Source organism: Coptis chinensis, chromosome 3 (genome assembly GCF_015680905.1).
Source record: "Coptis chinensis isolate HL-2020 chromosome 3, ASM1568090v1, whole genome shotgun sequence".
In the NCBI taxonomy this organism is placed as follows: domain Eukaryota; kingdom Viridiplantae; phylum Streptophyta; class Magnoliopsida; order Ranunculales; family Ranunculaceae; genus Coptis; species Coptis chinensis.
The window spans coordinates 98,044,296-98,106,904 of NC_141458.1; the positions used below are offsets into that span (position 1 = coordinate 98,044,296).

The window sequence follows — 62,609 nt, forward strand, 5'->3', positions numbered from 1 at the left end:
TGACATTTAATCAACTGAGAGAGAGAAAAAAAAAAACAGAAACACTTAACCACTACAAAGAGTAATCACTAGATGATAAAACCTTAACATCCTTATTGGACTTTGATATAACCATGAATTGTTTTTGAGGATTCTTTCAAGTTTTAACAGAGTCTGATAAAATATACACTCTAGATGTTTGTGATCATCTAGTAATAGCCGTATCAAAAAATTTCTTCCCAAAAAAGGCAAAAGCTAAAACACCAATGTTAATAGTTAATAGTTAATACCCATGTTGGACTAAGCCCTCGTGAAAAACCCCTTGTGTGAACAGGGGACCTCTAAATGAATATGGGTCAAATGCAGTTCACTCAAGCGCGATTGCGATGTGAAATTGTGAATAACCATTCCACCAGAACTATCTTATTTCTCATCAATTTCCACAGCCCATTCACAAGATACATTTTTCTAGCTATGGATCTATCAGATACAACACTCTCTTCTCTGGCTCAAGTCAAATAATGGCCAGGCAAGCTGCTTCTACAACATCATATGAATGATTAAATGTTACAACACGGAGAAGCTTTTGCGAGTCTCCCTAGATTCATTCTCGATTCATCAGCCTGGCGAGCTAGTAAACTCAGGTGGCATTCATAGCAGTAGAAGCTGCAGACTACACCTTGGTTCTCGTTGGAACAGCAGTTTGCACTTAGTTCTTGGTGCATGCACAGGTCCTATATGCATCCCTGGTCACTCATAGCTTGGGCAAGAGTTAAGAAAGCAGATATTGCAGCACCATGTACATAAGCCCTGTCATGTACAGTTAAGCATAATGAGAAAAACGGCAGACTTTCAGATATATTGCAATAATAACTACAGAACCTATCAAGCTGAGATGATGCCAGATCTGGTAAATAAGAACACCACAACTAAGATTAACTTTTGAATGATGAGGAATATATTTTACCAATAATAATCTCACCGACAAGGCGACAAGTACTTTATTCGGGCTTTTCTTTCTCTCAAACTTTTTTAACAGCTTGCCAGCTTAGTTGTATACTATGACAGAGATTGCCATCTTGAAAAACTTCAAGCAGCGGTTCAACAGAGACTAATATCAAGACAAGGTCCTTTACTATTTTTCTTTTCCCTTGTTTTAAAGCTAGACCACCTTATGGTTACATTGCAGTGTTGTTTGTCAGCTATCTGTAAAATTATTCTTCGTTATTCTCCAACTTTTCCTGGTACTTCCAATCAAATCTACAAAGTATGAGTGGTTCGATTTAAGTTGATTTCTCCAACTTTTAATGGTGCATGATTTCATTCCAATTATATCTCCAAAGGATGGGCGGTCCAATTTGTGTTGGTTTTGAACAAAGGTGATTTAGATGGAACCGCGAGAACAGTAGGTTCTCCGTCATGCCTCCCATCCTCCGCCTCTACATCCTTGCTACACATGGTTGTGTACCTATACGTCTGCAATAATTTGTTTGGTTTACATGTCTAGACCTACCTTTTCTAGTCTTCTTGTTCCACTCGAATAACATGCTATTCCAACGAAAATGTTGTATCATATTGTAGCTTGTATATGTTTTAAGGTAGACAGAATGAGATCCAAGAAAGAAACAAAGGTAGAGGAAAAAAAGTGCATACATTAAAAATGTGAGAGTGATGGGTATGGTTTGGGCACTTACTCCAGACTGTCTTTTGAGTATCCAAAATCCGTTGCAGCTTTGACTGTCTTTTGGTATGTCTGCTTCATAGCATCCTATCACAAAAAGAAGTAAAGTAAAATGGAGATTTCAGGAAGTATATTGGGCTACTTCTTAATAAGTTAAGAACCAACAACACATGCAAAACCCAGGTACTGAAAAGGGTTATGCGAATAACATTTCAAGTGTTCTGGTTTGGAATCTCCATAATCCTTCCAAAATGTGAGGAACCGTCAGAAGGTGATTTTACACCCAATAATAACTGAAGAATATGTAAGTGTTTTTGAGGTCTCATGGTGCCTGGTTAAGTTGGTATTGTGCCATATAAGTCCTGCTTTTTTTCTTTTGCATTATAAGAGATCTTGTTAACAGGGGTTTAAATGCTAGCCATACAACTCACCCCCAAAATGAGTCATCCACCAAAACAAGCCATCCACAGCATATTACAAGGAATAATATGCAGATTAAGAACAGCCACACAATTTCATCAAATTCCACAGTTTCCATTTGATTCACCCAAAGTTGCAAACTAATGTACATAAAGTATCAGATGTAAACACATCTAGTGCTTAAAAGTTGGGATTCAAAACCAAATCTTACAGGCTATAATAATCCCATGTCAGTTCATATTGGCACTCAAGTCAGGCAAATTTGTGCTCATGTCCTCAACAAAAAACCCCCCTAAGTCACACTCCAAATGAAGGAGGACACATGTCACAGCTTGGAAGCAAACATCCCTTTGCTTCTTTCAAACAGTTAAATGATTACAAATGAGGTCCATCCCCCTAGTTGACAGACTTGGAGATTTCTTTAAAAATTACATTTATTAAAACTTTATATCCCCTACGTAAGAACTCTTTGTTACCTCCATATGTTTAGATAAATATCTAATATTTTCAGTAATATCCTTGATACTTGTACATATTCTTAAATGTTTTTATTCCTTAACCACACTCTACAAGTTTCCCAATTATTCTTCACATTCTATATAATTCCACGTATCTCAAGGGCTCTCTAGATTCTAGAGTATTTATTTCCCGATCGCCAAAATGACAGCTCTGTGACAGAGCTGAACCGAGGAGTAACAAAAGGGCAAGTCAAGAATGCAGAACACAGTAAATAGTGACAACAAAAACTTTAACTAATTTCGTTCTTATTCTACCAATGAAATTGGTATTCTGGACCTACAACAGAAAGGAAAGGGGATAACCTACTGCACTCTTCACAGGTTTTCCTAGTCGAACAATATCCTTCTATGCAATAGTAACATTGTAAGCCTATCAGTTCTATCATTTGCTCACTGAGTGGTATATTCAATTTACATAGAAGTATGAGTTGCTTCTTCATGAAGTCCCAAGTCTCAAAAAACTTTCACAATGGAAAATATGAGAGATTCCGTTCACAACGGGGCGATTCAATTATGTTGGAATACCAGAAATTTTTTAGGTAGTGAACTCGATGAATATGGTTGCTAGCTTACACTCTCACATGATATGAATGTCTATAGGGCTGCAGATCTTTGGTGGAAAACAATGAAATCATATAGTGGGACTTCCTCGCAAGACAGGACCAACTGACCTCGCAGCAATGATATAAAACAAACATCACCCACGGATTTGATCCGTGATCTTTTGCTCTGTAGCAAGTAGCAACAACAGTCGAAACGACAAATTTGAATTAACCATCACGAAAGAAAACAGTGCATACCTGTAATTTCGCTTCAAAATCCTCAGGAGACTAATGCACCAAATTACACTCTCGATTCAATTCCAGTTCTCCAGCAACAACCTGTTATCCAGTTAGTGATAAATAGGATATATAGATAAAAAATATTAAGCTTAGAAAATCTCATAATCCTTGCAGATACTACTATGGAGAGCAGATAGAATAAATCTCTCTGTCTCACTCTCTCGTTCTATCAAGAAATGAAGCAACAAACCCAAACGCTCACGACGCTTCTGAACTGCAACGCTCTACCATGTATGACCAATTGGGAAAAAACAACTGTTTGACATTTATAAACTGCATAGGCAACATAATCAACAAAACTCCATTTTCTTTTTTACATAAACTGAATTTTACAATCATCAGAACAATTGATGCTTTGATGGATCAATAGTGAACTCAGTTGTCTAACCATAAGTTCGGATTATGATGATACTTATGTACTCAAGTGTTAGCGACTCCACATACTTTTAGGTTAAAGTTGAGTTTGGTTCTCGGAATCGAGTTTCCAGGAAAATAGTGAGATAGAGTTTGTGCAACGGATGTGGATGTTTTTCGTAAGGAGAGAAAGGAAGATCCCATGTTTCTAGAAGTTGTACCATAGAACAACTTCCTTTCTAAATGAGGGGAAGTTGCTTTCATTCAAAACTCCAGTTCTTCACTTCATCCCTAATTCTCTTTTTCCTCGTAATTACGATTCCAGAAACCAAACTCAGCCTACTATGAAGCACCTACACTGCTCTAGAGGTAAAGCATCAGTGTCCGACACGTATCTAACACCAACGCAACCCAACACACCCTTGACACGTGTCAAACACACGATTTGGAGTGCCGGATTTATTAAATAATTTTTAGGATTCTGACAAGCAGACAACAATTTTTAAATTTTAAAGTGATTAAATCAATTGAAAGAAAATATGACTTGGTAGAGGTTTTATTTCACTAGTAGAATAACAAAAAGGAGGCACAACGAACGACTGCAGTTGATGATTGACAAGTCTTTTTTATTGTCATGGATCCTTTTTAATCTAAATCACATTCACACGGATAAGCGTGTTAGACACGGCAACCTATATAAGTAGGACACGGGGACACAGCTAATTAAAAAGAAAATTATTACTATTCTTTAGTTACACAACTACTTCTTGGGCTCAAAACCATACAAAGCATCTCTTTAGAAACAAATAACCAGGAAAGTGGTATATCATGGAACTGTAACTACATTAATAAATTATTTTCTTAGTATTTTAGGGTACAGTTTGAAATCGTATGCACAACGTGTTTGTGTGTCCAACACGAGTGTCTGTGTGTCTGACACAGATTTTTTTAAGAATATGAAGTGTCCAAGTTAGTTTTTAATTGATATTGCTATGAACTTCTAAGTTTGTTGGCATTTGCTTGCACTTTTGCACATGTTTGGTGGGGAATGTTCAATTTCAATTATACATGTATTTATGTCATTTTTTTAACATGTCCATGATGTATCTCTGTCCTACATTTTTGAAAACTACCATGTCCGTGTCGTATCCGTTCCGTGCTTCATAGTCAGCCTATGTAAATTATGATACCATCCAAACTTTCCAATATATTTATCTACATTATTTGGTGTTGCTGTTTTTTAAGTGTTAAACTACTTCTTGATTTTGCAACATTTTCCAAAATCGAATAGAATTTTTCAAAAAGGCCAAGCAACAAATGATTTCTGAATCTAAACGTTGTTACTGTGGTAGGAAGTATTAAACATGTATAAAAGGGGATAAAATAATGTAAAGAGCTGAAACAATGCAATAGTCAAGCATACCCCTCCAGCACCAGCAGCCTTTGCTGGAGCAATCACAACACTGGCTTTCCTCAGCACATCAATTGCTTGAGGGGTGCAGGGCATGTTTGAACCTGCAAATCAAATATACAGTGTAACTGTTAGGCAAAACACAATTCTAAACAAGAAAACACCAAGTACACAACAAAGCTAGAGCGACTACCTTCTATCAGTAAACGACAACCTGAATTAACCAAATTAACAGCATCAGATTGATCGATTTCAGTTTGTGCGGCACAAGGAAATGCAAGATCACACCTTTCATTCCAAGGCTTGGCATCTTCATAGTACTTCGATCGAGCATACGTTTTTGAATAATCTCTGAAAGAGGAACATAAATCAACGGGGTAAGCTATTTAGATGATATTAATTGATACTATACCAAAAAACAGTATGGGTGAACCAAGGAACAAACACCTCAAATTTCTTTGTTGAGCTTTGATATCCCTTATAAGCGACAATTTCACATAGTCTAATCCCTCTTCATCTACTAAATAATCCTTGGAATCTGCAAAGCAAAAACAGTGCCATGTAACCATCTGCATAAGCTGCTTGCAAAGTTTGCGATTTGCAAACCAAAACTATAAACACAAGGGTCCATTCCTTGTGCAGGTCTGTAGTGAGTTCTATTGTGTAATGCATTTGACCCCCCCTTTTTTTCTCTCTCTCTCTCTCTCTTCCAAAGTCACAGGATTTGTTGGGTTTAGGCCCTCTCCTCTAAAACACTACTGATACTAAATGGCTGGAAGTTTCACAAAAAATAGGCACTACCACAAGATCGGTGCCCAATGAAATCTCAAACAACTATGAAGTCAATCAGCTCCGAGGACGAGTATCAACCTTCAGAGTGCATTGAGAAGCTATTCAAGCTATCAGAGGGGAACCTTTTTCCAAGTACCCACTGCAAAGTTGACAAGAATAGTTCCAAGAATTTAAGTTCCACAAACTGGCAGAATATTTTATGTTTTATTTTGTTTCCACTTTTCTTGTGTTTTTTCTTTTGTTTTGGGGAATGCATTAAAACAAAATATTTCGTTACTTTATCAGCCCAGTTGCCATATACATTGACCAATCACCATACTGTGGAGGTCTTGAAGATAGGGACTGGATGTCATGCAATAAAGGAAGGTCTTAGGCACAGTCTAACAAGTGCGCAACAGCGCAGGTGTCTAGTACAATGTTGAGACTCAATCGAGTTAGAAGCTACAAGCCATTCCCAAAATAGCTGTAAGCATTAAAGCTCTCAACTCGAAATATATATAAATCTTGCGACTTGCCTATCTTTCAAGATACTAATCGTAGAGAAATATTCAGATTTATTTCAATTCCCCCTTTACCTGTTAGCAGAGGCCCCATACTAGGCAAAAAATGCTGACTGCTGACTATCTCTTTCTTTTTCTTTTGTTTATAAATTAGTTCATTTTTAGTGTTTTTTTTATCTATCTATATATATATATATATATAAAAGCTCGCGCACATTCTCTCTCCTCACCATATCGCTCCATTTTACACTTCCAACAATATGATTGGCTCCTAAAAAATCGGATGGAATAATAATTAGTGACACCTCCCTGCATTTGTTTAATTCTCCTTGGTCTATTCTCAAATTAATATCACATCCCCAAATTCAAGCTACGTACATAATTCTAATTCTTTTTTTACAGTTTGCGTTTTTTACAGTTTGCGGGTTTTAGAAATACTCCCAAAAACCACCAACAAAGGGTTTCACTCTCCACTCTCTCCAATTTTTTTTCTCATCTAGGTTTATATACTATAAAATTTAAACAGATAAAAGAGTCGAGCTTTGCTATTCACCTATTCCTCTCACCATATTCATTTCAAAGTTGAAGCTCGCTCTTCTTCGTTTCAAGTTGAAGCCACACACAACCAAACTCAGGAAGAAGGCTCAAGATCGAAATCTAAGGTTTGTATTATCTAAAGTCGGACGAAAATAGGCAAGGTCCATATTTACTTTTTAAATTATTGTGTTCTCATTTTTTCTTTTTCAATCCTAATATTTTCTCTAATTTATTTGTTTGAAGGACTTGTTTGTATTTCCAAAAAAAAGTGGATGTAAAAGATAGGTTGTCCAGGTTTCTACTCGCTAGGGTTGACAATGATGTTGATGAAAACAAAGAGCGCCAGATTCCGTCCGTGAACACGTGGTTTGGGGTTTTAAGTACACCAAGATGACCCTAGTTGGCTACTTGATGGTTCCAAAGATGAAAGGGATGGTAAAATATGTATGCAACCACTATCCAAAGAGGCGAAGAGAAGATACTATTAGCGAAGTTAGAGGACAAGATGACAAGATTTACCAAGGAGACACGATCTGAAGGTGGAAGCGGTTTATTCAAGCAAATGGACGCCACAACGGGTTTAGATGAAGCGAATGAATGGATTCTGGTTTGAGCTATTTCTCTTTAAATAGTTTTGTACAGCTATTCCATAGGAATTCTCATGCTTTAAAGTAGTCCAATGTGAATGTGGAACCATTGCTTTTAGTTTACTTTGTTCTGTTTTTTATAGCTTTCATGAATTTGTTTATATTAGGTGAATTACTTTGGCTTCAATCCTTGGCTCCTTGCCTACGTTTTTTCCTGGATAAATATTGTTTTGATTAAGTATTGTGAAAACATAAAAGGACAGTTGAGCTAAACGCTAATAACAAATAATTGATTGAGAGATGACCACTATATTTACAAAAGTGGATTAGTGGAACTTATAGATAAACACGAGAAAAAAACTCAATTTCCATATTGTTGAAAAACTTGAAATGACTTCCGTTTGAATTACAATGGCTTATCAAAATTTGTTGAAAATACTAATTGTAATTGACATGGAGGCTCTAATACTTACTTGATCTTGGGTGCTGTGGAACTGGGGACTGCTTAGGAGGAGCGGAACCTGCAAATCAAGAAGAGTGTAATTAGCAATAAATAGGAGTCAAAAGGCAAAAGATAGGAGAACCTTACATGCCCTCGCATTATCCTTCCTATGGTAGGTTCTTGCATGTTATCGAGTTTGAGTAGAGTAGTTATTCGTAGCCATAAAATTTTTTAACCACATATGTGAGCAAACTAAATGATAGTTCCCCACTTCCCCTGCTTGGGACCATAGAACTACAAAAATGTACTTTTGAGAGCAACTCTGAAAAGAACCTATGTTCTAAGTTATGGGTCACATCGTAACGTTCCTTTTGGAAAGGAATTGCAAATTGAAACCGCTGAATGTATACCAAAGGGAGACGTGCAGACATTGCTATCAGTTTTAAGGGCAGATTATAGGAAACTTGACATGACGGTACAATTGGACAGAGAATTGATAAAGGAGCAAGGTTTGCTCTATCGACTCCAAGTATAGTTGTATGTTAAAGCAAATAAAAATTAAAAATACCTGAACTTCCTCTGACACTGTTGCTATGCAACTTGGAGAAAAGGCCAACAAGATCGAGGAGCAGTTCCAGAAATAGTAGGCTCAGTCTATTCGCTATTCGTAATTGTACCGCTCATCGGAGAATTTATCTTTACTGTCAGGACCTCCAACAAGTGCTCCAAATATAACATTGGGTTTCTGTCTTTTTGACTGTACCATTTCTCAAACCCTTCTACACATTCCACCACTGAATGGAGAATGGATGTGGAGATAATAGAAGCCCCTCTGTCGTGAACATGAACTGGGTAGTTCGCTCCATACCCGACTAAGTAGCTCATGGACTTGGGATTTTTGCCAAGAATGTAGTTAGCCTGAGGTTGTTTTGAGATGATGACCCTACTAAGCTACCATTTTTTGCTTTTGGTAACTTCTTTCTTTCTGGTGTTAGATTTGTTGAAAATTATCCAAATATTTATTTTTCGTGTATTCCTCAATGTGTGAAGTAGGTGGCTTCTTAAAGAAACAGATCACTATTTTCAGGATGGTTGTAGATTTTAAAGCAACTAGGCTATGTACTACGTGCATTAGTTTGTGGTTGTAAAATCCTTAGCCTCATCCAGGATATCCTCCCCTTCAAATGCAAGGTTAGAAGCTTCATACAAACTCAACATTCCTTTAATGTCTTCGTGTAGGCTTGATTTAAATCGTCTGCTATCATCCTTCAAGAAATTAAAAACATCTGTATCCACACACAAACAAGGAGTTATGTGATGTCCCGGATACAAATTGAAGTACCTAACATCGATAAGAGACATTTGGCCATTGGAATTTAAAGCAGAGTTATTCATCCCAGTTTAAGGTGTTTTTTTTTAAAGGATTTCATACGTTGGGATATTTTATAGCCATATTGTCTCAGTAGCCTAAAGTAGAGTGACACAACATGAAGGTCCTCCTGATCAGGCCCAAGACTGCTTTTGCTCATTGCTATGCCACCTAGGAAATTCTTGATTTCCTCTTCGAAATGGTAACTTAAACCCATCCTACAGAGGTTATCAATCATCTCTAGCCTATATAACACTCCCACCACTCCCGAATTATTGAAGATAGTAGACTTTACATTTTCCTTTAACTTCTTTGCTTCACTTTCCCACATCTTTCCCTGCAGAGTTATTAGCTGTTGAATTAGTACAAGTGAACATTTTATGACTACACAAACATAAACGGTGATCATATATTACAACAGGATGCTCACCATATATTCACTCTTTAATGACTGAATAAAATCGAAATCCCAAATGCTAGGCTGGTAATTTGCTGATCTTCTAACTACTAATGATTCACAAGTTTTAGTAATTGCAGGACAATGAGCATGTTGAATTACACAAGATTTAACACTCAAAGCTCTTTCCGAAACATTTTTTGTTGGAATATGAGTCAAGAAGCAAGTGAGAGATTGGAGGTTGAGACTATAGCCCATTGCCATCGCTTTAGATTGAGGTACAGTAGTAGGTGAAATATTGTATCTAAGTGTATTTTTTTTATGTGTGTGTGTGTTTTGCGTGTGTTACGCTAGTGATGTTACCAGCTATGGTCAATTGAATAGGTATGCATTAAAAGATTGTAAATCAAATATGTGGATAAGTAATGTTAAGTATACATATTTTAGGCAGATTATATTGTCACGTCTCACTTAGATTCATGGATAAAATATGGAGATGAAGTTTCATTGATACTTTGCAACTTCAGCTGGAAAATTTTGTGGAGTTTGAAGCAGCATAGTGTAACGGAACATTAACTCATTAATCAATGATTTTATTGGTAATACTTCAAACAAGGCAGTCTCAAGTTGCCATGTTTAGGAGTATCTGGTATACCTTCGCCCTCTATCTTTATTGTAGCTATGATTGGCGTTATTGTGTGTAATACATTCTTTTAACAATGACCAGTTATATGTCTCGAGTCGGGACCACGATAATTAATACCCAAATAGGGATCACCAAATCATCTTCTTATCAACTCGGATAATGATTAAGATGATCGAACATGTTTATTTAGTTCTTTTGGATTTTTGTAAAGATCTACCAACTTACCATTCTTGCATTTGGTAACTGTTATCTTTTTGGTGTTAGATTGGTTGAGAATGTTGTGGAACACATGGTCTTTTGACCACTCCCATCTGACATTTTTACCATTTGTTCTTTTGGTTGTTGCGAATGATGAACAGGGCAAAATACATAGTTGGCATAGTTAAGTCCTTGCAATCAAAACCTGGTGGAGGTGTAGAGTGGCTTGCTTCTCTTCGTAATTTGGATCTTAATGAAGTTGTTGAAGCTCTCTGTACTTTACCTGGTGTTGGTCCCAAGGTCGTAGCCTGCATTGCTCTATTTTCATTAGACCAACACCATGTTATTCCTGTTGACACACATGTCCGCGGTATCGCGGCATGCTTCGCTTTTAATTCGCTTTTGATTGCTAAAACATGCAAACGGCTCTTTCACTAATATTATTATTATTTTTTTTTCTAATGTCTTCATTTTGGGTTAACGGTTTGTGGTCGACGAGTATTTTTGATGAACCGAACGAAGAATTGACAAGAGAACTTCATCAAGATTGGTCACCGCCATGCGTCTTGAAATCGGATTACCTCGATATGGTCTTCTAAGATTGAAACTCTTTGGATTTAGTTAGGGCCTAATAGATCTGCTGGTGCTTCTGGAACTGATGCATTATTGAATGGGTTGGAGATATTTAAGCTCGGTCAAAGAGGGGATCTTTCTTATCCATCAAAGCCATTAGGTTCGGGTGGAAATGCATCAGGTGTGAAGGAGCAGGCTCTTTGGGTTGGAATTGGATCAGGGATTACTTCCATTGTTCTTCTTGCATTTTTGTGTACTACGTTTTTCTGTTACTGTGGCCAAAGGGAAAAAACAGCTCCTGCCAAAAACAATCCACCTGGATGGCGCCCTTTTTTCACCATTGGAGGGAACATGGTATCACCATTGATATCGCATTATAGAAGTTTGTGACCACCAAGTATTGATGCCCCGGCCATCGGGATTTCATCAAGAATATGATTACTGGTAGTTCCCAGCGCAGGCTGATGTGATGTCCTCATTATTGACTATACTACTGGAGGTTTTGAAGCTGGTATTTCCAAGGATGGTCAGACCCGTCTTGATGCAGGATATGTGAAGATGATTTTGTTTAAGCCCATGGTCGTGGAGACTTTCTTTGAATACCCGCCACTCGGTGGTTTTGCTATGAGGGACATGTGTCAGAATGTTGCTGTGAGAGTCATCAGGAGTGTTGAGTAGAAATATCCATCTGGAGTCAAGGTAAGAATGTATGCAGCCAAGAAGGCAAGGTCCATATTTACTTTTTAAATTATTGTGTTCTCATTTTTTCTTTTTCAATCCTAATATTTTCTCTAATTTATTTGTTTGAAGGACTTGATGTATTTCCAAACAGTGGATGTAAAAGATAGGTTGTCAATTCTTTAAATCTCTTTAAATCTATTTGTAGTCTATAGAAAATTAAAAATAGATTAGGGAGATTTAAACAAATCTAGGGAGGTGGTACTAATTATTATTCTATCCAATTTTTTAGGAGCCAATCATATTGTTTGAAGTGCATCTTTATGATGTTGCGAACGTAAAGGGAGTTGCCACCGATCTTAGCCAATCGCAACACTCCCTCGAAGTCCCGGAATTTACATGCCCGTCTGAATTGAGCAACTGTTTGAAAGGTGTAGGCGTGGTTGTCATACCCGCAGTGTTCCAAGAAAACCGGGTATGACCCGCGATGACCTTTTCAACATCAATGCCAACATTGTGAAGACCACGGTTGAGGGCTTTACATTGCGGACAACCGTCCGGATGCTTTTATCCACATCATCAACAACCCAATCAACTCCACGCGGTTACCAATTGCTGCGGAAATACTCAAGCAAAAGGGTGTCTACAATCCAAAGAAGCTATTTGGTGTTACAACTCTAGATGTTGTTAGGGCAAACACTTTTGTTGCACGAAAAAAAGAACCCGCGGCTCATTGATGTAGATGTCCCAAATTATTCGGAGGACATCTTTGGAATTACTATTCTACCTTTGTTGTCGAAGACAAGACCAAATACAAACTTTACAGGTCAAGAAATTGAAGAGCTAACGGTGAGGATCCAAAACGCCGGCGTAGTTGTAGAAGCAAAGGCGGTGAGGGTTCTCGCGACACTTTCTATGGCATATGCAGCTTTGCTAGATTTGTCGAATCATCTCTCCGTGCTCGGGATGGAGATACGGATGTCTATGAGTGCTCATTCGTCGGTCGAGCTTCTTGAGTGCCATTCTTTGCATCTAGGATTAAGCTCGGTAAAAATGGGGTGGAAGCGGTGATATCTTCAGATGTCCAAGGGTTGGATGAATATGAGGCAAAGGCTCGGAAGCTCTCAAGCGAGCTTAAGTCAAGCATTGAGAAGGGTGTGGCATTTCTTGCTAGAAAGCGGTGCAGCCCCGACATCGGTTTGAGCGATGAAAGAGTCAAATAATAGACTAGCGATAATGACCTAATGGGTTTTAGTGAAAGAATAAGAAGAAGTTCAAAAAATCTTACATCCGCCATCGATTGATTGTCTCAGTTTTGTAGCATAGGAAGTTTGCTTGGTTCTCATGTGCGACTCTGCATCGACCGAGAATCTTGGATGGGCGGCAGATTCCCGTCCGTGAAACAGTGGTTTGGGGTTTTAAGTACAATCAAGATGACCCCGGTTGGCTACTTGATGGTTCCAAAGAAAGGGATGGTAAAATATGTATGCAACCACTATCCAAAGAGGCGAAGAGAAGATACTATTAGCGAAGTTAGAGGACAAGATGACGATTTTCTTACGGAAGGAGACACGATCTGAAGGTGGAAGCGGTTTTATTCGAAGCAACGGACGCCAACGGGTTTAGATGAAGCGAATGAATGGATTCTGGTTTGAGCTATTTCTCTTTAAATAGTTTTGTACAGCTATTCCATAGGAATTCTCATGCTTTAAAGTAGTCCAATGTGAATGTGGAACCATTGCTTTCAGTTTACTTTGTTCTGTTTTTTATAGCTTTCATGAATTTGTTTATATTAGGTGAATATGGACCTCTAGACTCAACTTGAGCTCCAATAAGAAATTCCATTTTTCTCCAAACCCAACCAAATTTGATGTGTGAGTGTGTTTGTCTATAAGTAAGTTAGTGTGTGCGTGCACGCACGTGATAAGAGATGATCAGATGTGGGCTACTTCATGTTCTAATCTTTGCCATGAAAGGGTGTCAGGTAACTTCGGTGTTTGTATGGAAACAAGTTACGATCTATCATACATTATTATTAGTCATAGACTTATATCCATAAAAAAAATATATAGTTATTGGTTTATAGCAGTTCCACAACATCAAGCCATATATACAAGATAGAGAATAGAATCAACTTCCAAATGTATCAAATAGTGATCAATCTATAAAGACTGTGGTAAGCATGAGGTTGGATAATAGAAGTGTCGCCAGACTGATGCTCACAAGCGGATTAATCACAGCATACAAGGCTCATATGTGGCATGGAAGCACGCTAGAGGTTCTACACACAATTGTTTCAGAGGGTGAAGGCGGTGCTGCTGTTATACAAAGAGGCATGTTTCTAAATTTCAGGTGTACAAGCCAAGGTGGAGTCCCATGGTCACCCGGCACTTGGGTTCTCCATGATGTGTGAGGAAACGTAGAAGACTTTATCGACGCAGGTCATTTATCAATTCAAATTATAATTTTGTAGTTAGAAAGCACTTTTCAATAGAAGACAGTAGAACTTCTCAATGCAGGTAGAGTTGGTGAGCAGGAATTCAGACGACATGGTCGAAGTTAAATACATTGTGACCCTGCATCCAGATGTGTTAACCTCAGAAGTGGTGATTACAAACTATAGATCTTGAGCTCTAGAGGTGACTGGGTCTTTGTTGAGCCATTTAAGCATGAGCAGCCCCGATGCAACTTATGCTGTTGGGCTAGAAGGTTCAAATATAAATTCAGCAAACCGCCTTTTGTGTCTGATTACACCATCATTCCTCCAGTATCAGAAAGCAGAACAACGGGAGCCTTTCAAGGACTATTTTCTAGCAGGGGAAAGAAGGATCAAAACAAGTCTTCTTTGAACTAAACAAAAACACCAAAACGAAGAAGAAGAATTGGAAGGGTAAGAAAAAGATAATTATGGACGGTGGTGAGGAAATGAGCGGGATATACACCCGGTGCACCTCGAATTCACATTTATTGACATTAATACTCATCCAATAAATAGGACTTCCCTTGATCATTTCTTATTCAACTTATCTTGGTAGTACCGCGAGAACAAAGAAAAAATTAACCTAATGTGTGTTAGCGATAATGTTCAATATAATCGAGAAACGATAGGCAGACTTCCCATAGTTTATTACTTTGACCCAATCCTTCAACAGAAAACAATGAAAAAAAATTTAACCAATTTACTTTTGGTCTTAGAAGTTCCTTTAATCTGAATACGTTTCATGACTTTCATCTATTATTTATACGATAAAATTTCAAATCATTTACTTCCTAAAATGTATGTGGCTGCTATATTAAGAGTTGTCTTTCTACCGTAATACAACAAGGTAGAAGAAACTTCGATTCACGATGGGGGAGTAGTGGGTTTGAAGAACTATACATTTTCAGTCCCGGATCAAATTACGAATTGTATGGTAACTATCGTTACACTGTCTGCAGTCCATCGGCAATCTTTGAAACCAATTGTCTTGAATCCTAAAGGTGTATGGAGGGGCGAACACTTTCTACATAATCCAAACCTCTAAATCGTACAAAGGGAGAAAGTTACTGATCGAGACCAAAAGTACATTATCTGTTTCGTTGTTGCAACTCTATCAATTAACCAAAATGTTGATTCTGAGTTGTAAATTGCTTCAGAATTAAGAAGGAAAAGAAAAGAAGGACCAGCATGTATTTGACACAAAGAACAAACTCAAGAGAGTCAACAAATAGATTGTCTTAAGAACATGAGAACCGTCACAGAAATTGTTAAGCTACATTTCACACACAAATTTTTGAGTAACAGTAACCCAGTTTACAGAGCTGTAAAATTGTTCGTGAAACTGGTACAACATCAACAAGCCAATCAAGTAGGAATGAAATGATGTCCTACTTCATAAGTGTCCATCCATGTGATTGACAATAGGACTGCAACTAAGATTATGAAAAACCAGCAAACGAATTTCAGAACCACCTTCATAAAAGTATTTTGTTTGATACAACGACTTCCGACTACATCCTTACGTCCAAACTCTATGACACTAGAAACTTGATCATTAACATTCGAAACAGAAGCATTCAGTACGTTAGACTTCCATTGAAATTGTTTAATAATGCTTTTTGGATATAGGCATATGTAAGTCGATTGTTATTTTCTAATTTTTAGTACTTGCTTTAAACTTGATTTGCCTTCTTCCTGTTAATAAGACTGAGTTCCCTTTTGTTCTTAGGTACTTACACTTCTAATATTTGGCTTTTGTAGATTATTTATGTAATTGTTGATATGCCAAATAGTTTTTTGCTATAAACATGTTACTTTTTCCTTAGTTGCTATACTCTAGATATCCAACTCATATCCCTATCTGCGCCTGCAAATTCTACTATCAGTATAGATGACTACAAGAAAGAGTCCCACCATGCTTTAACTTCTAATTGTCAAACAAAAAAAAAATTATAGATATGTTCAAAATTAAAGTCATACTAATACTGGAATTCTAATGAAATAAGAAAACCTTTTCTTATATATATACAAAACATACGATCATATCTCCCCACTCCTAACGAATATAAAAAACACAGGTAAACTTTTGGTTCTCAATTATTTTTTCTGATATACATGTTGAATCAAATATTACATATCTAATTGAATTGCTCTAAATTTTTTCATTGTATAGAATAGAAGATATTGAATTAAGGCTACAGAAAGAGTAACACAAACGGTTAAGGTAAACAAATTTTTATTTTTACATCTACTTCAATTTTATTTATTAGTATTAATAAACATGTTTTATTTAATCAATGAATTCAACATCAAAAATATATGTTATTGCCTTCTATTAGTTTGTGTTCAAGTACTACTAGAGTTATTGTGGTTAGTTAAGGTAAAAAAAAACAGGCACATAAACTGAAACCTAGGACACCAATGCAAATTGATACAAATAAACTGTTAAGCTAAAAGTTGTGTACCTTAAGCCGAGCATGCAAAGTGAGCAAAATATCATTTAGTAGTGTTGAAGCCCAAACTAGATCAGGATGCTCAGATGCGATTATGGATCCCAATTCATCAAAAGATTCATATAAACTTTGCATCCAAACTCCGCCACTATTCCCATCATGTAGTTAGGCAGCTCTCTACAACAGCAACGCAGCTAAACGCCTTAACATAATAAGAATGGCGTACACAAAGTGAGAGAATCCGTAGTCAAATTTCACCATATAATACGTTATTGTCCCTGAAACAACTGAAATCACGACAAGAAAAGGGAAGGACAAAAGGAAGTTGGATATGGTGAATGCACCAACTCCATAGTATCCACTGAGCCTTTCGCGACTAAAGAACTGTATGAAACAGAAACTTCAAGATTTTAACAAGAGCTACAACCTTTAGAATTTGTCTTAAAACTATTTCGCTACGATAGAATGTTGTAATGTTTGCTGTGTCAGCTAAATGCATTAGACACACTTAGGGTGTGATGCTTCTATAGCTGGATGCCTCATAGGACGTAAATCATCTTAGTAAATTCTGCTTAATTGAACACAAACTGGGAAACTACGTCAATGTGGGATTTATTCAGTAACTAAAAGTAATTTAGTGGAACCAGGATTACTGTAGTGAATTTTGATTTTTTTCATTCATAAGAAGGGTCTGCACTGATTCTTGATACAATCTCAAGAGGAGAGGTCAGAAAAAATGGGATAAAGAAAGTGAAGCGTGAAGTAAAGATGCCATTAACAGAAGTATTTGACATATACAAGCTACCTATAAGTTTTCAAAACAAATAAGTTGTCTGACAATAACCAGTCTCCTCAAGAAGTATCATGAAGGATTTGTCTGAGCTTGAAGCTTCCAATCTGATTTTCTACACTAAGAAAGCAGATTTAGGAGGCAACTTACATGTAATCCATTTTATAAAATTGGGTATGGCTCGAGAGGGTTGAGCATTCTATATCTATAACAGATGGAGCATTTCTCATTGAAACACTAAACTTGGCGGGACTAACTATTTACATTATACAACTATTAAAAGAAAAGATTGTCGAGAAAGACATAAGTAGAGTAAATCCAAAGAACTATGGATAACACACCAAATTTTACCTGACCACTTCTTAGCCCCGACTCAACAAACTCACCACTTTTCAACAACAATATTTTCTAGATGAGTTCCTAGAGAGAGCCTACCACCAAATTTTTGAATTCCCCTGACAAGAGAATCAACAACTCCCCCACTTCCATGAAGAAAATACTCAAGTTAACAACCAAGTTTATACCATTCTACAAACATATCGATAAATGGTGAGATTTGGATATCCTAATTGGTTGACAATTTGTAATTGTTCCCGTTTATACTATAAAACATTTTGTTGTCGTTACTATCACATTCCAAATCATTAACTAATTTAATTTTTAAAATGCAACTCATGGAGTATGAAACCAAACACAATATTTCACTCAAGACAGCGTTGAGAGAAATTCTCATCAAGGAAAAAATCCAGGGGAGAACCGGTTTACATATCAAAGATTGAAAACAACCGATCTGCTGCAGATGTCATAATAGATTTGCCGATAATGAGAGAAATCTTCAAAAATCCAAATTATCCTATAAGCCAATCATTTCCGGGAACGTATCAAACTAAGAAAGTGGACTCGAGAAAATGCGGTCTGCGGAAACGCTATCCGCTTCCTACAAAGGATATACAAATTTGAGGTTTTAGACATCAACCACAAAGAAGTCATTACTAAACGTGAAGAGCTACATGAAGCAAATACTAGAGAAAAACAACTTCACAAAGATATTGAAAACTTGAGAAAAGAAAATGCCTATTTGAAGTCAATAAATGAAGCATTGCTTATAGGAGGACCAAATTGGGATATGGACTACCTAAGCATCCCAAATAATTCATCGGATGAGGATGAGGATTAAGCGTAGTGTTTTTCAAGCTGAATTCTATATTGGATGAGGATTAGCACGATGTTAGATACATCAAATTTATGTTTATGTTTTTCAATTTGAATTATCTATAGTTCATCATAACTTAATGAAATATTTATTTTAGGACATATCTGAGTCGTTCAGAATTTTCTTTTGATGACATTAAGAACCTATTTTGGCTTGAATCCACCTAAGGTCATCCTAAACAAAACCTTTTGCTCCTCAATGTGTTAGCCTACCCCCATATGTATGACCCCTAAGTCAGTCTTTGAGATACATGATCTATGTAAATAACAACATTGCTGATCAATTGTCTCTAGCATAAATTAGAACACAATTCGAAACTCTTATGATTTGCCTTTCAAATTAACAATAGATATTTACCGTTTCTATAAAATAGTTACTACATATCTTGAGTTTCATGGGTACTATCTCTATTGTGCAGGAATTGTCGCTATTGCATATAGCTTAGGTTTTGTATTGAGTTTTCAATTGGTGTGGTATATTAAGCTTCTTTTGGTATTGCAAGGCGAGTGGGTATTAGGTGCATCTTCTAAGTGAAATGACACCAAATATTGGTTGTACTCTCAACAACATCATTTGGCACATAGTCAAATCGACATGAACATAAGTATTTCTCCAAAACTTTAGTTTATTATTTTGTCCCGATGATGCTACTAAAAATATATTATGAATAATAACAAATACCTTACGGAGACGAAGGAACTACTCCAAATGTCACCCGTCGAGGCGGCTTGAACAAACAAAGAAAAAGCAATCATCATAGTTACTGAAGCCTCCAGTGTGGTCACTCTACAAAGCAACACACAAACTAGACCTCCAATTGTTTGCACCACCTAGAGGCTCCAGAGCCTACCTCTCATCCCATACCTCATATCAGAGATTAATCCTCCACCAGGTCAAGAAATGAAATTCGCTAGACCAAAACTTGCTGCAATGATTCCGGCAATTTCGAGCTTTAGATTGAACCTGTCATAAAAGTATTGTGCAATTATGTTGTCCACCGTCGATTCCACTCCAAAACAATACCCATAAGTCAAGGTATGATGTTTAAAGCATTACTCTTAAGGGTCCAAGAAACTTCAGTGACATTTATGATAATGCCAAAGCTTCGCCATTACAGGCAATTGAATCTGCGCTTTTGAAAGAAAGCTGCGTGGGAAAAACAGATAGCGATTTAAATTTGAATTGAATTTTAGATTCAATACTCGCAATTTGTTCGGCCCAGGCCCAACACTAATAGTATACTTATGGGTCCCAATAGCTTCTACCTAATTAAAAAAAATATATCTAATTTAAAATAAGGTGATTTAGCTTTAGGACGTCCCAATAATATGGGTATTTGCGTTGGACCCAAAGTTTTACGTTTCAGAGCTTTAGGTAACCCTATCGTTAGTTAACGATTCATTTACCAAGTTTGACTGTCTATTGTGGTGTGTCTGGTGTTATGCCATTTCAAAATGCAACAATTACCCCTCACACATTTTGCACGTGCCCACACCATAAAACTCAAAAATTATTTAACTAATTATTTCATTCTTCCTCTTCTCTATTATTTACAATTATTTATTGACTTCATTTTATTAGGTATATTGCAGATAATGGCGTATGAAAAAATTACAGTTTATGTAAAAAAAAAAAAAAAAAAAGGAAATTCTAGAAGCGGGACTTAACATTCAACAAGATCCAATTATACAACACAAAATTAGAGAGCGGGACGATTCAAAAGCACTGTGACATTAAAGGTACCAAAAGACTTATTCTTTAACAAAGTGAAGGCGTCATAGTTAAAGAAATTGATGGAAGCCCAACATATTCATTTGCAAAAGCAGAGGATTCAAAGACTTTTTCACGCTAATACTGAGTTTATAAAGGATGAACATGATATAGAAATTGAAGACTTCAATTTCAAAGAACTTATGAAGAAAAGAATAGAAGTTGAAGAAAAGCAAAATCAACTCGATATCCTCAAAAATATTATGCTAGATTGTTTGGTTGATGATAAACACAACAAAGATAAAATATATTATCTTGAAGAAAAAAATAAAAATGAATGAAAGGCATGTAGAGTTTTATAATAAAGAAAAAAAACCATGAGGATTAGTACTTTAATACCAAAACTTTATTATGTTGGTCACATAGTATTTTTTTTAATGGCCGAAGTTTAACGCTTTTTATTTATGAAAGTTTGTAACTATTGAGTCAGTTAATTTTTAGTTTAAATTTATAATATTAGCTTGCCATTCCTGCATAACAATGTGGTCAATATCTTTGATCTCCAATTTCAACATGAACATTGGTTAAATAGCCATTCCTGCTCTTTGTACTCCCTCTACATTGCCCAAAATCCATTTCCACAACCTTGACATTGTCTTCAATCTGTCTATCAATGTACATGCAAAAAATCATATTGATGATTAAAGGGCTTAATAATTTGTATTTCTTTTATTTATAAGAGAGATTCTCCCATCATAATAGTGGATATGCTCTTAAGTAGTGCAAACTATTTTTCATAGGATGCATGTGGTCATTTTATTTATATAGAAATAATTTCATATCGTGTTATAATTTCATATCCGAGAAACGACAAAAATAAGTTCATATCGTGTTATAATTACAAAGCAAATACAAGAGCTTCACCTTAGTTTACAAAAGCAGTCCATATCCACATCTATTTAATTTAAGAGATTTAGGCGTGAAATCAAGTGGTATGTTGAAATAACCCTTTCTCAAGAAAAGTGATACACCGGTTGACCGAACCCCAATCATTCTCATAGCAGATATAGCAGCAATTCCAAAATTTGCTGAAATTTGGGAAACAAGAACTAAGAAAGATCAAGAAATATACTGATCTAACACAAAAAAGCTACTTCGACACAAATTTTCATACATTTAAAGACATCGGTAGGTTATAGAGAAAATATACGGGCGTATAACTCGATGTTTGCTTTCACATCAACTGGAGGAGTGATTGATAAAAAAATAAACAACGGAAAGGGGCCATATGTTTATAAGATAAGTGGGCAGAATCATCACAAAATTGGAACCTTGCTACCAATTCCAAGTTAGCTTTTAAATTTGGCCAGTTATACATATATACAACAAATGAAGTGCAAAATATTAGATTGTTTGGGTATGTATAATTTTCTTTAATGAACAATGCAGAAAATAATTTGACATTTGATTTTTCTTAATAATTTTGTGATTACATGTCATTTACATTAATTTTGTTTTTGTTCTTTACGCCAGTCGATTCCTAAATTTGGCCAATTATCGTATATATGTTACAGCCAATGAAGTGCAAAACAGTTGAACTCTTTTAGTAAAAAGATTGAAAAGAAAAACCGTTAGATCCAAACATTATAGCGGGGACTCATTGAAATGTTAAATGAAAACAACATAATAGGCCGAGAGTTACATAATGGCCAGAGATAGATTTATAGAATCTGAAATCGCTGATGTTAGTATAAGACTCATTAGTACAAGACAGACTGACGGAAGAGTATACAATATGCCAACTTCTAATGAGGTAGCTGGTCTTATTGTTGGTAATGAAGATGAATCTCAAGGTCACCGTCACGTTGTTGTCGACAAGAAAGGATACGGCTTGAAGAGGATCGATGAGACTTTTCCAAGTTTTATGTCAATGCAATACCCTATCTTATTTCCTGATGGAGCTAATGGGTATAGGGTAGTAAAGTTGGTAAGAGACAACATGTTACCATAAGAGAGTATTATGCTTTTAGAATGCAAATGAGAGCAAATGAAGGACTAACAATATTTAGAGGTGGTCGATTGAAGCAACAATTTTGGGTTGATGCATACACTGCTGCTGAGGAAATGAGGCTTTCGTGGGTTAGAAATAACCAACATACGATTCGTGCTGAACTATACCAAGGTTTGGTTGATGCTGTTATTTATGGGGACCCTAAACCTGCATCTGTTGGTAGGCGATTAGTTTTACCATCGTCTTTTACAGGTAAGTTCAATCAAATCCCAAATACTCACTTGGAACCTTTGAAAATGAATATATAATGACAAATGATTAATTTTACAATTGTTTTTTATAGGTGGTTCAACATATATGGTTCAAAATTATCGGGATGCCATAGCCATTTCGGATGGGTTTGGAACTCCCTGATATTTTCACCACATTTTACTTGCAACCCCAAATGGCCTGAAATTCAAATGGCATTGGACAAGGTTTCTAAGGGACTAAAACACGAAGATGCCCCCTAAATTGTTGCTTTCGGGTATTGAAATAAAATTGCATGAGTTAATGGTGATTTGCAACGGCGTAAACATTTTGGTAAAAGCTTGGGCAGTCGGACTTTATGTTTAATTCTTTTGCCTATAATTTATAAAATGCATAAAAGCGTAGTTCCATTTGGGATTAACGAACATGTATATATACATTTCAATAATAGTAGTTCATACATAATTAACCCAAAAATATTTGGAATAATGGGAAACTTAGAATGAAGAAAGAGTGTTATAGTTCAAAGAGTCAATTTGCACCTACTATAGATTTTCAAATCTACCAGTTTAGTAAGCCATCGGTTGGTGGCATAAATAAAGGAAACTTAGTACATACCTCTTGCTTGGATCAACACTCCATATTTAACACTAGGCGGATCTGAAATCGACACACATTGAAGATCATATGCCTCACTTCTTGCTATATCACCAGCGTTGCATTGGATGCCATTATCCATTCAATTTACATTTATAAAAAAAAGAAGGGATCGACTTTAGACTCCATGCATTGAATTTAGCATTGGAACTATACCAAAACACAACAACATCCTTAATGCCCTAAAAGCTTATCTTGAATAGAATTGATCAAATGTGTACCAAACACAACTTAGTAAGAAATCTTGAAGACGCCAACAACCAATAAAACTCTTGGTCTATACTAATTTGTTTTACTATTGTCTCGTTTAGTTTGCACAAATTGGTGAGGATATAAACAAAGTCACAGGAAGCATTTTGTTACGGTGTTTGGTAATGGTTAAAAATGAGATGGATATAGGCAGAAAAACATAACAAGCAATAAAATACAATTAGAAAATAAAACCATCAAATCTTAGCACGCTTGATCAATGATCACGTCATATCAAACAATGGATCACTTGACTTAGAAAAGAAGCAACACGAAAGAAAAAGCACCATGCTAATCACTTAAATTAAACTTAAGAAAAATCATAGTAACAAGAAGTAAAGGATAAGAAAAACATATAAAAGGAGTGGCAAAAACATACCTTTGAGGGGTTGGTAAAGTAATGAAGAGAAGATGATGTTAGGATAGATGAGAGCATGTCTCTTTTCTTCAAACCTTCTCTCTCTACTCTCTTCTCGATATGATATCTCCTTTTCTTGACTTTGCTGCTGCTGCTGCTAAAACACCGTCCCTTTGTTCAACGAGATATCTGCTTGAGAGCGAGGGAGATTTAAACTATTTATCAAAGATTCTAAGACAAAAGATGTGTGCAAGTCAATGCTATGTACAATCCTGAGAAATGTGTATTTGTTATTAGATGTCTCTTCTTTTTAAATAGATTACGCCTTGATATTTTTTTGTAAAATAAGGTTAATCTTTGAGAAGCTTCCTTTCATCGGACAAGCGAGATATAATGTAAATAATAGTTGCATAGCGATATAGGGCTCCTCACGTAAACAAGAAAAAAGCAGATCAACTTTACATTTGAGGCGACATTGGTTAAAAACCACAACAAGAACAGTTCAATAAAACGAGGCAAATAAGTAGATAAATGAAACACGCAAGGTGCAATAGATTTATTCGAGCCGAACATCACATGTGAACCTAATATGCTGTAATAAATAATATGACTATACATTACGTGTTTAGCCCGGACATCCTTACGTGGAACATTGAATATTATGAAACTTGCGCCGAACATTGTTGTATTGTTGCAAGCTTTATATTTTTATATTGTTTGAAGTAGTAGGTATAATCAATTATAATTAAGTTTTTTATGCTCTTACATGAAAATAGGGAGATCCCAATAGATTTAAATGCGTAAACGTTGAGTCTTCAAATGCTACTTTGCAATTTTTGAATTTTACAGTTGAGTGCATATATGTAACTTTTGGAAAATTTTAATTTAGTTTTGTAGTTAACTACCACCTTTTTGGAGTTTAGACTTCGTTTGATATTTTAGAACATTGACATAAGATTTGGGCTACCATTTTGTATGTAAAGTACTAATAATTTTGTAATTTATTAGCTTTTTGGATGTGTCCATAACCATGTTTTACCAACAAACACGGGACCATTCTATAGATCGAGTTGCAGCTCAATTAAGTTATTAAGGTACATGTCGGCAACTCGATGGTTATTATAAGGTCTAAATATCTCAAAGAAATAAGTGTGTGTGAAGTGGATCCAAATGTTCAAAGCTTCGACGAGGTTCAATGTATGGACCAATAATGCAAAATTGAACGTGCAACTCCGGATCGTAATGACCAAAAAGTAATTTATGTAAGGTGACCAAGTATATGTTTGTGTAGGATTTTTAGTAAGCATGAAACCGGAATTGATGTTGATAGCAAAGAGACCAACATTTGTCAAGTAACACCATAAGTTGTCATTGTTCAATTTTTAACTTTTGTTGTTTGACATCCAAAACATGTATTACTGATACATTAACATGTTGAAATTTTATTTTTGTTAGATGAACATAGTTAGTAATAGGTGTTAATATGTTGTCCATTATCTTCATCTTCTTTTGAACCATATATTAAGGTGGATAGTTGGTGCTACAAAACCCAGTAATTGGTTTCAACTTGCAAGTCTATCAAAGAAACATCACAACAAATAGAAACAACGCATATAGTTGGTTATCTTAGACTTCTCAATTAATCAGTACATCAATATCTTCATAACTAACTTAATACATTTTTTAAATTATTTACAGATTTTGATTTATATGTTGAATTATATATTTCAATTTAAAATGGATTTGAAAGTAAGATTTTTGATACATAATAATAAAATGAAAAAATAAATTATATAAAAATCGGTCCCCGTTTGTTGAACGGGTCCAAAAATCTAGTTATAACCAATCGCTTAGTCCTGATCTCATCCTCTCAGCATTCATGCGTAATCTGCATGCATATATTCAGTTGTCTAATGACTTGTGAATCATGTGGGTGCATTTCAGAGTTAAAAAGACAAAATGTCACCTCCTCAACTCTACACACTCTTATAACAGAGAGTATGTGAGATATATGACACACATAAAGATAGGAGCACAGATCTCTACCTATCTTTCTCCAAAATTTAGCTTTCCATTTAAGGCCGAGCTGTTAGCACGTAAGAGTATTCATTTTGCAAGTGAACGCATCTGCATTTCTTTTTTATGATTATAATTTTCAATGTGTCTATCTACTTGCTTTGGAAATAAAAATGAATTTTTGAGCATTATCAAAAAAAAAAAAAAAAAAAAGAATTTTAGATTATTGTCAAACACCTCCAAGGCATTTCAGCCTGTACAATAAAAACATTGTTAAATCCATTAATTGTTTTGCTGATTCATATCAATCCATCAAATATACACTGGTGTTACAGAGAGAGAGAGAGATCAGGTTATGTTTCATCTAAATTAGGTTACAGAGGCTCAACTGTTTACATAGTGGTGTTAAAAACCTGTAATACTTGCTTTTAATGTCAAAACGTACAAAAGAGGTTCACAAGAAGTAAGTGATCACGCAAAATCCCAATTGTGGATTAAATATAAATTATATGTGAAACAACCCCATAGTTGAAGCCAAAAAACTACTTTCTGATCTTCCCATGCTTGTGCAAACTTATAGTTTCAAAGTTGGTGGGGTTAGTGATGTTGTAAGAAATAGAGAGAGAAGGGAAGTGCGGAGACTGAGTACAAAATGGAGACTGGGGAAGGAGAAAGAGAAGGACTCCTCTCATTCTACCATGTTGAAAGAGAGATGGTGATTGACCAAACATGTGGAAGATGTGGAATAAGCATAATTACATTATTAGCGTTCTAATTCGGGAGGTTATGTGCCGAATTATGATTACGGGGTTACTTTGCTAAATAGAAGACCTCTTTGCATCTTGATACCGACCTAAACTTTAGGAAATACCAACGAAGCATGAAATATAACTGTATAACCAGGTCCACCAAAAAACAAAAGCAGAAGCATTCAAAAACAGGATACCAAGCAGGGCCTAAGTTTGATTCAAGAATACTATCCCAAACATAGAATGATTACCCGATATTGTAATGGGAAGAGCCCCATAAGCAAGAAGCTTCTCCACGATATGAATCGCAATCTTTCCTGAACCAGTTACGACACATCTGGAGATGAAAGTTCAGAAAACCCAATTACATAGCAGGTCAATGAACCAAAAGACAAATAATGTTTCAAAGGCAAATAAGTTCACTGAAAACAGGTCAATGAAAGTTGACTGCGGTCTTCCATTTAGTTGGGGACTTGGGGGTATGTGAAAGGAAAAATAAAATGGAGGGTCACAAGTTCCCTGGGGGTGAGGGTGGGTATATCCAGATGACTCAAAAGGTTATCATACACAACGACATATCTTCTGTTCTTGACAAATGGTTTTAAAGAATCAAGGCAACAAGAAGACATTTTAGTATTTCATTAAAAAAAAAAACGAAAGAACTAATCTAGCAGGGAAAAACCTTAATCCTTTCATTTCTTTATTGATTTCCGCAAGTATAAGTTGGGCAAAAAAGACCTGCAATAATGACATGGATGTGAGACTCGAAAGTAATAGAAGTGAACAATGTATGCCAGAACACCTTAACCATATAGGCTGTAGAAATATTGGACGATAAAACAAGCATATCTTGGGTTTTTTCTTTTTCTTCTTCTTTTCTTTTCTTTCCTTTTTTTCTTTTGAAAGCTTGTGTGTGTGTGTGTGTCTATGGTACATGAAATTGGGGAGAACGAGAAGAGCCTGATCCGCATTCAATGCTTGCTGAATTTTTTTTGCCTTGACTGAGCAGTATATGCTTTTATTTACTTTATTCCAGATCAGCACCGGCATCTGGAAATTAAATTAGGCAACTAGTGTTAAACAAGTTTGTGTTTCTGGTGAGTGGTAAGGGATACTTTTGAGATAAATTCACTTGAGCTATATGTTTTTTTGTTTTCTTTTTTTCCTGTGACTTTGGTAGGCTATCTAAAGCTCTTTCTTAGTTTAGTCGCATCAATAAAAGCAATAATTTGTCAGAATAAAAAAAAAAGGGGAGAGAATGAAGTTACCAATCCATATCCGGTAGCTTCTGTACGGAGGCTAGAACCAGACCAGAAGATTCTTGGTCCTGTAAAACTTCCCTGCATAAGTAGAATACATAAGAAATCCTAAAAGAGAACAAGGCATTCTTGGACCTATGTTTTATGAATTTCATATTACAGAGTTATTAATATTCTAAAACTTAAATTGCTTATAATCTTATATCATATATTAGCATCTTCTTAACAGTTTACATTTGTGACTGATATTACAGGAGTATGCGATAACTGATAAAGTATATATGAGACTCACGTTACCATTCACATTCTTGTCTTCCCAGCACTTGAATCTCAAAATGTTTTCCACAACTCTAGTGACTTTCTATCGTTAAATTTTGCTAAAAAAACATTCTAATAAGAAAAAACTGAATATGAGTTCCAAAGTTCTAATAAAGGAATCATGAAGTTTCAACCTACACTTGAATAGCTTTACAGAATCTAATCATTCTCTAGCAAGTCAATAACCAGTTAATACTCCTCAAAAGAACAGGCTATCGAGGATTGGAGATCTACTAACTACATGGAGGACCACGACATCCCACCATGCTTCCAAATGAATGACATCCTCTATTCCTCAGTGAATTGCTTACGAATAGAGACTTCATATAAACACTATGATCAAATGCAATCAATCCATAAAAGACCGGATTACAAAAAAATTAGAGTAATAGAAAATATTCTAACCTTTTGAACTAGAATCATCTTTTCCGTTTATTCCTCTCTCTCAGCAATGCAAGTTCCCTCTCCTTGTCTCTTTTCTCTCTCTTCAATCTCTCATCCCTCAACTCCTCCAACGTCTTCTTCTTCTTCTCTTCTTTCTTCACATCCAAACTACAACTCCCATACCATACCCTAACCTATACTTGTCATCTTCAACTTTCCCTTGTTCTTGTTTTTTAACTTTTTCTCGGTTGTCGAAATTGTATACGTTCCAACGTTTTTGAGGAAGGATGTTTAGACCACCGTGGCCTCCATGAGCAGTGGAAAGTTTTTCTGTTAGCAATGTTAGGTTCATTCAATCTAAAGAGAATCTCAAAAGAAAACAAAACTTGACTAAAAGCTCCGTGCCACAAAAAATGCATTACACATTTCATTTTTTTTTTTTTATGTATTTCTAAAATCAGATATAAAGTGAGATGTACAATAGAGTTCTAGCTACGACTGATTCATTACTTCAAGGGGATTTGCCTGTGAGAGGCGAGGCAGAGTCAAGCGGTCGTAATTCCCTGAATGTTTCTCCAAGATGAGGCTAGTCTACCCTTAACGATCGATTTCAGAGCTACATGCAATTTCCTTGTAAATCCACTTAATAAAGGTCCTATTGCACCCCTCATATATAGTATCCACCTTCATCAGATTGAATATATTTCCCATAATGTTTCTTCAAATACTTCTTTTATAACGAATAATCATTTGAAAGACCAATTGTAACATTCATAAATCAGTTGGGTTAGCCAGTATAAATCAAATAGGGAAAGGTATTCCATGCTAGCTATAGTTTGAGGTTTAATGATGAAGTAAAATGTGACCAAACAATTTATAACCAAGATCATAGCAATTATACATCAAGTACACAACAATAGATCAAGACTTCAGTTATGAGTTTAAAAAACTCATTTGTGAAAATTCAAAGAATTAGCATTGAGTTAAGATTAGGAAGACTCAAACTGTCCAAAGTTAGACTTTTCCTCTTAAGTTTCAACCAATAGGCAACCATTTGTAAGACAAACTACATCTTTCTTTCACAACTGAAGAACAATGAATCTTGTTTGCTACGGAGAAAAGCCTATTTCCTATACCACCCACTATTTTACATGAGTTTGTTGCTTGTAGCATGACCATCACATAATCAGGTCTATCATTTATCTATACAATAAGACACAACACTTGACATTATCATACATAATAAAAACATTTAAATGAAGTAAGAAAATAATCATCATAAACAAAGAGTAACTACACAGAATACTTTAAACCAACGTAGCAATGCAAATTTAAGCAAGAATGAGAAAGCATCTCTTTTCATCCCCAGTTCATCTACCTCAAATGTTGTTGCTACAAACTAACCTTAGATACAACTTTATCACTCTAAAAGTACATCAATAAAGAAAACCCACGTTAACCACTTGTGCTACATACAGGCCGGATCAGTTTCAAGCTTACTGGTTAAATTATGTAAAACAAAAGAGCATGCCTTCAATTCCAATTTGACATAAGTTTCAATAAGTGCTAGATGCCATTATATTTTAACATTATTTCACCGAAGTATGTTAAGCAAAACAGACATTAGCAAACCAAAAATATATGATGATAGAATACTCACTTAAAAGTAGGAATTTAAGAACACACAACAGCACAAAGCCAAAGAAATGGTTCAACCCCTAGTTTCATTAGTACTTCAGTTTTATTAATAACTTGGGACTTAAACCTTCCTTTACTTTGGCCATTGGGAATAGTGATTCTTTCTCTTTAACCATAGTAGCTTCTTGCACATACTGCACTGGATGAGATAATTAAGTAGCATTAACATTACCACCGAAATACCACCCAACCTCAGTTCAAGCAATGAAGCAAAAATAATACCAACTCAGACCTTGTTACGTACATTCAAACTATTTGCGTTAGTAGTTGTCCTTATTAGTGATCAAGGACTTTCATTCCGTTTTCAAACTTACATGTTCGAACTTAAAATTTCAGCAGTGAAGCATATTATGAACTTGGCCATTACTACTGAGTAGCACTCAAACTCCAACTCATCGTTCAAATCAGCATAGTAGTAACCGACAGAACAACAATTAGCCTAAATGTAACCACATATGGAGTCTGGACCAGACATTTGGCCATGTTCCTTCAACACGTCAATTTTCAATAGCGTCTAATCTGCAAACCCAAAATAAAATGGTAACAAAATCAAGAACAATAATCATTTGCAAATCATCAAGGTGAATGCAGGCATGGGAAGAAATGTGTCAATAAATTTAACATGATTCTTAACTGACCAATGCCTGACTTGCATACATATATTCTTTTCACTTATCGATGTTAAGCCCAACTCAAATCCCTTCACACTCCTGTCAGCTAAGAACAAATATCACCAATGTAGATATTCAAATAAACCATACGATAATTGTGATTTCTAAAGCCAAATAGGGCATTGATATCTGCTAATTCATAGTTCCTAGAAAAGTAGCCACAAAATTTTCACCTATTCAATTCCTTACATAGTTTTATTCCCTGCCATTCTCTAAACAATATTACTCTGTTTCCAAAGACATGATCTTGTAGTGCAGGGTCAATGCTCATTACAACAATGCATATAAATGGCGGTATAAAATTCGTGCAAAAAAAGACCTAAGAATCACACTGATTATAATGTTACCATGCTAGGCCAAGGACAACACCTGATTAATGTATGGTCAGTTCTACTCTAACATCTGCATATGTTTCTTTGTTTAACCTCTTATGTCTTGTGATAACTAAGAGAGCGTACAAAAGATAAATACTAAATAAATTGAAGTTCCGAAGCAATCATTAGACTGAATAATACTAAAAACATACGCTATACATACCATCCACAGTAGCAAGGGATGATGGTTTAACTCGGATCATACTTTATTTACTGCAAATCAAATACCGCAAAGTTTAACTATAATCTTATAACTCCACCTACACTATCTTCCCTAAATGCTAAAAGTGGATACACCAATGCTAAAAGTCAATAGCTTGGACCAATTCTCCTCTCGTTGCTGGACTTAATGGCTTTTTTGTATTCGTAGCACGTCACTATTATCTTGCACCACATCAAATGACATATTGTCGGTCCTTTACATAATAGGTCTAAGCCTTTATGTTATCAGAACAAACCTAGAACTACACTAACTTTTTGGCTATTCCTTAGTCTTGTCTAAGATCCATTAGTATTTACTAATCTACTGTTGTTATCTCAGCAGGTCGTGGCTCCGAATATACTTTATAATCCTTTCCTAGCAACAAAAACCATTCTGCCATGAAGGTTAGCCAATGGAGTTATTGTGGTTAATAGTCCAACACACATTTTACAACCTACTCCACAACGCTATCATCATCTCACTCATCAATCGATCTACACTTTAAAGATTGTTGGAATTGCTTGGTGTATAAATCTTCTCATATTCCTCTCTGTCCATCCAACTGATCGACCGATGAATACAACCATGGACATGCATATTGATATCCAAATGGAGCTTTCATTATGCATAACATACATCTCACTAGAACTGGTATACTTAACTTTATTAATCACCATTAACAGAAACAAGGGAAGAACATCCTAGAAGATGATTCAAGGAGTGAAAAACAATCAACTATTATTGCATACAGTAGTGGAACTTAGTTTTAATACATGATTTACCATGTTGAACAAAAAAAAATACAAAACACCCAGACACCAATGCAAATGACAACAAATGAATATTTCATCTATTTGTAGAGAGAAAGCAAATATCACAAATTCATGTAAATGGGAAAATCCCACATCCTATAAAAAATTTAAAGAGAAAGAGAGAGAGAGAGAGAGAGAGAGAGAGAAGGGGGGGGGGGGGATCTTGAAAATGGCATTGATATAATGTTCTTGTTGCAAGGGGCGTTACGGTAATTGGCACACTCTTCTCCATTAAGTTATGCAATAAATAGCTCAAGAAATAAGATATAACACATTTTTATTAGGATAGTAATACTTGAATTTATATATATATCTAATTCACCTTGGGCATATAGTCGTTCCTCAACCTTAGCAAGCAAATCAGCTAACATAGCTAAGGGACTAAAATGCTTATCCCAAATCAACAAATATAAAGCTACAATAACCTTATTAGCCACACCAGTTACAGTAAATGCAGTAGCAAAAACTGCCTACATTGCTACAAAACCAAAGAAACTAATAAACAAGTGAACTATTGAGCTACAATACAAAACCCTACACTACCAAAAAAACGACTTTACCCGACTGATTATGGCTATCGCGAAAGGTATTACCCGACAGACCAAAACTGCCGCAAGACCGTCGGAAAATGCTCGGTCGGCATAGGCTTCCGACAGTTTTTATTGGTCAAAACAGGCCGTCGGGGTTGAGGATCTTTGCCGACGGACATTCCTGATGTTAATAACCATCGGTTATGCGGTATCAATAACCATCGGATAGTTCTTTGCTATTAAAACCGTCGGATAGTTCTCATTTATGAACCGTCGGTTAGACCCGGTTTCACCGGCCGTCGGATATGCCGGTGCTAGCCGTCGGGTAGTTTTTGCTACTAGACGGTTTTATCCGTCGGTTATTAGTTCTTTATTTTTTTAAAAAAAAATCTTATAATAATTGTTTGGGTATCCCAACACTACATTCTTGCAAATGCCCACTCAAATGCTACAAACGCCAATTAAGAAGTTCAGATTTTAATATAACATTTATGCTAACCACTATTCTCGGAAGTGCGGTTAAGAATTGGCCATAATATACATTCATCTCGGCAAAACGAATAACACACCTCACCACCTTCTCGAGTTAGATTTTCCACATAGTCTATTCATTGCAATAGCAATTGCTTCATGAGTTTCTCTTGAAATTGCTCCAAGTGACATTCCACCCGGTCTTGAGGCGCGTTGAACAATGGAAGCTGCAGATTCAACCTTCCCTACTGGAATTGAAGGCCGGTCACTTTTGAACTCAAGTAGGTCTCGAAGAACCTATATAGAAAACGGATAATATATATATCTATCAAGATTCCTTAATTAAGTTTAGGAGAATTTTAACAAGCTCAATACTATGATGTGCCAGTCAAACAAGAAGCTTTGATAACTCACATTCCACAGGTTGGTTAGCCAAGTGTTCTTTGATAAACCGTGGAATGCACTTTTATTCTTTTGGTGAACTGCTTTATGGAGCAGTTTTGACATTTCGGGATTATTTCCATGGTATTCACCTATGGAAAATAAGAAGAATCATTAGTCACAGAGATACCCCACATAAAATGGATGTAATAAAGTTGGTAAAGTCGCCAAGAAATTTTCAATTGGGGAAAACTATGCATCATAAACTCTAGGGAATGTTGATTTAAGTGTGATGGCAATAGAAAATCCAAAATCTAAACACGCTTAACAACTTGAAATGCTACCTCCAGGTCTGAATTGGATGAACCCAAAGTTTTCCAGTCTTTTTCTTTGTGTCCTCCGAGAAAGCTTTCACCCAAAAAGACATGGTTTCCCTTGCCAACCGCAAAGAAAAATAGGGTTCGACCCGGTTATAGTATTGAGAAGTCAAGGGTAAAAGCTACTGATGGGGTCATCTGTTAAATGGTTGAGTAAATAGTTACAAATAATGTAAGACCAATTATATGGCATTACTCGTCAATAACAGCTTTCTTTTGGAAATTTTCTTTTGTCCAAACCTTTTCGCATAACGGTTGTAATAACTTTTTCTCACGTTTACATTTATAATTTCAACAAACAATTCATCTAGTATGATAAAAGACTAAACTCATGCTAAAGAAAGCCAACAAAACTATTGATAATAAGCAGCTCATTGTTTTGTAAAGACCAAAAACAAAAATAATGCCACAAAATAAGATATCAAAAGGAGCAGCTTTCCTGTGTTTTGTACCTCATCAAGACTTAGCCCACCAATCTTGGATACACTTCCACAGAATGCAAGATCACAATGTCTCTTCCTATACCATAAATCTCAAATATTTCTGCTCCACAATAACTAATAAAAACAAATTTGTCAGAGAAGAACATCGAAGGGTGCCAAAATAGCTGCAATGGCACATAAGACAAACCTGGAAAGTAATGAGATTCCCATTTTTGAAAGTATTTTAAGAAGACCAGATTTTACCGCCTGAAATTGTATCAAATCGTAAGACTTTAAAGAGAGCAATCTTCATGAAACTTATATTGGATAGTAGAAGTTAATCTTGCAAGAATTTCTGCTGAAAACCTCAAATGGATGTTCGAAGTAGAGTATCAATAATAACATATACATCTAATCTTACACAAAGCCCATTCTCGACCTTAGAAAAGTTCCTTTGTGCTTGTTCAATTGTGACCGTAGGCATTTTTCCATTCCACATTAGATTCACAGTTTTGTTGCTTAATCGCCATTGCCGACATGTTTCAAGTGCCAAGTGTAGACATACGACAAAGAAAAAATACCATAGAAATAAATTCATTAAATATTTTTAAAGAATGATCATGAAGTTGATCTGATTGCCATATAATGCTTTTTCTGGCGATATGTGAGTGAAATGGAATTGAAAGATCTAGAGAAGAAAGTGGAATGGAGATATATTAGAAGAAACTAAAACTAGGTCATCTTTTAAAAGATTGAAGGAAAGACACGGCACCATATCCAATCACGCAAAAAAAGCGATGGGTCGCCGGAAGCCGAAAGCGATATCTGCTACAATGGAAGTTTCATATTAGCAAAGCCGTTTTGAATTAGATGTTGGTGAAACGGCAAGACCGGCAAAAAGCGATTGGGATAGCAGGTCAAGTTGGTTCCTGAAACAAAACAAGGAGAATGTTAATGCTATATCACCAGCTCAATGATATAATGTTGAAAATGGCATTGATATAATGTTCTTGTTGCAAGGGGCGTTACGGTAATTGACACACTCTTCTCCATTAAGTTATGCAATAAATAGCTCAAGAAATAAGATATAACACATTTTTATTAGGATAGTAATACTTGAATTTATATATATATATCTAATTCACCTTGGGCATATAGTCGTTCCTCAACCTTAGCAAGCAAATCAGCTAACATAGCTAAGGGACTAAAAATGCTTATCCCAAATCAACAAATATAAAGCTACAATAACCTTATTAGCCACACGATTCTGATGAAAATGCAAGTAGCAAAACTGCCTACATTGCTACAAAACCAAAGAAACTAATAAACAAGTGAACTATTGAGCTACAATACAAAACCCTAGCTAAGTGCTCACTTGGCTTCCACCACACGTTTTTCTATTTCTTTCAATACCAAGGTAACCTATGTTACCCTTTGGAATATATTTGCTTCTACTGTTTTTGGAGCAAGTGGGTATCTCAATTTCAATTTCAATATGCCTGCAAGTAACTTTAAAATGCTAAAAGGAGTGTTATATATCTTTCATTTAAAAAAACATAAAGACTTAAAGTAAATATTGGTTGTAAGAAATAATTTTTTTTAATGTAGAATAATTTTTTTAACGGCTTGAAACGTTGTTGTAGAGGCCCAATCTCACAAAACCTTTAATAATCTTTCCATATGCTACTTTGTGTTTTTGACCCTTTATCACAACCGTTACATTTCACAAATTATATATATTATCGGGAAACAAAAACAAAAACAAACAAACATTTCACAAATTAAACTGAATAGTTATGAATTATTTTGTGGGCCTTTATTCCATTTTTAATTGGCATTTATACACATTAATGTGCTTTAAAAGTATACTAAAAAATGTTTCAAAATGATTTGAGCGTACATCTATTCCGATCGAACACAAATCCATGTGAAATCCCAACCACCATTTGTGGTTCAACTTTTATGGCCACCTTCCTTGCACTAAATCCCCATCTTTGGATATCCTTACAAAAATGAAATGTACTACAATGTCATGGAAAAAAAAAATGGACAAATTAAGAACCAGAACATGAGATGTAATGTTGGTATTTTTCTACCATACCATGAGATGTAATGTTGGTATCTTACTATCAATAGAAGTCTGGCTACATGTCCCTTCTCTGAGCTAGTAATAGAGTTAAATTCATTGAAACTTACTAACCTTGACAGATAGAGCTAAATCAATTAAATGTCAGAGAAGCAGTCCTGATTCATCCTATGCAAAGCAAAACAATCAACATCAACAAACAAAAGAGACCACCAAAATTAGAATTAAATATTTAACGAACAATTAAATAATTGCGAACCTTAAGAGAGCAATTTGGGAACCCGACTAACTTGTAAATCGCTACTTGGATTGAAGAAATGAAATGGAAATGGAAATGCAAGAAAAACCTTCATAGAATTGGATCTTTGATTGAGGCATGAGAGGTGATTAGTAGAGGAGACAGAGGTTTATTGGTATTACAGACGTTTCTGATTCTATTCTTAACGACACATTAAATCCTATGTAGAAAATAATGGTAGGAGTTAATTTTTTCCGATAATATTATAATAATGCTAGGAGGTTTATCGAAGGCTTTATTAGTGATTAAAGAACAATAGTTTATTAATGATTTATGGTGGGCATTATTTGGGTGATTAAGAATAAAGCCAGCCATAAAAAAAAAAGTGACTACAGTTAAGGGTGGAATTTGAGCCGAGGGCTCGGAGCTCGGCTTGGGCTTGGCTAGTTTAAGCTCGGCTCGAGCTCGCTCGTTTACTATATGAGCCGAGCTCGAGCTCAAATAAAAGCTCGTGTAACAAATGAGCTTGATGAAGCTCGGCTCGTTTAGTTCAAATAGCATATTTATAGTGTAAAATAACCGAGGGCTCGGAGCTCGTTTAAGCTCGGCTCGTTTAAGCTCGGCTCGAGCTCACTCGTTTAACTATATGAGTCGAGCTCGAGCTCAATTTAAAGCTCGTGTAATTAGCGAGCCGAGCTTGAGCATGGTAAAGCTCGGCTTGTTTAGCTCGAATTCCACCCTTAACTACAGTTGTTTGGGTAGGCAAACGTTATAACTTTTAAGCGTAAAGTGAGAATACATAAGCAGGAAGAAATAGCGTCAACAAAGAATAACAACCAATGGAGTATTGGAGTTCGACAGTAAATTATGATCAGCGAATCAAAGCTAAATTATAATAATTTAGGCATGACACATAAAGAAAACAATTTGACATCAATATCCACTATCAAACTCAACTGAAAACAAAAGTACAAAGCAAATGCATACACAGAGCAGATGAAAGAGCAGGGTGGTATGTGACCTTCTCATCACAACTCAGTTGTGAGCGAAATTACTGTTGGTTTTCGCATTCAAACCCAAAATCTTGAATCTTCATCGACAAAGTTAAAAAATTCGGAACAAATTAAAACTGTTAGTAAAACGTACAGCTCAACCAAAAACCAACGTCCATGCTCTAACATCAAACAATAATCCAACAAATCTATTTACTTTAAAATTAGGAAAAAAAACACTAAATTCGTACCTCCTGAAGAACCTTCCCAAAGATGATTAGAGATCAAGAACAAATTAGAAACACTAATGGCGAGGGAGAGAGAGAGTGTGGAGGTGGTGTTTTATATGTGCCGGGATAGCCTTAATAATATAAGAGAGTTAATAGCTAATGTTTAGTTGATAGAAGATGTAGAGGTTGATCAAGACTTGATTGGTTTTCTGAAAACCCGATGGCGAGGTTTGGGGATTAAGCATCACCGCTGAAGCAAAAACATTTATAACATCATGCAAAAATTCAATTGTATGAAAAGTTTGCAATCTTCAATCTCCGTGCGTTATGTTTTACTTTTTTATCATTTCTTTCCATAGTTATACTAAGCCCAATGCCCACGTGAAACTTGAGAATATCTTCACGCACAATTTTGAGATTAAATGAGAGAGTTAATTGCATTTACACGGCTCAAGATATTTAATACATATTGTATTATTGTATTTGGTTGTATTTGGTAACCGATCTTTGAAGTAATTAATATCCATTTACTAAGAAATTAAGAAGTCAAAAAAGTTAATAATTCCTCTTACAAAAATTGGAAATGACGTTTCAAATTTCTTAAATGATGTAGAAATTCACATGTAGAAAGTTAATATAACTATTAATACAACTATTTTTTTGGGTAATTGATAACTATTTTTTGGTAACTGAAGTAATTGGTACTTTTATTACCAAATCAATCTTTTATTACAAAACATTTAATTCATTAAGTAACATTTTAGAGGATTGCTAGTGTCCTGACCCTTGAGAGGGGTAGGACCATCTTACCTCTTAAAAAACAAAAATATTCGACCACATGAGGGTAGAACAGGTTAAGTGTTTAACACCTTGGAAAATAACTCAGTATGTTTTCCACTTCTCCACCCCATCTCCTCCCCCCACTCTTCTTCTAAATCTTCTAAATCTTTTAAATCCTTTATTAAATTTCTCTTTTTCCAATCTTTTAACTCTTCTCCAAAATCACAATCTTTTTTAATAAATCACCGCTTTTATTAAGTTTCTATGAAATTGTCAATCAGCTTTATTTGAAGCATCCTTAGCAGTAGATCTTCTAATCTGCTTCTAAATATTGATTTTAGTCTATCCATTAGTTATCTAAATATCTCTCTTTGTAAAAACGAATTTCTCTAAGAACATTGGGTTCTCTACCTTTAACATCATACATTTAAAGTAGTTACAATTGTTAAGATATGGATTTGATGTTACAATTGTTAAGATATGGATTTGATTTTTTGATATAATTATATCCACATTTTTAAGTGGTGATAGAGAGGAATTGGTTACAATGGGGTTGAAATATATCTAGAACAGTCGGTGGCGGCATAAAAATAGTAGAAGAAGAAAAGACAATTCATCAGTAGAAAAAAGAGGAGAATCGGCCAATTGTACTGGAAGAGAAGTGGGAGAGATTGAGTGAACTCGATGGACTTGTTTTGAACATGTAGAATGGGTCAACAAGTAAGTTTATTTTGTTTTTATGGGGTTAGAATGGTCCTACCCCTCTCAAGGGTCAGGACACTAGCATTCCTCAACATTTTAAATGTCATTGAGGTTTCAAAACGTTCTAAGCCATACACGTGTCTATGCAAATCCCCACGCACACCTAACTCAGATCCCCACGCGATCCCGGCCCCTCTTTGTCCTGCCATTGTGTTTTATTATAATAGATTTCGAACAGATGAACGCACTCAACAGGTGTTTAAAGTTTTAATTCATATATTTGATTGACATTGAGAGCATATTTGGCATTTTATCATAAGAGTTTTAGATTATTATTATTATTATTTTATCGGAGAAAAAATATAAATATGAACTAACGGTTAATGAGAGTCAAACCTAATTTACCGAATTCAAACATTAAAGTGGGGGCATGTCTAAAGAAAATTAGAGTGAGGGGTTATGTCTAATTCCCAATTATAAAGGGGGTAATAAATATGTTGTGATGTGTTAAAGTTTCATTCTGATTTCACATAAAATCGGTATTTATCGAGACATATCGTGATATGTCGAGATACTTAAAATTACTGAAAAAGTGAAAATATTTTAACGACAAATTGCCATAGGCTTCCAAATAAGCTTTAAAACAGGTCAAAGTCACATATTTCATGGCTTCAAATCCTTGACCTTCTCCATGATTATCTACAGACTTCCATATACTCTTTAATGCTCCGAATTGCTCGGTTTTGGCCATTTTTCTCTAATATTCTACAAAACTCTAACTCTTTTTCACCTGTAGAATCATAAAACATGACTTACAAGCACTGTTAGTTCACTAAGATGGCTAAACAAGAGGGATAATCAATGGTTAAAATGCAATTTTTGAACATTTATCACAACCCCCAACTAGCCTTTTGTTAGTCTCTTATCAAATAAGATAATTTGGACACATGTGGTAGGAACACCCGGAATCAAGAATCCACTTTTCGGTCATATGGTCGTCTTGTATAGACACCGAAAGACTTACTTCATCCCCATCAAAGCTAGAAACACGATTTGTTTCACTAACATTCTCATTCTCAAACTTACCACTCATCTTGTTATTCTTTTTCGGGCTAGGGCAATCACACATCTTGTTACTCTTATTAGCTTGCGTACGGTGTTCTTCGTCTTCCATGAAACTCTTCTCTGACTCCACGCTACACTAGCAGTGCTCAATGGTCTACTATAGTTCATGTAGTTGTCTCTTTGTAACAGTAACGTCTCCAACTGCCATAACTGGACAAAAAAATATATAATTAACATGGTATGGTACAGTTCAGCCAAGGTCTAAAAATTACTGATTTTCTATACCTCAATATAACCAAAGTTTTCTGGGTCGAGTTCTTCCATTATTAAGGAAGCATATTCTTCAGCTCGTTCTTTCAACTTAGACAGATTGTTTGCAGAATCACTCAGCATATATAAGCTGTAAGTATACTCAAAATTAGCATGACATGAATATATGCGCAAAATTGACATAACACGAGTTCAGATTGTATTGCGCATGATGATTTTGCATCGAAATGAAACGAGTCCAAACTAATTTTCACGACAGTTATAAAAGTGAATTTTGTTATGGTGCCTTTCTCAGCGTACTTAATATATATTATTGAAATTAGCCAAAAAAAAATCTTTTTTAAATCTAAGTCAATCAGTAGTTCGAGAATACTTTTGACATGACGGCATGTTTAGTATTTGCCAAAGTGTAAAATTGTTACCTCCTGAACTTCTTCTCTCGTAATCCTTCCATCTTCATTACTATCCGCCCTATACAAGTATACTATCCGCCCTATACAAGTATACAACAGATGGAGAAAATTACTAATCGATATTGACTAATGTGTATTCCCAAGTCACAGTAAGCTAGTACTCCAAAGTCTTGTACTTCAAAATTCAAAATACGAAATTCGAGGCGTTCCTGGGACTAATCAACAATGTAAACAACGTTAATGGGCCGGGTCCTAGAATGACTCACATGTCAAAGAATAACTGAAGTCGAGCGTCAAAGCTTTGGTCTGAAATTTGCAACCAAAAGTCGTACAGCTCTTCTTTGGTAATTCTGTCAATCTTTTGTCGTCTCCGTCTTGCTAATGCATCAAAAATTTCCAATGCAAACTCCTTTGAGTCAACCATCCCTGGACCAACAACAAAATTCAAACCATTTAAAACTGTTTTTCTTCTTTGCTTAAATAAAATGCAACTCGAACACTTATCATAAGGTCACCGATCCTAATATACATTGACCAAAATCTTCTCTAGATAGCAAACCATCTTTGGAAAGTCAGTCGAACTGCAATTCAACTTTTAGCCAGAGTTCATTTTTATCAACTGTGCCAGTTGTTTTATTGATGAATCGCAATCCGTTCAGTGCTTGTTGAGCACTAGACTTGTACGTTCAAGTCTAGCTATCATTCTTCTAATGTCCCCAGCTGAAATTGTAGGATCTTCTGTAATATCTGCTGAAGGTCGTGCGGACGAAGATTTTCTCCATGAAAACATTCGACGTAGTCTGGAAGTCGCCGACACACTCCTAGAAATTAAACCATCTTCACCTGGTGTATCTAGTCTAGCTGTTGGAGTAATGCTATGAAGAAAAATGGCATGCATCGTCTTCGAGTTGTAATGTGACTTCAAATAAATCTTCATTTTGATTGTTTCTATGGAGATCATTTAGAAATATTGGAAGCATTGTTCCACCAACACCATAGTCACTAGAATCTGAGAAGTTATCGGGAAAATCTAGCCGTGTACTGAAATTTGATCTCCTTGAACTACTTCCGATAGAAGACGGCATACTTTTCCGGCTAGCCTCTCTCTTTTTTTTTTTTTCTAGTTGGTGTTCTCTCGTGGAGAGCATGGATTGCACCTTTGCTTCACACGCATCGACTTGAGTTTCATAAAACTAACACCTCTCAACTAGCTCACACACAATTTGCTTAGACGTGCTATGAGAGTTGTTGAGATTTGTTGAAAACTTTTTAAAAAATGAAATTCTATATCAAGTTATCAACTTATAAAGAAAATTATTTAATTTATTATTCATTATTTCATTTAATTGATTTGAATTTTCGCCAAATTTTCGATTTGGACTTAGAGATTGATTAGCAATAGTTCATAACTATTTTACGTAATTAAAAAGCAAGTCTTATGGATTGGATGTAGAAATGTAATATTGCCATGTGTACTAAAAATGCGTTAGTGTTTTTCAACAAATTCGTTGCAACTGCTTACCAGGATGTGGAGCTAATGAAATTTTTAATTTTTCCTTTCTTGGTGAGTCTTTTTTAATCAACTGAATACTAACTTATGAATAATATATTACTGTTTACCATATGAGTACCTTTCTCTTGCCAAAAGTTAAAAGTTGTTACTTCAACACTCAAAGAGACTTTTGGTGGGAAACAAACAATAATAAGAAACACCCTCTCTATTTGAAAAACCGGGGTTCATATGTCAGTCTAATAGAGGAGGAGGTCTAGGAATCAGAGATTTGAGGCTGAACAATCTTGCTTATCTAAGTAGAATCCTTTGGTATGTTATAACTAAATCCAATTCTCTGCTTTCAACACAATTAAAAGGCAAATAATTTCCTCACAATAATGTGGTGCATTCTGTACCTAAAAAGGCTCCTCTTGGTTCGGCATGACATGCAACAAGTTCTCATGATAATCAAAGACCTCTCTGTGTGGCGGGTAGGTTTAGGTAAGGATATTAGTATATGGTCCGACTTAGGGGTGGGCAATGGGCGGGTCGGGGCTAGCCGCCCTAAACATTTAAAAGCCCTTTTAGATATTAAGGTCGGTCGGCCTGGCCCTAAAGTCGATAGATAGGGTCGGTCGGGCGGGTCACAAGTCTAAATCTCAAGCTCCTCGACCCTACCCTAAGCTCTCTTTAAAGGCTTTAGGGTCGCTTTTTAGTCGGCCTATATTTTTATTCGCTTTTACAAATACCATTTTTCAAACAAATGTTGTTTTTTTGGTTTCTGTGTTACAAATTTCTGCTCTGTATTTCGCTTCAATGGTGTGGACGGAAGCTTTTAATTCTAGACTTGGCTTGGATGTGAATAAAAATATAATTTATAAAAAGTAAGTGGGAAAATAAATTGAGAATAATAAGTTCCAGACTTTGATTTGATGATCAAAGGAATAAAGTCTTATTTTTTTATTAGGCTAGTGCTCATTGTTCTTCATGGCTGCTAGATAGGTTGACAAGTTTTTGTTATATAAGACAAGTTATTGAAAGTATCATTGGGTGTAAGTGATAAATTACAAAGGACAATGTTATTTTAATTTAAAATATTTAACAAAGAGTTAGACAATTATGGTACGTGTATTTATAGTGAAAATGTGAAACTATAACTAGGGCTTGGTTAGAGTTGAATTAGGGTCGGGCCTATGTTTCAGAACCTTAGCCCTAGCCCCTGATATATAAGGCCTTAGGGTCGGTTAAACCCGCCTAAACTCTATGAGGGCTTTAGTTGTGAAGGCTTTATAGGGCTTAGGATCGGGTCGGTCAGGGCCGAGTTAGGGTTGTTAGGGCCAAATTCCCACCCCTAGTCTGACTCATGGATCCCAGACCTACCTAATGGTAAAGTACCTGCTCATACTGTACATAATAACTTATATACATATGTTTATGATCTTATTGATATGCATACTAAGTCTTGGAAAATAGACATCTTAAATTCTTTGTGTAAAGTCCTGAATTATTATTAAGGGTATTTTTGTAAATTTCATATCAAATCCAGGGTTGTTATATATGTAATTTGGTCGTCGGGTTTATATTTCAAAGGTACGTAACTTACCGAAACTTGACTCCGACTCATAAGTCACGTTAGGTAAGCGACCATAGGCGAAAATTTGACAAAATGCCGGTTAGCGGTTTTAAGCGTCTGAAATAGACGAAGTTAACGGCTTACACTTATTAAAGTGGGTCATTGCTATAGCCTCGCGGTGAGATAGAATATAGAAGATTAAATTTAGCGGGATGGGCCGAAAAAATAATTACGACGCGACGTCAAACGAGTTGGCGGTTAGGAGCGTGAGGACCTTAAGTCTAATTGTAATATATTAGGCTTGGGCCTAAATATATCGGCCCAACTAGAGAAAAACGAAAATCGCAAAATTGGAAAAAAATCAAAAATCGGCCAAACTGAAAATCGCGAAACCCACTTCTTCTTCCCCAATTTTCGCCCTTTCTAAAACCTAGGAGAGAGAAAACAAAATTCTCTCAATTCCCATCGATTTTACTTCAATTCTTCACACTCTCAAACCTAGAAACACTAGAATGAAGTGAGAGAATTGAAATCTCTTGGAAATTCGAGCATCCCGAAGCCAAATCGCCGCTGCCGGGTGAGTGAATGCGTCTCCAATCGATTTCCACTCAAAAACTTAAACGCCCAATCACTAACAACACTCAATCAAGCGTGGGGATTCAAAAAAAATAGTGGAATTGGCGTCGTATTTCCGCGAAAGGTAAGTTTGAATTCGTTTCAATTAATAGTTAGCTTCAATTTCGATTTCTTGAGGGTGTGATGCTGAAATGGATTGTATTAGGGGTGTTGAAGGTCGGGCAATAGCAGTTGGACGAGCTGGAGTGGAGTGAAACAGTGGTGGAGTCGAAAAATTATTTGAATTGCGTCGTGTTTTTACGAAAGGTGAGTAATTTGGTTTCAAACAATTAGTTTAAACTCGTTTTAGTGGTATTGGATGAAAGATATTTGAATGGGTTGGTTGTACACTTCCGGCAAAGAGCTTCGGTTTGGAGAAGGAGAGCTGCGATTTTGGTGAGGGGCAAATGAGCTAGGAACGATTCTTCACCGACTTGGTAAGAATTTGGTTATTCATTACAATTTCAAGAGATTTATGTCGATTTATAACCCAGATAAGAGTTGATTGAGTAATGATCGAGGGATAAGGAACACCCACCGATTTTATTAATAGAATTAATGTTAATTGAGAAGTGGAGAATGGGTTGTAGTTGAAATTTGACCGGAATTGGGATAGAATAGGATTAAGGCGTCGATATGAGGGCTGCCATGGCGAAATAGCCGTAGAGACCGTCGAGTAATATGATGCTTAGAAATGGCCTCAGTAGCTCTGATCCAGAGTTAGATGGAAAGTTATCCCAAACCAAATTTAACGGCAGAATTCTTCTCGACTTACACTAGATAAGAATTCCTCGTTGTTCGATCAATTCTAATAATCGACATATTTGTATATGCTATTATAGGAATGAATTCGAGTGGATTGGGTTAAGCGGGATTGATTCATTTAAGTGGGCTTGAGGAGAACGGAGCTTGCTAAGGTAGGAACCTACATCCCAATATATAGTCTGCTTATTTTCATGCATGATTTGAATTGCTTAAATTGGAAATAGATAGTTTGTGTATCAACCATGCATGTATATATGATATTCATGTTTTGCATTGTATTTCCTCGCTATAAACTATATATATAGATAGCTTTCGTGTGAAATGGGTTTTCTGAAAATCGGGGTAGCGAGGGATTGTTTCTTTGTTAAAAGTGAAAAACTGGTTTTGGGAAAGGTTCGCGTCTCTTGTCTCAGTAAGGAGACAGAGAGATGGATTTTGAAATGCGGGTAAGAATTACCCGGTTGTTTGTAATTAGGCGCGAGGTTCTGGATTTTTCCCGGAATGGGTGTTGTTATTTACGATGATTCGCCGTTTGGGAATCATCGGTTGTTATTTACTATGACTGGCCCGTTTGGGAGTCATAGGGTGTTCTACTCGAGGATGGGAAATCCAGGAACTCACACCTATATAATCAACAGTTTTAAAAGAAAAACTAGATATGTAACTAGAGTATTTGAAAATAATCGGTAATACGAGTATATATATATAGATATTACTATGTTTATCACGAGGAGATTTAGAAAAGGAACTGTGAATTCCTATAAAGAAGGAACTGTTGTCGCATTTCCGGAGACGGCAGTTCGCTCTAGGATTCCAACTGTGGTGTACACCTTTCGGTGGTGGGCCACCTTTAAAGGGATGCATCACTGGATGTAGTCCGGGAATTCCTTTTCTACTTTTCTAGATAACCATGCTTGTACGTGTCACGCTGTATGGTGATTAGCTTGTGTGGGGTTACATGTTACCTCGATGAGGTTTAGACGCCGGAGGAGTGAGTTTAGTCCACTCGGATGTGTGTCGATCCCGAAAGCGATCTGCGATCGTCGAACGGTTGACCACCGTAAGTTAGGTGACAACCCGTATGGGGGTCGTGGTCCACAGGCCCACCGAGCCCTAAAAGCTTTGGGGATTTTGTGTGTAATGAACACAACAACGCGGCATTTCAGCTCCTGCCGGTAAAATCGGGAAAAGAACGGTGCATGGTTCACACCGGGAAGTCTTGAACCGAGATTGCTCATGGATCGGGTCGAAAATACCGGTCATTCCCTCACCATTCTAATAGGATCATGCAGCCACAAATAGTTGTATGATGACGGAAAAACTATTTTGAATATTAAAGAAGCATGCCGATATGATTTATGCTAGCTAGTGATTTATTGTATAGTCACGATATTTGAATACTATTATAGAAACCCCATGTTTTAAATGTTTTGTATAAGTAGTCTAGTATCGGTTATGTATGTTTTTCTCTTGGGCATAGTTGTTTGCTCATCCTACTTAACATTTCGCACGAGCGCCATTCTGCGGAGGAGGCTTTTCCTAACCCTAGCGATGAGGGTTATGGGGATTTGGGAGGATTCCCTTTATGCTTGACGAGAGAGGCAGAGTCAAGTTTACATTTTAAATGTATGATAGAGATAATCTAGGTTATTCTTTTCTTTGTAGATAATGAGCATAGCTCTTTTCTTTGGATGTATAGAGATAGTTCCTTCTTTTGTTGTATATATATAGAGCTCCGCTCATTTTGATGTAAAATTTGATGTATTTAAGTAGCAGTTACACTTACATAGTTGGTGGATGGGATGTGATGTTGTTTAGAAGGTTGGGTTGTATATATATGGTTGTTGGAAGGGTATTATGAAGTGTCCAGGGTTATGACAGGGTTATGACAGGTTTTTAGGGTTTACGAACGTCGATCAAACAAAGGAAACTCACGAAATTTCGGTAGAATCGGAATAGATGTGCCGCCTCGAGATTCATTCCACGTCCCTGGGATGTGTGTTGGGTCTCGGCGTGGAAATAAAAATGTGGTATCGAGGCGTCCACTATTAGATCCGTCCCAGAGGGAGAGTGTAGTGGAGGGCACCAGCCGCAATAATGTGGGTTTGAATGTGTTAGGTTAGCCGACACAAAGTCTACCGATTCTTGAGACCGATGGAGTGGATCACAGAGGCCCACCGAGGGTACCGCCCTTCTCGCACCCGAGCACCGGTCACCAGAATTTGAGGCCCGAGTGGTCAGAGAGCTAGATTGCAATCTGTAATACCCCGTTACCACGGTCGGGGAGAGAGTGTGGTTTGCTATGGTTCTGCGGTGAAGTGGGCATATCAAGCGGTTTTGTCCCAAGTCCACTTCGGGGGTGGAACGAGACCACCGCCAAGGTGTATTATCTAGTGCCAGAGGAAGAAGTTGTGGATCCTGCATCAGTCCAAGAGGAAGCCACGGTATATAATGCTATGGGGGCAGATATCAGTGCTACCGATCAAGTGGTGGAAGGTATGATATGTTTGTTTACTCATAAGGTGCATGTTTTGTTTGATACGGGTGCTACTCATTCATTCATTGCTAAAAATATGGTGGAGATTCTTGGTTTGGATGTAGTTAATACCGGGAGGAAGCTTATTCTATCTACTCCTCTAGGAAAGAAAACTATGTTCTTTGAAGTTTGTCACCATTGTGTGATAAAGATAGGTGATAGGGAGATGATAGTCGATCTAACGGTGATGGACTTAAAAGATTTCGATGTCATCGTAGGGATGGATTTGTTAGGGAAGTATCATGCCCATGTAGATTGTTTTGCCAAGACAAATTGGCTTTAAAGTACCGGACGGCCCGAGGTTGTGTTTGAGGGGATTAGAAATACGGTCTCTCGAGTGGTGAAGACAAAGTCTGACTTCAAGTATGATAGATACGGATTGTTAGCTGGTCTTAGTCTCCAAGGGCCGAAGTTCGAATCTTCTGAGCTTGTTCCTGTAGTTAGCGAGTTTGCGGCAGTGTTCCCAGATGCATTGCCGGGATTGCCTCCCTGGCGTGAGATAGATTTTGTAATAGATCTAATGCCGGGAACGTCGCCTATTTCGATGATTCCTTATCGAATGGCTCCTCTCGAAATGAGAGAACTCAAGTCCCAATTGGATGAATTGAAAAGATTGGGGTTTATAAGGGAAAGCCAGTCACCTTGGGGAGCACCGGTGTTATTTGTGAAGAAGAAGGATGGGTCATTTCGGCTATGTGTAGATTATCGGAAGCTGAATAATGTGACTATCAAGAACAAATATCCGTTGCCTAGGATTAATGACCGTTCGACGCTTAAAGGGTGTCAAGTATTTCTCGAAGATAGATCTCGAAACGTGCTACCATCGGATGAGAATTCGAAGAAGATATCTGAAGAAGACGACTTTCCGCTACGGCTAGGGCATTTTGAGTTTTTGGTGTTACCATTTGGATTGACAAATGCTCCGGCTGCATTTATGGATCTCATGCACCGAAGTGATGTGGAAATATTTAGATCAATTTGTTATCGTATTCATAGATGACATCTTGATTTATTCCAAGACTAGGGTGAACACAAGGAACACTGGAGGATTGTCTTCCAAACATTAGTTGATCATCGCCTTTATGCCAAGTTCGCCAAAGTGTGAGTTCCGGTTGAATGAAATGAGGTTCTTAGGGCATGTTGTATCGGAGAATGGAATCAAAGTTGATCGCTTCAAAGATAGAGGCGGTGAATAATTGGTCGGACCGACGTCGTCGCCGGCGAATCGGGAGTTTCTTGGGATTGGCGGTATTACCGGCTGTTTTGTAGAAGGATTCTCTAGCATAGCGTCGTCTTAACTAGATTGACCACGGAAGGATGTGAAGTTTGAATGGACGGAGGCATGCGAAAAAGCTTTCAAGAGCTAAAGACGCGATTGGTAATATATATTGACTTGACTATTCCAGATCCGGAGAAGAGCTATGTGATTTATACTGATGCCTCTAACACCGGGTTAGGATGTGTCTTAATGCAAGAAGGCCAAGTGATAGCGTATGTGTTGTGAATAATTAACTGCGGAAACAACGTTACCCACAACAAACGGATCAATCCTACACAACGATCGATCCTTCACACTAGACAAGACTTCAACACCCTCCAAGCAATACCCCAACACTTCTCAATATCAAATAACAAGCATATAAAGTAAAACAATTAATGCAAAAGAGAACCAACCACAAGACAAGGATATATCGTGGTTCGGCAATTTGCCTACGTCCACACTGGCGAGATCCAAGCTTTACTACAAGTCCGGAGTAACAGATTACAAGTCTCTCAATTCACTCACAAAGAATGAACACTCAACTCACAAAGAATTGTTCTCTTGTAATCACTCTCTTTCTTGTTTTTGGAAAAGTTAGGTTTTCCAAAAGACTGATTTTGTTTTTATACCAAAACCAAAATTTCGCTTTCTTGTGCCGAAGCCCACGGAGAAAAAAGCTCTGGCGGCCTAGCTCTCCTCTGGCGGCGCTGTGTTAAAGCCATGAAAAATCGCCCCTTCTTTTTGAGCTGGTCGCTTAAATCATCGGAGTCATGAGCGAAGTCGCCACTCTGGCCGCCTGGCCTCGATCGTGAGAAACAGAAATTTTCTCTACATTCTCCACCTCGGTGAGGTTTTAACACATAAAACCAAGCCGAACACATCCAGCAAGAACACATCCATCCAGAACTCGCAGTCAACCGCCCCGAAGGGCCATGCCCACAAAGGGCCACCCACAAAGAGTGTCTTGCTCACAAAGAGCCACCCACAAAGAGTGTCATGCTCACAAAGAGCCACCCACAAAGAGTCATGCCCACGAAGAGCACGTCATGCCCACAAAGGGCCACCCACAAAGAGTGTCTTGCTCACAAAGAGCCACCCACAAAGAGTGTCAGGCTCACAAAGAGCCATCTCCACAGAGAGTCATGCTCACAAAGAGCAATCACGCCCACAAAGGACCATGCCTACGAAAGGCATCAATCAACAATGCATGAGCCTCCACCATTTGTGGAGTACCTCCAACCAATGTTGGAACTCAACTCCATAGAGAACCTTCTACAACCCAAAACCTTGTTGCCCTTAGGCAATGAAACAAATTGCCAAGTACAAAACTTGTCACGAGCCTCCACCATTTTCTGCATATCCACCGACCAATCTCTGTAATGAGCATCTCTAACAGCTTCCTTGAAGCTATCTGATTCATCATCTGCAATATTCAGTGCGTAGGCAACCGAGTCCGGTTGACCATAATGCTTCACTGGCTTATCATGCCCGTACTTCATAACTTGTTTCACACTTCTCTTTGGCTTTGATCTAGCCAAAGTTTGCTGCTCAGGTTGTTGTAACTCTACTTCTTGTTGAATAGTTCTTTCACTAAGAACCTCACTCTCTTTAGCATCCTTAGACGCTTCTATCTCAATCACTTGAGATTGTATAGAATCACCCCTATTTCCAGCCTTCTCCGGCCTGCTAAAAAGTAGCACCGAAGTCTCATCAAAGGTAACCTCACTGCTGACCAGGAACTTGTGGTTCTCTAGACACCACAATCCGTATCCCTTTCCTCCCTTTGCATAGCCCAAGAATATTGCTTTCCTAGCTTTAGAATCAAGTTTACTATCATTCATGTGGTAGTAAGCACTAGATCCAAACACTCGCAAAGTACCATAATCAGCGTTTCCCTGCCCACACCTCATAAGGTGTTTTGCGCCTATCGCGGAACCGGTGATCTATTATACAAGTAACACGCCATGGCCAATCGTTATTCCTGCCCGAAACTCTTTGCCAAGATTGGCATTGGAAAGCAAACACCTAGCTTTCTCAAACAACGTCGCGATTCATTCTCTCTGCTAACCCATTCTCATTGCGTGCGCGTTTCATCAATTCAAATTAATGCGGCAATTCCTTGTTTGCACAAAACTCTTGGAAAGGCCTATAGTATACTCAAGCACCATTGTCGGACCATAAAGTCTTCACCTTCCTATTTGTGCGATTCTCAACCCTTGCCTTCCACTTCTTAAATGTCTCAAAAACTTCATCCTTGGACTTCAAGATATATACCCACACATACGTGTATAATCATCGATGAAAGAGACATAATACCGGGTTTCCTCCCTTAGAAGCCACTCTAGAAGGTCCCCAAACATCCGTATGCACATAATCCAGGATGCCTCGCCTTGTGCTTGCTTGTACCGAACTTGACTCTCAGACCGCTTGTCATAGACCACAATGCTGTCAGAATTCCATACTTGGTTTCTCCAAGTCTTTCAAGAGTCTCCTTGCACAACTCGGACAATCCGCTTGGCTCATATGCCCCCATATGCCACAATTTTGTGCACTCGGAATCATCAACATGTACCCAATTTGCTACATCACCTATCACCGTACTACCCAACAATGTATACAAGTTTCCATGTCTTTGACCCTTCATAATGACTAGAGAGCCACTAAGAATCTTTAGGACTCCACCATTTCCCACAAAATTGTGGCCTTTGGAATCCAAGGTACCAAGAGAAATAAGGTTCTTCTTTAACTTCGGGGAACATGTCTCACATCGGTTAAAGTCCTCACTACACCATCACGCATCTTGACCCGTTATAGTTCCAATCCCAACCGTCTTACAAGCAACGTCATTGCCCATCAAAACGGAACCTCCACTCAAGTTCTCATAGGTAGCAAACCACTTCCTATTTGGACACATGTGGTAGGAACACCCGAATCAAGAATCCATGTATCGGTCATGTGGTCGCCTCTTGTGTATTAACCGAAAAAGACTTACATCATCCCCATCGGCCGGGAAGCAAGACTTGCTTCACTAACATCCTCATTCTCAAACTTACCACTCATCTTGTTACTCTTTTTTCGGCTAGAGCAATCACATAGATAATGCCCTTTTTTTTTGCAATTGAAAGACCGCACATGTTTTAAAGGCTTCTTCGAACTACCGCTTCCACTTGCTTGTGGAAGTCATCTCATTCGACATCACCCTCGCCATCTTTTCTTTTGCTTCTTTATCAAACTTCTCTACTTTAAATCTAGCATTTGACATCTTGGGAGCCCCTTTTTCAAGTCACACACAATAACCCAAAAAATTATCTCACTCAGGAATTTTATCGAACACCTTGTCTACATAAATTTCGAGCACTATGGTTCTTTACCAAAACTCAAAATCCTAGGTCGTATACCTCGCTCCGATACCAATTGTTGTGAATAATTAACTGCGGAAACAACGTTACCCACAACAAACGGATCAATCCTACACAACGATCGATCCTTCACACTAGACAAGACTTCAACACCCTCCAAGCAATACCCCAACACTTCTCAATATCAAATAACAAGCATATAAAGTAAAACAATTAATGCAAAAGAGAACCAACCACAAGACAAGGATATATCGTGGTTCGGCAATTTGCCTACGTCCACACTGGCGAGATCCAAGCTTTACTACAAGTCCGGAGTAACAGATTACAAGTCTCTCAATTCACTCACAAAGAATGAACACTCAACTCACAAAGAATTGTTCTCTTGTAATCACTCTCTTTCTTGTTTTTGGAAAAGTTAGGTTTTCCAAAAGACTGATTTTGTTTTATACCAAAACCAAAATTTCGATTCTTGTGAAATGGGTTTACCGAGAAAAAGCCTCGAAGCGGCCGCTTCCTCTGGCCTTGGCTATGCATGTTAAAGCCACGAAGCTGGTCGCCTTTCTTTGAAGCTGGGTCGCTTAAATCATCGGAGTCATGAGCGAAGTCGCTTTCACTCGAAAGGCCTTGCGCTTCGATCGTGAGAAACGTAAATTTTCTCTACAAGATTATCGTCCTAGACAATTGAATGCCCATGAGAAGAATTATCCTACTCATGACTTGGAGTTAGCGGCGATCATTCATGCTCTAAAGATATGGAGGCATTATGTGTATGGTGAGAAGTTTGAGATATTCTCGGATCACAAGAGTCTCAAGTACTTGTTCTCGCAGAAAGATTTGAATATGAGGCAGAGGAGATGGGTTGAGTACATGGAGGACTATACATTCACATTGCAATACCATCCGGGTAAAGCAAATGTAGTGGCCGATGCATTGAGTAGGAAGCGAGAACATGTTTGTGCTCAGATGATGATGGAGTGGCAATTGCTGGAGTCTGCTGCTTCTTATGGTTTTGAAATCACGGGAAATGGAAGTGGAGATTCTAAGAAGTGCTGTTATCTAGCACAGATGACAGTGACGGCAGAAAACACCTTGGTTCAGGAGATTGTGGATGCTCAGACTACATCGAGGGATGGACCTAGGTACCGAGGATATGTGGATAATGCTGAGGATGTTGATTGGGAAAAATCCGGAGATGGAAGCATCAGATTCAGAGGAAGAATTTGGGTGCCTTTTGATCACTCTTTGCGGAATAATATCTTGAGTGAAGCCCATAGATCGAAGTATACCATTCATCCCCGGCGGTACCAAATGTACGAGATGCGTCGTCGGTTTTGGTGGCCGGAATGAAGCCGCACATCGCGGAATATGTGAAGAAGTGTGCCACATGCCAACAATTGAAAGCGGAACACCATAGACCACCCGGTCTTCTTAAACCTCCGGAGATTCCGAATGGAAGTGGGAGAATATAACCATGGATTTTGTATCCGGGTTCACCGGGACCGAAGAGGGAATGGATTCTATATGGGTCATTGTTGATAGATCCACCAAGTCCGCCCATTTCATACACGTTAAAACTACTTACTCTGCTGAAAAGCTAAGTAGGATCTACGGTCGGATGTAATTGAGGTTGCATGGGGCACCACTCTCTATAATTTCGGATAGAGGTACTCAATTTACCGGTTCATTTTGGAGAAGTCTTCAAAGGGAATTGGGGACCAAACTGAAATTCAAGACAAAGATTTCATCCGCAGAACCGATGGGCAATCGGAAAGAGTCATCCAAATCATAGAGGATATGCTTCGGCTTTGCGTGCTTGATTTTGGGGGTAGTTGGAAGACTCATTTGGCATTGGCTGAGTTTGCCTACAATAATAACAGCTTATCAATCTAGTATTGGTATGGCTCCGTTTGAAGCGTTGTATGGCGGACCTTGCGTAACACCTCTCTCTTTGACCGAAACCGGAGATAGTATTATGTTGGGGCCAGAGATGGTTAGTGACACCACCGAAGATTAGAGTGATAATGAATCGGTTGCTCACGTTCCCGTAGTCGTCGGAAAAGCTATGCGGATAGGCGTGAGACGCCCCTTGAATTTTATGAAGGTGACAGGGTATTCTTGAAAGTATCTCCGAAGAAGGGCATTCAGAGGTTCGGGATGAAAGGGAAACTTGCACCTAGATATGTGGGACCATTCCTGATTATTCAGAAGATCTCTGAGCTAGCTTATAAGCTCGTCGCCGAAAAGGCTATCACGTGTTCATAACGTGTTCCATATCTCGATGCTACGCAAGTATGAGCCAGATCCACTACATGTTGTCGATTTGGAATCGTTGGAGTTGGAAGAAGACATTACATATTCGGAAGGGCCAGTTCAGATTCTAGATCACGCGAGAAAAGAGATTGGGTCAAAGGTCATTCATTTGGTAAAGGTCTTGTGGAGAAATCACAATGTAGAGGAAGCAACCCGAGAAAGAAGCTCGATATGAGGCTTAACAATATCCGAGAATTGTTCGAAAGCAATAAGGTATGATTTAATTTCGAGGATCTAAATTTTCTTTTAAGGAGGGTAGGATGTAAAGTCCCAATTATTATTAAGGGGTATTTTTGTAAATTTCATATCAAATCCGTGGTTGTTATGTAATTTGGTCGTCGGGTTTATATTTCAAAGGTACGTAACTTTATCAAACTTGACTCCGACTCATAAGTCACGCGTAGGTGTAAGCGACCATAGGCTTAAAATTTGACAAAATGCCGGTTAGCGGTTTTCTCGCAAGCTTCGGGCACGAAGTTAACAAAATTACACTGAAAGTGGGTCATTGTTATAGCTGCGGTGAGATAGAATATAGAAGATTAAATTTAGCGGGATGGGCGAAAAAATAATTATTAACGCCGACGTCCAAACGAGTTGGCGGTTAGGAGCGTGAGGACCTTAAGTCTAATTGTAATATATTAGGCTTGGGCCTAAATATATCGCCCAACTAGAGAAAACGAAAATCGAAAATTGGAAAAAAAAAAAAAATCGCCAAACTGAAAATCGCTAAACCCACTTCTTCTTCCCCAATTTTCGCCCCTTTCTAAAACCTAGGAGAGAAAAACAAAATTCTCTCAATTCCCATCGATTTTACTTCAATTCTTCACACTCTCAAACCTAGAAACACTAGAATGAAGTGAGAGAATTGAAATCTCTTGAAATTCGAAAGCATCCCGGCCAAATCGCCACGCCGGGTGAGTGAATCGTCTCCAATCGATTTCCACTCAAAAACTTAAACGCCTAATCACTAACAACACTCAATCAAGCGGGGGATTCAAAAAAAAAAATAGTGGAATTGGCGTGATTTCCCGAAAGGTAAGTTTGAATTGCTTTCAATTAATAGTTAGCTTCAATTTCGATTTCTTGAGGGTGTGATGTTGAAATGGATTGTATTAGGGGTGTTGAAGGCCGGCAATAGCAGTTGACGAAATGGAGTGGAGTGTGAAACAAAGGTGGAGTCGAAAAATTATTTGAATTGCGCCGTGGTTTTACGAAAGGTGAGTAATTTGGTTTCAAACAATTAGTTTAAACTCGCTTTTAGTGGTATTGATGAAAGATATTTGAATGGGTTGGTTGTACACTTCGGCAGTAGCTCGGTTTGGAGAAGGAGAGCTGCGATTTTGGTGAGGCAGCGAGCTAGGAACGATTGTTGCTGCTGACTTGGTAAGAATTTGGTTATTCATTACAATTTCAAGAGATTTATGTCGATTTATAACTGTATAAGAGTTGATTGAGTAATGATCGAGGGATAAGGAACACCCACCGATTTTATTAATAGAATTAATGTTAATTGAGAAGTGGAGAATGGGTTGTAGTTGAAATTTGACCGAATCGGGATAGAATAGGATTGGCCGATATGAGGGGCCGCCATGGCCGAAATAGTAGAGACCGTCGAGTAACAGCCGTAAAATGGCCCTCAGAGCTCTGCTAATCCGTGAGTTAGATGGAAAGTTATCCAAAACCAAATTCTTAACTACGGCGAATTCTTCTCGACTTACACTAGATAAGAATTCCTCGTTGTTCGATCAATTCTAATAATCGACATATTTGTATATGCTATTATAGGAATGAATTCGAAAGTGGATTGGGTTAAGCGGGATTGATTCGCTTAAGTGGGCTTGAGGAGAAATCCGAGCTTGCTAAGGTAGGAACCTACATCCCAATATATAGTCTGCTTATTTTCATGCATGATTTGAATTGCTTAAATTGGAAATAGATAGTTTGTGTATCAACCATGCATGTATATATGATATTCATGTTTTGCATTGTATTTCCTCGCTATAAACTATATATATAGATAGCTTTCGTGTGAAATGGGTTTTCTGTAAAATCGGGGTAGCGAGGGATTGTTTCTTTGTTAAAAGTGAAAAACTGGTTTTGGGAAAGGTTCGCGTCTCTTGTCTCAGTAAGGAGACAGAGAGATGGATTTTGAAATGCGGGTAAGAATTACCCGGTTGTTTGTAATTAGGCGCGAGGTTCTGGATTTTTCCCGGAATGGGTGTTGTTATTTACGATGATTCGCCGTTTGGGAATCATCGGTTGTTATTTACTATGACTGGCCCGTTTGGGAGTCATAGGTTGTTCTACCTCGAGGATGGGAAATCCAGAACTCACACCTATATAATCAACGCTTTTAAAAAGAAAACTAGATATGTAACTAGAGTATTTGAAAATAATCGGTAATAATAAAGTATATATATATAGATATTACTATGTTTATCACGAGGAGATTTAGAAAAGGAACCGTGAATTCCTATAAAGAAGGAACCGTTGTCGATTTCGGAGACGGCAGTTCGCTTCTAGATTCCAACTGTGGTGTGTACACCTTCGAGGTGGTGGGCCACCTTTAAAGGGATGCATCACCGGATGTAGTCCGGGAATTCCTTTTCTACTTTTCTAGATAACCATGTTTGTAACGCGTCACCAGATGGTGATTAGCTTGTGTGGGGTTACATGTTACCTCGATGAGGTTTAGACGCCAGGAGTGAGAGTTTAGTCCACTCCTGGATGTGTGTCGATCCCGAAAGTACTGCATAGTCGTCGAACGGTTGACCACCGTAGTTAGGTGACAGCCCGTATGGGGTCGTGGTCACAGGGCCCACCCGAGCCCTAAAAGCTTTGGGGATTTGTGTGTACGAACACAACAACGGCATTTCAGCTCCCGGGTAAAATCGTGAAAACAACGGTGCATGGTTCACACCGGAAGTACCGAACCGAGATTGCCTGTGGATCGGGCCGAAAGTACCGGCACCCTCACCATTCTAATAGGATGCATGCGCCACAATAGTTGTATGATGACCGTGAAAACTCTATTTTGAATATTAAAGAAGCATCTTGATATGATTTATGCTAGCTAGTGATTTATTGTATAGTCAATGATATTTGAATACTATTATAGAAACCCCGCATGTTTTAAATGTTTTGTATAAGTAGTCTAGTCTCGGTTATGTATGTTTCATCGGGGCATAGTTGTTTGCTCATCCTACTTAACATTTCAGACGAGCGATTCATGGAGGAGGCTTTTCCTAACCCTAGCGATGAGGGTTATGGGGATTTGGGAGGATTCCCTTACGCTTGACGAGACGAGTCAAGTTTACATTTTCGGGTGTATATAGAGATAATCTAGGTTATTCTTTTGTTGTAGATAATGAGCATAGCTCTTTTCTTTGGATGTATAGAGATAGTTCCTTCTTTTGTTGTATATATATAGAGCTCCGCCATTTTGATGTAAAATTTGATGTATTTAAGTAGCAGTTACACTTACATAGTTGGTGGATGGGATGTGATGTTGTTTAGAAGGTTGGGTTGTATATATATGGTTGTTGGAAGGGTATTATGAAGTGTCCAGGGTTATGACAGGTTTATGACAGGTTTTTAGGGTTTACGAACGTCGATCAAACAAAGGAAACTCTGCCGAAATTTCGGTAGAATCGGAATAGATGTCTGCCTCGAGATTCATTCCACATCCTCGGGATGTGTGTTGGGTCTCGGGGCGTGACACTTTGTTTGACCTAGACACCTCCCTAAAGATACAAAGCATATTCCTGCTCATATCTAATCTTGTGGATATGTTGAAGTGGAAACTAACAAAAACTAGGATGCATAGTGTTAAATCTGTATATAATCAGTTAGGCTTAAGAACTGCACCCTCTTTTAGTTATAACACTAATCTAGTTTCATAGCATAATGATTTAAACCCTAGAGCCACTCTTTTTGCTTGGAAGTGCTACCACAGCATTGTCCAAACAAGAGAACATCTTAGTACTATATTCTATATACCTAACAAAACTTGTTTGCTCTGCAATAGTGCTATTGAATCTATGAAACACCTACTGCTTCATTGTCCCTTTACAAGAACTATTTGGTATTCAACAACTTGGTGTTTCAGGTTAAGTGCATATGGGAACTTACAGGTAAAAGAGTGGATTGATTTCTGGTATAGACCCCCAAAGAATTGGCCCATTGATAATTAATAATCTTTGACAGAGCATGCTTGTTTATAACATGACACATTTGGTTAGAGAGATGTAAAATTCTATTTAATAATTCTAAACCTAATGGGGTTTCTTTGGTGCTGATTATTAATGACTACATTCGAAGTTCACCCGCAAACCAAGTTCAATGTCCACTCAAAGTTCTAAAAGCTATATGGGAACCCCTCAACCGGGGAAGTTGAAACTCAACATAGCTACCAATTTTAAAACCGGCAAAGAAATGGTTTGGATTAGGTTATGTTTTAAGGGATCACAAAGGTAATTTTATTGTTTGTAGGAACCGACAAAAAGAAAGAGAGGGGTCTCATTGAAGATGCCGAATGCAAAGGAACTCTCGCAAGGAATCAAAGGGAGCAGATCTTCAGCACCTCAATCGAACTAGAGGTGGATGTGAAGGAAATTCACAAGTTTTTGGGAAGGAAGGCATCGAACATATCATGGACTTCAAGGAACATACTGGAGGCGAGGATGCACTGCTAGACTATAATCTTTTTGGGTTTATCTGTACTAAGTGGATTAGTAGATCTACAAACAGTATTAGTACAACTGTACAAGTGCAACAAAATCTAGCTTCTCTCAACTGAGGATACTTTAATTCCCATTTACTTAACGTGCTGCAGCCGGTAGAAAACGACGAGAGGTGCATGTAAATTGAAAGAAGTAAAATGTCGGAATTTTGTTCAAAATGTAGCTATTTGGTTATTAATTTTCATGTAATTAGTTTTCAAAATGTATAATTAGACGAAAATACAACTAGCCTTCCGAATTTTGATGTTTATTCAAATTTAAAGACAGTACATTGGGCGTAGAGTATATCTTTGGGCATAGAGTCTCTAATTCTACACTCATTGGACACGTAATTCTACACTCAAGTATATCTTTGGGCGTAGAGTCTCTAATTCTACACTCATTGGACACGTAATTCTCCTCAGATTTATTGTCATAGCATCTTTTAAGGCGTATGTACTACATGCCTTGTAATTACTCAGTTTCTTAGTAAATATTTTGCATTTTCTTATCTAGAGTTTCAGAACAATAATCCAAGGAAAAAAAAATTGGTCAGATTGTAGTCTTAAAACTGCTCTATGGCTTTTGATTGTTCACACATTTTACGACCACGTGATTTTATATAGCAATTAGGTAAGATCGTTCGAATCTACTCCTGATTCTCTTATTTCGACTAATCACATATGTTTCAAAGAAAACATATTTAGAGATGTTTGGAAGTACTTGATTCAACCATTATGGATCAAAATATATTTATTTAAAAACTGTACAAGTTGGCCTGATAGCAACAGTAAGGTTTGATCTGGAATAGGCAAATAGCAATACAGGGACACAGAGAAATATGATCTTGGCGTAAACAGATGGCTTGTTGTAGTAGATGGACAGCAACAAAAAGGGAAATACCACTATCTTTGCAATTAAATCCTTAGATATATATTATAGCTCTAATCTCTTGGCTCTATTTTTTTAGCATTCACAGAGTCTCCAATATTTGTAAAACTCTTTGGCTAATTACGAAAAAGTAAGAAACTAATATAGAAAAATCAAACAATTGACAATCATATAGACTCCAGTTTTTTCTAAACTCTATTACTAATTACGAAAAAATATGATATAAAGAAGGAAACAATCCCATCTAGAGTTTCATAGATTCTCCAACTTTTTCTAAACACTATAGCTAATTACGAAAAAATAGAAGACAAAAAAACTAAATTGCTAAAAATAATAGTTTTCACCAAAAATGATTTTCCTAAAACTCTTACGCCACAAATAATAGTTTCCACACGAATCTTAGGTGAAGTTTAACATAATAAAATTTCTTTCTAGAAAAAGACAATGAAATAACGAATGAAAAAATGAATTGAGTTGCCTGAACATTTACTTTATACATTTGTTAATCTCACATATGACTGAGACAAAAAAAATAAAAAATAAAAGTCAACTAATCATAAAATAAGTAACAATGTACATCCAAAACTAAGTGGACAACAAATAAAATTGTATTGTATGCACTATATATCTATATGGGCCTAAACAAATAAACTTGGATAGATTTAATGCACCATCCATTTTGGGATTTAAACATTTAGTCATCGATAAGGATTTCAAAAACCACAGTAATTACGATATATTCCAATTAAATTTCTGAATTTATAAATTTTTTTTCAACATTATAATGTAATTTCCAATTATATATATATACCAAACCAAAACAAATTCCAATTGAAAATTAAATTATACAAAAAATAATATCACAAAACATATAATATAAAATTTTGCATTCATTCTAACGCAAGCTCACTGCTCACATGTATATAAAAAAATAAAAAAATAACGGCAAACCAATAATGACAAATATTTTAAAATATATATAATACTACATGAAACTAAGCTCAAAGAACAATTAATGTGAAATCGAAAACTGGATGCAAATACATCGAACAAACCTCAAATAATATTTAACGGAAAATCAGAAATTGAATGCAAATGCAAACATTAAACTAATCTTAAAATGTAATTAGTGAGAAATCGGACTATGGATACAACTGCATTAAACTAACCTCAAATAATAATTAACATGAAATCAAAACTTGGATACAAATACATCGAATTAACATAAAAAATATAATTGTCGGAAAATTGAAAACTGGTTGGAAATGCATTGAACTAACCCTCAATGATTAAATTAATGGGAAATCGAAAACTGGATGCAACTGTATTGAACTAACATCAAAGAAAAATTAACGATAAATTGGAAACAGGATGCAAATTCATAGAATTAATCTTAAATAATAATTAATGGGAAATCGGAAACCGGATGCAACTGTATTGAACTAATCTAAAAAAAATAAACTGGATGCAAATGCATTGAACTAACATCAAAAAATAATTAATGGAAAATCGAAAACTGGATGCAAATTCATTGAACTAACCTCAAACAATAA

The 62,609-nt window shown here is 36.9% G+C and overlaps 2 protein-coding genes, 1 long non-coding RNA gene and 1 pseudogene across 4 annotated transcripts; 1 reads left to right on the plus strand and 3 right to left on the minus strand.

The window, feature by feature from the left end:
* Positions 1-373: 373 nt before the first annotated feature.
* On the minus strand, positions 374-29,185 carry LOC147511990 (uncharacterized). Its single transcript, XM_086603575.1, has 10 exons — positions 28,841-29,185; positions 28,127-28,198; positions 27,541-27,596; positions 27,110-27,195; positions 5,653-5,743; positions 5,399-5,556; positions 5,218-5,309; positions 3,399-3,479; positions 1,674-1,747; positions 374-789 (listed from the first exon to the last, which is right to left on the minus strand). The coding sequence occupies exons 1-8, from the start codon at positions 28,856-28,858 to the stop codon at positions 3,429-3,431; spliced, it is 624 nt and encodes a 207-aa protein (XP_086459701.1). The 5' UTR covers positions 28,859-29,185; the 3' UTR covers positions 374-789; positions 1,674-1,747; positions 3,399-3,428.
* On the plus strand, positions 8,533-13,147 carry LOC147511991 (malate dehydrogenase, chloroplastic pseudogene; annotated as a pseudogene).
* Positions 29,186-36,478: 7,293 nt separating the features above from the next.
* Positions 36,479-38,620, minus strand: LOC147511992 (uncharacterized). 2 transcript variants are annotated; one of them, XR_015217117.1, is made up of 3 exons: positions 38,325-38,620; positions 36,958-37,011; positions 36,479-36,760 (listed from the first exon to the last, which is right to left on the minus strand). It is a non-coding gene; the product is annotated as an uncharacterized LOC147511992 (long non-coding RNA). The 2 variants fall into 2 exon arrangements; XR_015217118.1 differs by lacking the exon at positions 38,325-38,620 and adding an exon at positions 37,103-37,242.
* A 1,917-nt stretch (positions 38,621-40,537) lies between these two features.
* On the minus strand, positions 40,538-42,753 carry LOC147511993 (respiratory burst oxidase homolog protein E-like). The gene is made up of 4 exons (XM_086599435.1): positions 41,800-42,753; positions 41,543-41,613; positions 41,136-41,250; positions 40,538-41,060 (listed from the first exon to the last, which is right to left on the minus strand). Exons 2-4 carry the CDS (start codon positions 41,578-41,580, stop codon positions 40,875-40,877), a joined length of 339 nt encoding a protein of 112 aa, XP_086455561.1. The 5' UTR covers positions 41,581-41,613; positions 41,800-42,753; the 3' UTR covers positions 40,538-40,874.
* Positions 42,754-62,609: the final 19,856 nt, after the last annotated feature.

Excerpts from the sequence above, each read along its gene's own strand:
- LOC147511990 (XM_086603575.1), bottom strand. Across the intron at positions 5,557-5,652 it reads GCTCAACAAAGAAATTTGAG|AGATTATTCAAAAACGTATG; the intron begins GTGTTTGTTCCT and ends TTCCTCTTTCAG. Across the intron at positions 5,310-5,398 it reads TTGTCGTTTACTGATAGAAG|GTTCAAACATGCCCTGCACC; the intron begins GTAGTCGCTCTA and ends TTTGATTTGCAG.
- LOC147511993 (XM_086599435.1), bottom strand. The coding sequence starts at position 41,580 with ATGAAGATGGAAGGATTACGAGAGAAGAAGTTCAGGAG. Across the intron at positions 41,251-41,542 it reads CGAGAGAAGAAGTTCAGGAG|CTTATATATGCTGAGTGATT; the intron begins GTAACAATTTTA and ends GTATACTTACAG. Across the intron at positions 41,061-41,135 it reads AAAACTTTGGTTATATTGAG|TTATGGCAGTTGGAGACGTT; the intron begins GTATAGAAAATC and ends TTTTTTGTCCAG.